Raw genomic sequence first — 60948 nt, forward strand, 5'->3', positions numbered from 1 at the left:
GTGCGGGCGATTCTGCCCGCCGTTGAACTCAATGAGTGTTTCACTATATGCGTTTTCGTTTTACGCACTAACCGCGGAACGGAACCCCCGTGTAAGATGAGACTTGCCTGTACTTAGTTTTCTCAAGGTGGCTTCTCTTGAAGACGGGCACACTCGTGCCATCAGAGGAAAGCTCAGCAGTAGGCATTTGACTTTTCGCAGGACTGAAGGAGCACTTTGCATGAGGACTATCCACTTGAGAAATGTTCTATTAGAACATCACTAACCAGTGGGAGAATCTTTGCAGGTGACTGATTGAATTTTGAAAATGTTTCGATGACCTAATTTAGGTGAAAAAGGCAACTGTTACTTCTTGAAAATATTCTTTGGCTTCCTGAGGAGGATCAGCTGCAACAGTCCCTGCATTTTTGTGTTGCATACACTGTATTAGTAAAAGCTTGTCTACACTTACTGTGCTGCAGTGGTGCAGGTGCACCATCTGTAGCACATAGTGAAGACACTACCTACGCCAACGGGAGAGCTTCTCCCATCAATGTAGGTACTCTACCTTCCCAAGAGGCAGTAGTTGTGTCAGTGGGAGAAGCCCTCCCATCAACATAGCACTGTCTTCCCAGGGAATTCAGTCAGTCTAATCCCATAGCTGAGAGGTGTGGATTTTCCAGCACCCTAGAGAGACATAGTTATACCAACGTAAATTTGTAGTGTAGACTGGGGCTAAGAGGCAGATTGTAAATTGCAGCAGACCTTTGGGTTTCAGACTGATTGCGATATATGTTAGGGCTTTTCTATATTACCGGCTGGATCGACAGGTAGCGATCGATCCAGCGGGGTTGATTTTTCGCATCTAGTCTAGATGCAATAAATCGACTGCCGAGTGCTCTCCCATCGACTCTGGTACTCCACCAGGGTGAGAGGCGCAGGCGGAGTCGACAGGGGAGCATCAGCCATCCACTTACCACAGTGAAGATATCGCGGTAAGTAGTTCTAAATACATCGACTTCAGCTACGTTATTCATGTAGCTGAAGTTGTGTAACTTAGATCGATTTCCCCCCCCAAGTGTAGACCGGACCTAAATGGGGTTTCACTGTATTTTCAGAATTGACAACTGTTTTTAAATGATGGAGGAACTCAAGTCCTCCATCATTTAAGTTATCTCAAGTTATCTCAAGTCAATTTTTCAAAAGCTCATAAGCGACTTAGAAGCCTAAGTCCTATAGACTTTCAGTGAGACTTGGGAGCCTCAATCACATTTGAAAATAGGACTTAGGAATCTCCCAGCTTTTGGATAATGAACTTTTTGGTGGAAAAGCTTCCTCTAGCTTTGGTCTGATTATGATCATGATTTAAGCTCACCTCTGAGGAATAGTGGGGGCCGTTTAGCCAAAATTAGGTGGTTCATTATTTACAGTTTTGGACATGATCGGTAACTATTTATATTTACATTTTTAAAACATTCTGCTCTCTTAATGTCATGCCAGTTCACTTATACGTGTGCTTCAGGTTTCTCCATTACCTATAATTGGTATATACCACCTCTGTGAGTAGCACTAAGGCTGGGTCTATACTACCCGCCTGAATCGGTGGGTAGAAATCGACCTCTCGGGGATCGATTTATCGTGTCCCATTGGGATGTGACAATCGATCCCCGAATCGATGCTCTTACTCCACCAGCGGAGGTGGGAGTAAGCGCCGTCGACGGGAAGCCGCAGAGGTCGATTTTGCTGCCGTCCCTACAGCGGGGTAAGTCGGCTGCGATACGTCGAATTCAGTTACGCTATTCGCGTAGCTGAATTTGCGTATCTTAAATCGACCCCCCCTGTAGTGTAGATGTAGCTTAAATGAGTAATTTGTAGCAAGTACCGTACTGAATACAGTAACTCCTCACTTAACATCCTCCTGCTTAACGTTGTTTCAAAGTTACGTTGCTGCTTAATTAGGGAACATGCTCATTTAAAGTTGTGGAATGCTTCCTTATAACATCGTTTGGCTGCCTGCTCTGCCCACTGCTTGTAAGATTTTGTGGGAGAGCAGCGACTTTACAAGGGAGCATTGCACAAGTTCCTCTTCTTTGCCTCCTCCCCCTCCCTCCCAGTGCTTCCACCACCTCCAAACAGCTGTTTGGCAGTGCTTAGGACTTTCTGGGAGGGAGGGGGAGGAAGGAGAGGGGATGCGGTGTGCTCCGGAGAGGAGGTGGAGTCGGGGTAGGAAGAGGTGGGCCTGGAATGGAGCGGGGCTGGGAAAAGGCAGGCCTGGAGCATCCTGGGCAAAGTCGGTGCCTGTTCTTCTCCGGGGAAGCTGCCACTGCCGCTGCAAAGGTGCTTCCTAGTGTCCTTGCCTGCAGTGGGCTGTGCCTGTATGGGGTAAACCAGGGGCACTTCCCAACCACAGTACAGTACAGTACTGTACAGTATATAATGCCTTTTGTCTGCCCAAAAAAATTTCCTTGGAACCTAACCCCCCGCATTTACATTAAATCTTATGGGAAAATTGGATTCGTTTAACATCGTTTCACTTAAAGTTGCATTTTTCAGGAACATAACTACAACGTTAAGTGAGGAGTTACTGTACAAACTCCCATGAAAATTCTCAATGCCAACAACTTATCATCTTACATACCTCCTAAAGCCTACCTTTGGATGTGTACGAATCACTCCCACTAGCTAAGATGACAAACACCTGTGACTACTTCGATCTCTGTGACTTACACTGTTTATGCAACTGCACCTGAGCTATTTTGGGCACAGGCCATCCTTGTTACTTGCTTAGTATAATGGGACCCTAACCTCTCATTAAGAACAGGAGCACTTATGGCACCTTAGAGACTAACAAATTTATTAGAGCATAAGCTTTCGTGGGCTACAACCCACTTCTTCTGAGAGGCCAATTAAGTAAGAGAAAAAAACTTTTGAAGTGATAATCAAGATAATCAATGTTTGTAATGGCTCAGCCATTCCCAGTCCTTATTTAAATAAGGACTGGGAATGGCTGAGCCATTACAAACATTGAATCTATCTCCCCTTGTAAGTATTCTCACACTTGCTTCTTATCAAACTGTCTGTACTGAGCTATCTTGATTATCACTTCAAAAGTTTTTTTTCTCTTACTTAATTGGCCTCTCAAAGTTGGTAAGACAGCTCCCACCTGTTCATGCTCTCTGTATGTGTGTATATATATCTCCTCAATATATGTTTCACTCTATATGCATCCGAAGAAGTGGGTTGTAGCCCACGAAAGCTTATGCTCTAATAAATTTGTTAGTCTCTAAGGTGCCACAAGTACTCCTGTTCTTTTTGAGGATACAGACTAACATGGCTGCTACCCTGTAACCTCTCATTGGGGTCCTTAAATGCTACTGCAATAGCAATAATAAATAATAATTCAGTAAGTCAGTTGTCTGTCAGCAGCTTGAGATTTTCTTGAATTTATGTGGTTTTCAATATTTACTGGATAATTTCAACAGTTAACTCTTGCTCTGTGAATTGGTCACAAACAGATCATTAGGAACACTCTGCATCTGAAACTTTAAAGTGTGTTTAGTGTTGTGACTAATAGATTGGTTTGTTACAGTTTCTCTTCCCAGACTGGCTAAATAACTTTCAGCATCAAGTGTTGAGTGTAAGTACAGTATTTATGTTTGAGTTCAGCATTCACTTTCTGCAAACTAATCTAAGCTTCACATTTGCAGCAAAGTTGATGCCAAAATCTCATTCAATACAATGAACAAGGAAAGTGAGTACAAAGTGCATGCCATTTCCTTAATTGAGCAAATTGGGTATATAACATTTAGCTTCAGGTGAGAGCTACCTTTGTTCTCACCAGTATGCTTTTAGTGGCTTGATTTGTTTTTCTCTTCTACGATTAGTTTTTAAGCAGTCACTTTTCACACTCCCCCTAGCCCCCAAATCAAAACTAAAGCAGATGGCATTTACGAGAAATTGGAGATTGGCATGTTGTTGCTTTTCAATCTCCCCCAGCACATTGCCACGTACAGCAGAAACTTTCATGTCTCACTCCCTGTTTTCTACACACACACTACTCCTGAAGCTGGTGTAAAAAGATCAATATAAGCTCATTTCTCAGATGCGGCACCGATAGTTTCCCCCCGCCCATATTGAAAAGAACCAACTTACGTGTCTGGATTTTCTTGATACTTTGCTTAAGCAGGCTGAAAATCGTATGCAGTACTGGAACCAACTCCCTGCATTAAATGAGGAAGTGCTGATACAAGGCAGGATGTTTGAGGGAATGACTCACATATGTAGCATAGCAACAGAGGGTCCTGTGGCACCTTTAAGACTAACAGAAGTATTGGGAGCATAAGCTTTTGTGGTAAGAACCTCACTTCTTCTGAAGTCTTAAAGGTGCCACAGGACCCTCTGTTGCTTTTTACAGATTCAGACTAACACGGCTACCCCTCTGATATGTAGCATAGTGGGTCTTGACTACCAGTGGAATGAAAGGAATAACCACACTAACTACAGCTTGCTTCACTGAAGTTAGTGGTGAAGTACCATCTAATAATAAATGCTCAGCAACATTTGATCTTCCATCTTTATCACCTCCCTGTTTGGCCAAACATTATGCTGTAAATGTCACAGAGCATTATGTATTGATCCAAAATCTTACAGGGATTTATGTGAATATATTTAGAGGATTTTTAAAACATGGGTTAGCTATAAACTGCAAAGACTAGTTATTGCACTGGCCTTTCTTGATCTTTTAGCATATTATCTTTTAAATATGGGAGTTGGAGTGAGGAAGTGGAACAAAGCGAATGGATGAGGATAAGACTGAGACACGCTATTACTGGGGGTATTTAATAATGTGTCCCAATGACTTTCTTAAGCTGCCAATTGCCATGTAATGTTCAGGTATCATAGTCCTTTTCAGAATTAGAATACAGTAGAACCTCAGAGTTACGAACACCTCGAGAATGGAGGTTGTTTGTAACTCTGAACAAAACGTTACAGCTGTTCTTTCAAAGGTTTACAACTTAACATTGGCTTAATACAGCTTTGCAACTTTACTATGCAGAGAAAAATGCTGCTTTTAACCATCTTAATTTAAATGAAACAAGCACAGAAACAATTTCCTTGCCTGGTCAAATCTTTTTATCTTTTTTTTTTAAGCATTCCCTTTATATTTTTAGTAGTTTGTTTAACACGGTACTGTACTGTGTTTGCCTTTTATTTTTGGTCTCTGCTGCTGCCCGATTGTGTACTTCTGGTTCCAAATGAGATGTGTGGTTGACCAGTCAGTTTGTAACTCTGGTGTTCATAACTCTGAGGTTCTACTGTACCCATGCTTTCTTACAATAAAATCAGATTCCTTTTTGTTAAATCTACCATCAGACTGATAGGAAGCACTTTTCCCCATGAAAACACTGCATGAAAACATTTATGAACTACTTTTAACATTTCTGAAAGAATTACTTTACTTGAGCTAATATATGGGATCTTGTCTGTGGTATCTGTTCGGAGGAGAAATTGATGCTGAAGGTATTTCTCTGGGGCAATTCTGTTTATTTACATAGCATGTACGAGGTCTTGTTTGATTAAAAACATATAAGAGGCAATTTCCTTATCATAATTTCCAAGCCTGCCTTTCTGGCCAGTACTCTGTCCAAAAGAAGCTCTCTTGGCTTCCTCTCAAAGCCACATTCACATACTCTCTCTCTCATTGTCTGCTCGCTTTCGGGTTCCTTTCTGCTTCTGACACACGCAGCTCTACCAATCAATGCCCCAGCCCCTACATTTTCAGTCATTCCCAGGGAAAAACCTTTTATTATCCCTGAGTTTGAGCTTTCTTAGCCTTCCCATGTGGCTCAGTGCCTTGGGTGGTGGCTTCCATTGTCTCCAGCTATCTTATACTAAAAAAGACTTTAATTGCTCCTTCCATTTAGTCTGATTTAAAAGCGACTAGCATGCCTATCAGCTTCAGTGAGGTCTGTGATTGCCCACAGATCAATGGCATGCTTCCTATGAGACACCAATACCCTCCAGCACAATTACATTAGTGGTAGCAGGCATTCTTGACATCTACTTGACACTGGGACACTCAGTGTCTCAATCTATTAGATCAGCATTTGCCCTTCTCTCACTCTATATGCAGAATGACCCTAGTTGATGCTGTGTCCCAATCCCTGCCCATAATCTTCTCCAGACTCTCATTTCCTGGCTACCCGTTCCCAGCTCACCTTGCTCTCTTTGATCCCCCCTCCTCTTGCACAACAAACTATAGCTGTGAATTTATCCATTATTTATTATTCTATGTATTTGTATATTATTTGTTTAGAAATAGCATAAGCCTCGGCATATTTATGCAATAAAAACATGATTAAAAAAAGCATGGCTCTTGTAGACAACAAGCAGCACTAAAGACAATCCATTTCAACTTCTCCATAAAACTCAGAAACACTTCCTTCGTATCCAGCCTATCCGTGAGCAAATTCTTGGGTTGACAGATGAGTATTGCAAATGCAGGCTCACATTAACCAATACCATTTCAGAGCTCAGAATTAGAGCATCTTGGAAAATAGGGCAGGGGAAGGTCAGTGAAAAATATTGACTTTTTGTTGAAAAGTCCAAAAAAAAAAAAAAAAAAATTGGCTTTTGGCTGACAACTTCTGGGTAGGTAGGGGAGTGTGTGTGCATGCGCGTGTTTTTATAAAAGGTAGAAATTTTCCATGTGGAGAATAATACCTTTTTTCCTGACCAGCTTCAATCATGAGCCCCTTTTCCACACTGGGTCCCCGCTGGGACTCCCCTCCCATCTAGATGAGATCTAGCCAAGACCCTGCCTCTTCCCCCTATCCCCCCACCTCAAACTTATTAATATGGAAAGGGCAGTGCTGTTGTGACCTCTTGCCCTTGACATCTGTTTGTGACCCCCAAGCTGAGAACCCCCTGAGGCAGCTCATCCTGTTCAGTGGGAAACTGTCACCTTGGTTTCTGAGCAAGCAGCCCATACTCAGCAGGTTGCCCGCCACTCTGAACAGCTTCACTCGTCTAGATTTGTGTAGAATTTGTAGTACAGGGAAAGAGAATTTAGTGTCCATCACAGCTGCAGCACAGGTCTGCAACTATGCTTCTCCCACCATCAGGCACTTAGTCTCCTACCAATGTTCTATCCTCTTTGGTAGTCAGATTGCCTGGCCAGTGCCAGTTCATCTGTATATCAAGGTAACCTGTGAGGATAGAGATCCTCCTTTTGGAGGGGAATGGCACGTGACAAGGGTAAAGAATCAGAGTAGATTTTTTCTAAATCTGCACAACTATTATTCGACTAAATAAAACAGAATTATCCCTACAATTTTCTCTGCCTCTGAGCTTCATTGTAGACTTCTGCCTCAAAATCTCCCTCATTTCCCTTCTGCTTGGCTTCCTGCCACACTTTTAAAGAAATGATACTTACATCATTGTAGAAGGTATTTAGGAAACTGTGAGTCCTAACATTCAGCTGGTTGCCTACATCCTCCTGCAAATGGCCATGCAGTCTGGTTACTCGGTCTTGGAGAAGTCATGCAAGGCTGCCCAGAAAGGGGCTCTGCTATAATTTTGTTGCTTTCTTTAGTTAGAACTCCAAAGGCTTGGCTTGGTCCCCAAAAATTGCTTACATCTTTTAAATCTTTCTGTTTATTACTTCTTCTACAGTTCCAATATGCTTCACAAGTTCATATTGGCCTCTTTCCCAGTTTACACTGAAGTTGGAAGAGTATAAATTATGATCTCTCCAGCTGTTTCTTAAATGCCTTGATTCCAGAAATTAAAAAACTCTTGGAGACCCACACAAAGCTACTTCAAATAATGGAAGCTTACTATTTTCTAAAGATAACACAAGCCTCTGTTTGGCCGGGGGAGGGTGGGAAGATCATCTAGATAATCAAGTTGCTCTATTATTACAACAATGGATTTTAAAAAAATGGATGTGACTGAATATTGCTTCAAAGGGTTTGTCTACACTGGAGCTGGCAGCTGTAAATTCCAGCTCGAGGAGACATACCCGCACTAGCTAGTGTGCTGAAAAACAGAAGTGTTGCTGCAGCAGCATGAGTGGCGGGAGGAACTAGCTTCCCCAAGTACATACGTATGGGGTTGAAATTGGTGCAGCCCCTCATGTCACTGTGGCTACGCTTCTATTTTTAGCGCACTAGTGCTATGAGAGCTAGCATAGGTATGTCTCCTTGAGCTGGAATTTACAGCTGCCAGCTCCAGGGTAAAGACACACCCTTAAGGTGGATAGAAATCCAGTATGTTTCCCCACTTTCAGCAGTGATATCCGATAGTCGTATGTCTGACTTTCTAACTGGAAAGGGGAACACGTCAAGATTGTGCCCTTTCTCCTCCCCTCTGTGCCCTCTTCATGGAATCCCGGCAATGATGCCGAGACATTATCTAACCAAGGACACATCTCTTCTATCAGGCAGACAGAATTTAAGAGCACTTTAGCTGCAGCTGGTATTCTCCTCCTCCTCCCCAATCCATCAAAATCAGTTCTGTGCTGGACATAATGGGTCCCTTTGACATTGCAGCAGGATCCTGCATCAAAGCGAATCACGTGTGAGGCCAGATCCTGCATTCTAGGTGAAATTCTTCCCTAGCCAGAGGGCCAGCACAAGCCTAAGCTCATTAAATTCTGAGGATGTAAGTGGGGTTGAAGTGGTGCTTAGATCTGTGAGGACCTTCTGCACTGGGGTGAATTTTGCACCCCTTTCCCACCTCACACTTCCTTTGGAGTTAGTGGGAGTGACAGGATGGTAGAAGATCCAGTCCTTAAAGGATATAGTGCAAAGACCAGAGTGACCTCAGAATCAGTGTGTTGCTTTTCATATATGTTGGGAAACCACTCTATCAAACGTGTGGGCAGAGCTTTCCAGATGGACTCATTAGAATTTTGATTACACACTATGACCAATAAAGATCTAGAAATATGACTGTACCTTTGTGACTTCTGAATAGGGTGAAAATTGCCAAAAAGAATATGGAATTATTATAGATTGCACCTCTTTCTCCCCCTCCCTTTTAAGACTTACAGCTAGATGAACAAAACAATCAGGTTCTTTATATGGGGAAAGAAACAATCCTACTTCATAAGGCTGTGTGAAGGAATGGCCTTACCAAATCTATAGGTCTACCACTTGACTTGCCTTACTTAACTTCTCTGAAATGGTTTGCTTTTGGTAAAGCTAGTTATGCCTCAGTCTGGATAAGGATAGAAAGGTTATTTATCTCAGCATGTTGACCACTATGAGCACTTCTCTGCTTAATATAGCTGCCAACTTGTCTGCATCAGAACCCAGCTTTCACCGCAACCTTAGGTAGCTCTAGCATATTGGGACTATGACCAGTTGCAATTCACCCCTTTCACTTCTACTTCCGTGATGGCACAAGTTGCACTTTCCATTGAGCTAGAAGAAGAATAAGGAGGGGGAAAGGTTCAGAGCATGTAAAACAACAAGAAGATGGCAACCACCACACACCTGTATACTAACAAAGTCCATTGTTATGCAGGTCAAGGTATAGGCAGTCAGGGCAAGCTTCTTCACACAACACAATAGGGAGGCAATGGTCAACAGCAACATTTTCCTCAATAGAAAATTACTGCTAAAAATTGGCAATGGGAGTTGATTGGCAGGGAACCCCCATTCACATGGCTAAGGCCTAATGACCTAAAGATGTAAGGGAAAATAGCAGCAAAAACTCCAGAGTAGTATTTCATGGGAAAGAAATTGGCAAAACAAGCAGGGATCATTCTAGTTCCATAAGGCCAAAACTTTCAAAAGGGACCTAATTTGGGATGCTTCAGCTTTCAGCTGCCCAGCTTTCGACACCAAGAGGCCTGGTGTTCAGAGATGCTGAGCAAGCCCGACTGGGAAGTTGATGGGACCTGTGAGTGCCCAGTAACCCATAAATGAGGACCTCAAATGTCTTAAATTGGATATGCAAAATCAGAGACCACTTTTGAAAACATGGGCCTGACTGGACAGAATGCGGTGCTGCCAGGGATGCTCAGAGAAGGGCGGGGAGGAAAGTCTTGCTTTTCTAAAGGCATAGTGTGTGGTTCCCAGCCAAATCCTAGGCCAGGGCTTAAAGAAATTGTACCTGGCTGTGCTGCCATGGCCTCTGCGAACTACACTATTGCAATTGAAAGGAATGGAGCAGCTACGTATCATTTGTCAATATTTTATAATTTAATGCAGTCACGCAAGCAACTTTATGGCCAATGCTTTTTTTTAAAAAAAAAAATGTATTACTCATGTTGTTTCTCCCTTGTTTGTGTTAGAACTTTTCACCATTCCTGGCTTTGCTTTCATTTACCCCTTCTCTTTTCTCTTGAATAGAGATCATTGTGCATCTCTTCCTGTTTGTGTCTTCAGTGTCTGTTTCCTCTCTTCTTTCACCCCTTCTGCCTTCCTTTCCCTCTATATGTGTGTCTTCTATGCTTTCTTTCACTCCTTTCATTTATATCCCCAGTATTACGCAGCACGGTACTTCTCTTTTCTAAAGCAATCCCTCTTGTGATCCCTCCTGTCTGAGTTCCCTCATACAGCCACACACACACCTCTTCCCTACACTCCCTCCCCTGCCCCTTCTCATAAATGGAAAGTGAACACTGGCCTCCCTAGCTCTTGGGATAGAGGTGATTGGTGGTACTCTTAACAGGGTGCTGTTTCTGGATACCGAGGCAGAGACTCAGCAGCAAATCGCCACAGCTCCATAGACTCGGATGGAATTATGACAATTTACACCAGCTGAGGATTTGCTCCTCTGTTTTCCCCCGTGATGAAGTGGGAATGTTCTTAATGTTTTCTCTGAATAATGTGTGGGTGCCCCAGTTTCCCCTATGCCTTTCTTAAGTATTTAGGTGGTGGGATAAGGGTGCGCGATTGTTGCAGAGCCCTAGAGGGCAGGCGTGATGCCCTCTGCATAGAGAATGGCCAACACCCTGTCTCCTAGCAACTGATGGCCTGGACCCAGGGCCAGATTAAGACCTTTAGAGGCTCTCGGCACTGAAAAGATTATTGTTCCCTCCCATAGGTAATTCAAAATAAAAACAAGACTATACCGTAAAATAAAATTTTATTTTTCAAAATGACACAAAACTTACGTGTATGCTGAAATTAAAATAGCTTCTTTCTAGATTTTCTGATTGCAAAATTCTGGACAAGTTCATCGAAGCTGACTCAACGAAGCATGTCCGCTTCCATACACGTTAGGGAAAGTGAATCAAGTCTGTCCTGACACATTGTTGTTCTCTGAGGGTTTTTTATTCTTTTCAGCTGAGAAAAAGAGTGTTCTGTGGAGCAGTTAGTAATCATCAATGTTAGAAAAATACGTAGTGCGATCTCTACGTTTGGAAATACACATTGTATTCCGTCTTTCAATATTGTGTTATGAAGATCAATGTGACTGAATTTTATTTTTCCTGTTTCATTAAACTTTGCACGCACATAACAGTGGAACTGCCATACTTCTCCACGGAGATTCATGTTCAAGTCAACAGGGTATGAGTCAACTAGCTTTCGGGAACCTTATGAATATTGTTCGTCAGATAAGTCCATATCATTTAGAAAAGAAAAGCTACTTGATACTTTATACACTTCACCTCTCCTCTTCATATGAGCTTCAAGTGTATCAATTATATCAAATTTTTTCAAAAAAAAAATCTCTTTTTTTTTGGTGCCCCCTGCTTTGCTGGTGCCCTAAGCACGTGCTTAGTCTGCCTATTGGGTAATCCAGCCCTGCCTGGGCCCCTTCTCCTCTGCAAAGTGCCAACTGAAGGTGTTGGAGAACAAAGAGATAAGGTGGCCTCCTGGCCCAGGAAATAGACAAAGGCCAGAGGAGGGGCTGGAGGGAGTTTCAGTTTAGAGCCAGCTGGGGAAATGGAGGGAGGCCCAGAACTGGGTTCTGGGCTCCCTAACCCCCCCACGATGGACCTGACTGAGGGGTCCTGTTCTCTGTACCTACAAGCTCTGTTTTAGACCGTGTTCCTGTCATCTAATAAACCTTCTGTTTTACTTGCTGGCTGAGAGTCCCATCTGACTGTGGAGTTGGGGTGCAGGGCCCTCTGGCTTCCCCAGGAACCCCACCTGTGCAGACTCGCTGTGGGAAGCGCACAGTGTGAAAAAGGGATGCTGAATGCTCCGAGGTCAGGCCCAGGAAGGTCAAAGCTGTGTAAGCTTCTTGCCCTGGAGACAGTATGCTCACAGAGAGGAGGAATGTTCCCCCAGAATCCTTACTAGCTTTGTATGGAGTAGTTCCAGAGCCTCACCTGGTGACTCTGTGACACCTCCACTCAGAACCTTCTCTGACTCTGGATGGGGAAGTCACATTGTCTCGCTGTGTTCTTCCTACTCCAAAGATGCCTGGCTGGTCTGAGGATGGTGTTGGGGATCTCAGTACTGCATCCCTCCCTCAGCCTCCTGGCTGCTGTGATTGAGGTCTCTACTACTCTATCCTCCCGCCTCCACCCATCCCCCTGTTTGCATTTTTTGAATCCTTTCCTCTTCAGTAAGGAGCTCTGGTACATGTCTTTGAAGCAGTGAGAGCAGACCAAACTCCTTCACTGTGCGATAGCTTGGCAAAGCTCAGAGCATCAGCAGAGGCACTGAAGCTCTGTCTGTGTAGTCCAAGGAGGACATCACTGCACTTGTTTAAACTCAGTCTCTGTCTGGGTTTGTTAGCAACCATAAATGAAAGTTTAGATTCTGCAAAAGTTGGTGGCACTCATTCAAGACGATGCTTTATTTGTAAGGGGTGCGTGGACTTCACCTAAGTGAAAAGCAGGGCCAGCACTGGGAAACTAGAAACTGAGCTTGGAAAACCCCAAAGGACCAATTTCAGTTTACTTACATAAGAAAACACAATCTTGCTTCTGTAAAAGTTCAGACCCCAAATACCGTCTCCAGCTGCATTGTGTATGTTTCCGGTATTCCACCCACATGCATACACTTGGCATCTCAGAAGAAAAGGGCAAATAGCATTTTCTTGAGAGTAAACTATAAACTATTCTGTTGATGTGTCCAGTTCTTTATGGTGGGGGAGGGACCCAAACAAAATGCTTTTTTCAGAAAAATAGAAGGTCTGTAAATGAAATAGGAAGGATTGTTTGCATAGAAGTCACTGGCAGTTTTGCCATTCAAGCAGAAATGGACTCGAAATGTTTTAAAATAAAAACTGAGAGTCCTACCCGATCCCAGGATTTGAGGAACTGGAGGTCTAAGAAGAACACCAGATTGAAGACCAGTCAGTGGAAGAGATGAGTCTGGAACTCAGGACTTTCTGACCTTATGCCCTAGACTGGATTTGAATTGTGTGAACTTTGAATTCTGTGGAATTGTTGAGAATAACAACAATACCTTTTGTCTTTTCTCGAGTTTCTGAGAAAATTTAGCAATCAGTTCAGACATGCTTTGGAGCAATTTTCATGAAGTGGAACTTGTAGGGTGGGCTTGTCTCATTGAGGCCTAAGTACAATTTGTCAACAATTGTAAAAGTTGCTAGCAGTGTACACCACATCCTACTGTACGTAAATAAGGTTTGCTATTCAAAGATGGGTAACTCCAGACATTCACTGGGAAATAAAAAAGTACTCTTCTTCCCTAAGGGCTTTTTTTCATGCCAAATTCACTTTCAAACACCCAGCGATAGAGTGCTACTCTGACACAGTGCTAGAGCTGTTCAGAACAAACTCTGCAAGCCCTCTTTTTCACGATGGGGAAAAGTGTTTGTTTTTATTCTCCCCATGTCCATTATTCTTGGCTGCTAATCCCAAACTTTACAAACAAATATTGTCCTCAGGGAAAAGTTAAGCATGCAGAATTTCACCCTGAAAGGTGAACGTTTTTGAAAGTTAAGAAGAATTAAAAATAGATAGGGGGTTTCTAATGGAAATGCTCATACAACTTTAAGTGTTGTTACTCCTCCAGCTGTAATTCTTTGCTCAATCTGAGCTGGTACGGTTGGTTGAAAGAGCATTGAAGATGACTCGGCAGAAAAATAAGGGTTAAATCTGCATCAGTGCTCTTACTTGGTTCATGACCTTAATAACAAAGAGTGCAAACGTAGCTATAGATTGGTGAATAAAGAAATGTTCATACAGTTGGGAAGTTTGTTTGCCAGCAGTGTGAAGCTGGTCAAAAATGTTCTGACAGAAGTTTTTCCATCTGAAAATGCTGATTCAAACATTCCGTGAGAACATTGATGTCATTGATTCCACTTTCAACATTAACTGGTTGGTGGCCAGCTCACTTGCCAGATGGATTACTCGTGGGCTCTCAGGGTTCCCGGTATCTCTGGATCCCCGACTAGCTATTTCCCTGGGTTGGCCGCTCCTCTGTTTAACTGGTTCTTCGCCTGCCTGCCAGGTCAGGGAACCAGGCAGCCCACCTGCACACCAGGCAGGAGAAGGAAAGTTTCGGTTCTCCTGACATGGAATTTCTCTGGATTTACTTTCTTTAAAAAAAAAAAGTGGTGGTGGGGGGAGAGTTTTAGAGTTTTCATACCAAATCAGGATACTTCTCCTCCTTTCCCCCCCCCCCCCCCAAAAAAACTCTCAGTTTTTCACAGGAAAGAAATTCTGTTTTCTGTCCAGCTGTGTTTGGTGGTTTAGCAGCAATAACCAACATTAAAGTTGTGAGGGAAAAACTATGGCGGCATGCTGGCACATATTGCCATCTTCAGTGATCTGCCGTGATTATTACCAGGGCCGGCTCCAAGTTTTTTGCTGCCCCAAGCAAAAAAATTTTCCTGCGCCCCTCTGGCCCCGCCCCAACTCCACCCCTTCCTCGCCTCATTCCAACCCCGCACGCCGCATTTCCCCTCCTTCCCCAAATCCCTGGCCCTGCCTCCTTCCCCGGTGGTGCGCTCGGAGGAGGAGGTGAGTTGGGAGGGGGGGGAGCGATTTCTCTGCCCTCCCAGGGTTACTTCCTGCTGCCCTCCCCGTGCCCCCCACCGCCGCAGCTCACCTCTGCTCAGGGCCGGCTCCCGGCTTTTTGCACCCTAAGCAAAAAAAAAAAAAAGGAGCTGGAGTGCCGCCCCTTGGAAAGTGCCACCCCAAGCACATGCTTGTAGCGCTGGTGCCTAGAGCCGGCCCTGATTGTACTGGTCTACAATTTTTGAGACGTCGTCTGCTTCAGAGACAAAATGTGCTATTTATTATGTATTTTGATGTGCTGAATTCAAATATGACAATTAAAACAACTGATTGGCTACTGTTTCTAAGATATTTAAATTTTTACATTTTATGTCTATGTATATTGTGTAGATAGTAGAGTTTTAATCATAAATTGTAAACCTAGGTCTTTTCATGTGTTTATGGTTGCTTTACATGGTAATATTTCACCTGTCCTGTTTATGTAACACTTTAAAAATCAGTGAAAGGGTTATATAAATAAAATTTATTATGAAACAAAAGGCAAAAAACTATTCTGTACATAGTTTAGTCCTATTCAGTGTCTACTCGGCGCTTCTTGGGTTGTCTCTTGTATTCATTAAATGGAGCATCTCTTGTCACTGTCCAGCAATAGTCTGCAAGCATTGATGGGCTCCATTTGCCCTGATAGCGTTTCTCCATTGTTGCAATGTCCTGGTGAAATCTCTCGCCGTGCTCATCGCTCACTGCTTCGCAGTTCGGTGGAAAAAAATCTAGATGAGAGTGCAAAAAATGTATCTTTAGTGACATGTTGCAACCAAGGCTTTTGTATGCCTTGAGGAGGTTTTCCACTAACAACCTGTAGTTGTCTGCCTTGTTGTTTCTGAGAAAATTTATTGCCACTAACTGGAAAGCTTTCCATGACGTCTTTTCCTTGCCACGCAGTGCATGGTCAAATGCATCATCTTGAAGAAGTTCACGAATCTGAGGACCAACAAAGACACCTTCCTTTATCTTAGCTTCACTTAACATTGGAAATTTTCCACGGAGGTACTTGAAAGCTGCTTGTGTTTTGTCAATGGCCTTGACAAAGTTCTTCATCAGACCCAGCTTGATGTGTAAGGGTGGTAACAAAATCTTCCTTGATTCAACAAGTGGTGGATGCTGAACACTTTTCCTCCCAGGCTCCAATGACTGTCGGAGTGGCCAATCTTTCTTGATGTAGTGGGAATCTCTTGCACGACTATCCCATTCGCAAAGAAAACAGCAGTACTTTGTGTATCCAGTCTGCAGACCAAACAAGAGAGCAACAACCTTCAAATCGCCACAAAGCTGCCACTGATGTTGGTCATAGTTTATGCACCTCAAAAGTTATTTCATGTTATCATAGGTTTCCTTCATATGGACTGCATGACCAACTGGAATTGATGGCAATACATTGCCATTATGCAGTAAAATAGCTTTAAGACTTGTCTTCGATGAATCAACGAACAGTCTCCACTCATCTGGATCGTGAACGATGTTGAGGGCTGCCATCACACCATCGACGTTATTGCAGGCTACAAGATCACCTTCCATGAAGAAGAATGGGACAAGATCCTTTTGACGGTCACGGAACATGGAAACCCTAACATCACCTGCCAGGAGATTCCACTGCTGTAGTCTGGAGCCCAACAGCTCTGCCTTACTCTTGGGTAGTTCCAACTCCCTGACAAGGTCATTCAGTTCACCTTGTGTTATGAGGTGTGGTTCAGAGGAGGAGGATTGGAGAAAATGTGGGTCCTGTGACATTGATGGTTCAGGACCAGAAGTTTCATCCTCTTCCTCTTCCTTGTCTCACTCAAGTGAGAATGATTCTGGTGCATCAGGAACCGGCAATCCTTCTCCGTGGGGTACTGGGCGTATAGCTGATGGAATGTTTGGATGATGCACAGTCCACTTTTTCTTCTTTGACACACCTTTCCCAACTGGAGGCACTATGCAGAAGTAACAATTGCTGGTATGATCTGTTGGCTCTCTCCAAACCATTGGCACTGCAAAAGGCATAGATTTCCTTTTCCTGTTCAACCACTGGCGAAGATTTGTTGCACAAGTGTTGCAGCATATGTGTGGGGCCCACCTCTTGTCCTGATCTCCAATTTTGCAGCCAAAATAAAGGTGATAGGCTTTCTTAACCATAGTGGTTATACTGCGCTTTTGTTATGCAAAAGTCACTTCACCACAAACATAGCAGAAGTTATCTGAACTGTTCACACAAGTACGAGGCATCTCTGCTCACTTTGGCTAAACAGAAATGTGTCCCTTTGCAAAATCAAACACTGACAAATAAGAGAACACGACACTGTATGATTTCTAGAGCTGATATAGGGCAATTTGTTCAGCAGAGTGATGTAAGCTTCGTTATGAGTGCATCATCCATGACTTTTAGGAATAACATGATGCAATTCATATCATGTATGATGCAATACCAGCTTCAGATTGCATCATTCATTGTTTTGCCTAAAAAGCAAGTACTGTCCAAACCCCGTCATAGATTTATTCATAGATCCAGTCAAAGATGTATTTTAGTCATTTCTGGTTTAAATTGAGATCCCTTCCCTTTATAACTCACTTCTCCTCCGCCATTCCCAAGTCAAGGGTCGTATATACTGACCCAATAGCATATCTTGAAAACTAGAGCCAATCAACAATTTTATGCATCATTTTTGTTCTCAGTGACCCAGAATTAGTAAAGTTTGACTACATTTATTTCAGAAGCATTTGGCTGTAGAGCAGTGATTACAAGTTATAGGGGAACTCCTGTCTACTGCAGACATTAAAAATAAAAAACACAAAATAAGTTATTTTAAAAGACATGTTGTGTGTACTTTCACCACCGAATGACCTAAAATTCACTGGCATTTTATCAAACCAGCCTGAGAAGCCAGTTTACAATGAGATTTCTGATAAGAAGGTTCCAGCTGCCTTGTGGTTGGTCTGACATTTTGTAGTTATTGTAAAGATTTTGGAACAGTACAGATATTTACACTGTGATGTCCTGGCCTGATGTCTTCCTTTTTTTGACTATAATTTTAAGAAGTGGCATATTTTGACATGTTTTGGAACCAGGGCAAAATAATGAAAATGCTGATAGAGGATTCAATTGATAAAGAATTAAAGGATAGGAATATAACTAATGCCAGTCAACAGGATTTTATGAAAGTAGGTCTTGTCACACAAAGCTGATTTCATTCTTTGGTGAAATTACAAGTTTGGTTGATAAAAATAACTGCATAGATATAATATGCTTAGACTTTTGTAAGGTTATTTGATTTAGTACTGCACAACATTCCAGTGAAAGAATTGACACTATTCAATATCAGTGAAACATACATTAAATGGGTTAAGAATTGGCTAATTGACAGATCCCAAAAAATAGTTGTCAATGGGTAGTCATCATTGAATGGAGGGTTCTGAGGGGATTGGTACTAGGCCCAACACAGTGAAGAATTTTCATCAATGATCTGGAAGTAACTGTAAAATCACTTCTGATAAAATTTGTAGATGACAACGATTGGCGAAGTGGTAAATGATGTTGACAGACAGTCATACAGAGCAATCCAGATTGTTTGGTAAGCTGGGCCCAGTCAAACAAAATGACGTATAACACAACCAAATGCAAAGTTATACGTTCGGGAACAAGGAATTCAGGTCATACCCATAGAATAGGGGACTGCAACCTGGAAAACAGTGACTGAAAAGGGTTTGGGGTCATAGCAGACAACCAACTGAACATGAGCTCCCAGTGTCGTGGCAAAAAAGCAAATATGATCCTTGGGTGTATAAACAGAGGAGTTGTGAGTACGAGGAGGGAAGTGATTTTATCTCTGTATATGGCGCTGGTGACGCCAATACTGAAATATTGTATACAGTTCTGGTGTCTACATTTTAAAAAGATAGCAGAAAAATTGGACAGTCACAAAAATGATTTGAGGGCTGGAGACAAAGCCTTTTAGTAAGGGACATCAAGAGTTTAATTTGTTTGTCTTATCCAAAAGATCAAGAAGAACTTGATTACAGTGTACAAGTGCCTTCATGGGGAGAGAATACTGAGTTCTCACGGACTCTTTAATCTAGCAGACAAAGGCAGAACAAGAACCGATGTCTGGAAGCTGAAGCCAGAAAAATTTAAAATGAGAAATTAAGCGCAAATTCTTAAGTGTAACGGTGTTCAACAGTTGGAACAAACTTATCAAGGGAAATGGTGGATTCTCCGTGTTTGAATGTCTTCAGGTCCAGACTAGATGCCTTTCTGGAAGGTATGCTTTAGCCAAACACAAGTGACTGGGCTCAGTACAGAGGTAACTAGATAATGGCATGAAGTGTTGATATACAGGAGGTCAGCCTGGATGATCTCATGATCCTTGCTGGCCTTAAACTCTGAATATGACTTTAAGACTGAGAACAAACATGCACTACAGTTAAACCACTGTCTGAATCTTCTTTTACCAAACAATGTTTAGTACAACGCAAAGATGGAAGCATAGTTCTGTTGGCAGCCTATAACAAAACACATGTTTTAAAAATAAAATATTGGCTAGCTTGGCAATCCTGTGTTGACTTGTGATTTCCGGTGAGTGAAGAAAACACTGGAAATAGAAGACTTGCTGATCTAGATGGAGTGGAAGGATGGGCCAGTGGTTAGGGCACTAGCTTTTGACTTTGGAGACCTGGGTTTAGCTCTCTGCTCTACCACAGATTTCCTTTGTGACATTGGACAACTCATGTAGTCTCTCTGGCCCAGATCCACAAAGGTATTTAGGCTCCTAATTTGAAATTAATGGACGTTAGGAGCCTAAATATCTCAGTGTGCCTCAGTTTTCCAGCTTTAAAATGGGGGTAGAAGCACTTACCTACCTTACAGTCAGATTAAATACATGTGCTGCTGTAAGCTCTGTAGTGTAGCCATAGCTTAAGATAACCTTTCGGGGTCCCTTCCAGTTCTATGAGATTAGGTATATCTCCATATATTATATACTATTATTATTATTATATTATTAAATACCAGTAGAGTTCTGTGACGTTACTGACATAAACTGTGACCGTATAGATCATTGTTGCAACCAAGGTCTTATAGTTGCAGCAAATCTTATACAAAGGAGGTCCAGTAAAGTGTCTATGGAAAGGTTATGATTTGCTGGTTGTGATTATGCTATCTGTATGTGTGTATCATTTTTGTAGTTAAAGTTGTGAATATTGGCTGTGTACTTGTACCTCAATGTGTTTTGATTCTAAGAAACCTCAGTGAAGCATTTGGTTAGCTTCTTGAGAAAGGACTATTCTCAATAAGTGCCCAATCAAGAAACACTTAACTGACAGTGGACTTTGGGAGACACCAATCCACATCTGAGCTTTCCTGGGAACGTTCAAACTAGCATGTAAACAATGGCATCGGCCTGTAAAGAACTGAGTCATGCATGGACATGTGACTTGCCCATGTGACTCCAAACTCCATCTTGCTGCTGTGATCTTCCACACAGATCCACAGAGGCAGAGGATATAAAGGGCCCTGAAAACTCCGCCATTTTGTCTTCAATCCTGCTTCTTCTGGAGGAACCTTGCTACAAACTGAAGCTCTGAACAAAGGATTGAATGACCCATCCCAGCTCTGGATGTACTCCAGAGACTTGATTTGAACCTACAGCTTATTCCATCACTGCTACAAGCCTGAACCAAGAACTTTGCCATTACTGTGTGTAATTGATTCCATTTAACCAAATTTTGCTCTCATCTATATCTTCTTCCTTTTATGAATAAACCTTTAGATTTTAGATTCTAAAGGATTGGCAACAGCGTGATTTGTGGGTAAGATCTGATTTGTATATTGATCTGTGTCTGGGGCTTGGTCCTTTGGAATTGGGAGAACTTATTTTCTTTTACTGGGGTATAGGTTTTTATAACCATCTGCCCCCATAATGAGTGGCAGTGGTGGTGATACTGGGAAACTGGAGTGTCCAAGGGAATTACTTGTATGACTTATGGTTAGCCAGTGGGGTGAGACCGAAGTCCTCTCTGTTTGGCTAGTTTGGTTTGCCTTGGTGTGCAAAGTAACCCCAGCCTTGTGCTGTAACTGCCCTGCTCTAAGCAATTTGTCCTGAATTGATACTCTCAGTTGGGTCCCACCAAAGGCAGCATCGTTACAGTGGCGTAGTCGTCCACAGAACCAGGTCATTTAAGTTTTGGCTCAAAACCCCATGCTATCCAAATTTGAATTTTGGTATTGAGAGGTTTTGATGGTTAAAGATCAGTGACCATGAGCCAGAAAGCATCAGCAGAAGCAATGAAACTGCAAGCCCGGAGAGACAGCCTGCAGTTTGGACATGAACAAAAACTGGCAGAAATTTGAATGCGAGAGAAGCAAGCCTTGGCCCAGCTGGAGAAGGAAGCTGCTGAAAGACAGAGAAAAGCTAAAGAAAGAATGGCTGAATTGGAAAAAGAGGCTGCTGAGAGAGAGGAAAGGGCTTGTAGGGAGCGTGTTGAGCTGCTCGCTGCTGAGGAGAGGGTTTGCCAAATGCAACAAAAAACTGCCAGACTTCAGCTCCAAGTCAAAAAAAACAATGGAAGAACAGCAGAAACTGTATCCTCTTGAAAGTCCATTTTATAACAATGTTGGTATGTTGTATTACTCTGAGCAGTTCTCTGTGTCTAACCAGTTTTGCTATGGCCAGGGAGCGGGTGACTCTAACCAGGGAAAGGTGGCAAATAGCTGTTTGTCTGTGAATGAAGTTTCTGAATGTCTGTCTAATGTCTCAGAAGTGAATCTGGAATTAGGTCAAGAGCAGAAAGATCTCATTGGTCAAGAAAATGTTTCTTGCAGATTAAAGTGGATGGTCAGGTTAAAGCCCTAACTGAGGAAGGAAAGGGTAGATTTTGGATGGGTGATGGATTGTTGGCTAGTGCAGCTTATAAAAGTGAATCTGAAAGGGGTAACTGTGATTTGCTGGAAGTAGCTCAGGGCAGTGAGAAGAGCAACAGTTTATCTGTTGGGAGTGGCAATGTGCCTGGTAAGGAAAATTTGGATGAGCCTAGGCAGCCTTGTGAGCTGATGGCTTTGTCTAATCAGCAGTTTGGGAAGACCAGGAGAGTGGAAAATAAGTGTCCCTATACCTTACCTGTTACTTGTGTGGAGAATTGTGACAATGAAGGAAATGTGCCTGTGTCTGTTGGGGTAATGACTTGCCTATGGAGGGAGCTACCCGAGCCTCCAAGCAGTTGTCTGTGAACAGCCCTGTGTGCTGGGGTAAGGGAAAGGATATCCCAAGCTGTGTGTCTGTTAAAGGGAAAGGTTTCTCCAGCTCTTCTTTGTCTGTAAAGCAGATAGAAGGTGTCTTTTAGCCTGTGATGGTTGAGGATAAGGCAGTTGTCTCAAAGTTGGTTCTGGATTCAACTAAAGCCCAGGAAGGGAATGGTCCTAAGTTTGTGTCTGCTTTGAAGAATGGCACAGTAACTAGGTTGCAACCAGTTAGTGTCTTAGGGTATGTCTACACTATGAAATTAGGTCGAATTTATAGAAGTTGATTTTTTAGAAATCGATTTTATACAGTCGATTGTGTGTGTCCCCACTCAAGACCATTAACACGGCAGAGTGTGTCCACAGTACCGAGGCTAGCGTCGACTTCTGGATCATTGCACTGTGGTAGCTATCCCACAGTTCCCGCAGTCTCCGCCGCCCACTGGAATTCTGGGTTGAGCTCTCAATGCCTGATGGGTCAAAACCATTGTCGCGGGTGGTTCTGGGTACATGTCGTCAGGCCCCCCCGTGAAAGCAATGGCAGACAATCGTTTCAAGCCTTATTTCCTGGGTTATCCGTGCAGACGCCATACCACGGCAAGCATGGAGCCCGCTCAGCTCACCGTCACTGTACGTCTCCTGGGTGCTGGCAGAGGTGGCACTGCATTGCTGCACGGCAGCAGCTCATTGCCTTTTGGCAGCAGATGGTGCATTACGACTGGTAGCCGTCGTCGTCGTCTCCTGGGTGCTCTTTTAGCCGACCTTGATGAGGTTGGTCAGGGGCGCCTGGGCAGACATGGGTGCTCCTGGCGGACCTCGCCCTTCCCTCCGTCAGAGCAACAGCAGACAATCATTTTGTGCCTTTTTTCAGTGCAGATGCCATAGCATGGCAAGCACAGAGCCCGCTCAGATCACCGCCGTGATTATGAGCACCACGTGCATTATCCTGCAGTATATGCAGAACCAGAACCTGCAAAAGCAAAACCAGGCAACGGCAGTGCGGTGACGAGAATGATAAGGACATAGACACAGACTTCTCTTAAGTACGGGCCCTGGCAATGTGGACATCATGGTGTTAATGGGGCAGGTTCATGCCGTGGAATGCCGATTCTGGGCCGGGGAAACAAGCACAGACTGGTGGGACTGCATACTGTTGCATGTCTGGGACGATTCCCAGTGGCTGCGAAACTTTCACATGTGTAAGGGCACTTTCATGGAACTTTGTGACTTGCTTTCCCTGCCCTGAAGCACAAGAATACCAAGATGAGAGCAGCCCTCACAGTTCACAAGCGAGTGGCGATAGCCCTGTTGAAGCTTGCAATGCCAGACAGCTACTGGTCAGTCAGGCATCAATTTGGAGTGGGCAAATCTACTGTGGGGGCGGCTGTGATGCAAGTAGCCAATGCAATCAAAGAGCTGCTGATATCAAGGGTAGTGACTCTGGGAAATGTGCAGGCCATAGTGGATGGCTTTGCTGCAATGGGATTCCCTAACTGTGGTGGGGCGATAGACGGAACCCATATCCCTATCTTGGCACCGGAGCACTAAGGCAGCGAGTACATAAACCAAAAGGTACTTTTCAATGGTGCTGCAAGCACTTGTGGATCACAAGGGACGTTTCACCAACATCAACGTGGGATGGCCGGAAAAGGTACATGATACTCGCAACTTCAGGAACTCTGGTCTGTTTCAAAAGCTGCAGCAAGGGACTTTCTTCCCAGACCAGAAAATAACCATTGGGGATGTTGAAATGCCTATAGTTATCCTTAGGGACCCAGCCTACTCCTTAATGCCATGGCTCATGAAGCCATACACAGGCATCCTGGACAGTAGTCAGGAGCTCTTCAACTATAGGCTGAGCAAGTGCAGAATGGTGGTGGAATGTGCATTTGGACATTTAAAAGCTCGCTGGCGCAGTTTACTGACTCGGATAGACCTCAGCAAAACCAATATTCCCATTGTTATTACTGCTTGCTGTGCGCTCCACAATATCTGTGAGAGTAAGGGGAAGATGTTTATGGCGGGGTGGGAGGTTGAGGCAAATCACCTGGCCGCTGATTATGTGCAGCCAGACACCAGGGTGGTTAGCAGAGTACAGGAGGGCGCGGTGCGCATCAGAGAAGCTTTGAAAACCAGTTTCATGACTGGCCAGGCTACAGTGTGAAAGTTCTGTTTGTTTTTCCTTGATGAACTCCCCCACTCCCAGGGCCGGCTCCAGGCACCAGCTGAGCAAGCTGGTGCTTGGGGCGGCAGATTGTTGGAGGCGGCATTCTGCCCAATCCTAGGGCGGCTTTTTTTTTTTTTTTTTTTTGGTCTTGTTCCGCTCCGGCCGCTCTGTAGTGGGCGGCTGCGCGGAGAACCAGAGTGCCCTGCAGGGCAGTCCTCTTCCTTCCCTCCCCGGCGACCGGAGTGGAGCCCTTGCGGCAGGCGGCGGCACAGCGGGAGGGGCCGTGTGGCAGCGCCCCTGCTGTAGCCTTGGCCGCCTCCTTCTCTTTCTCTCCCGCCTGCTCCATCCCCCCCGCAGCCGGTCTCCCTGCACCTGCGCTCCGGCCGCGCCGCAGGTTGGTTTTTTTTTTTTGCTTTGCCGTTCTGGCCGCCCTGGGTTTTTTTGGGTTTTTTTGATTGGGACGGCCAAAAAGCCAGAGCTGGCCCTGCCCCCTCCCCCCGCCACCTTGGTTCACTCTATTTCCCTGTAAGCTAACCATCCTGCCCTCTCCTTCCCCCTTCGATCACCACTTGCAGAGGCAATAAAGTCATTGTTGTTTCACATTCATGCATTCTTTATTAATTCATCACACAAATAAGGGGATAACTGCCAAGGTAGTATTTTCCACTGCATGCATCCGATGAAGTAGGTTTTAGCCCACGAAAACTTATGCTTAAATAAATTTGTTAGTGTCTAAGGTGCCACAAGTACTCCTCGTTCTTTTTATTAATAGCTGTTAGCAAAGAAAGCACACCCAATCAGCCAGTGAATTTTGTTAAGCAAGAGAAATCAGAGTTTGGTCCTTCAGGACAAGGAGGAAAAAGAAAACTTAATTTTGCAAAGGAAAGCCACAGGTTAACCCTAAAAGGCCCAAACCCCAATGGTATTGAGCCAAAAGTGTGGCATAACAAAAATGATTGCAAATGTACACTTGCAATGAATTTGTTGTTATTGCTGATGGTAATTTTTGTAACTAATGTGTTGCTATTACCAAGAACTGTAAAAATGTACAATGTGCCTAGTCTTTTGGAAAATCCCTTGAATATGTTAAAACTGATACATAAGAACACACTTTATGTTAAAAGGCCTTTTAATGCTGATGTTTCACAGTTAAGGCCTGTAAACAGTATTGGAACTTTTCACAGGGGAAAGGACATTCCAGACCTCATGTGCTGTATGAAAAGGGAAACTGAGGCACACTACCATATTGCTTTCACAGCTGAAGGCCAAGATTTCTATACTATGAACAACATTAATATCTACATTGACTTAATGTTAATTGGATTCCAAACATTTGCCAGAGCTTGTATGGATAAAGTAGCTATGTTCTTTAGCTCTTGGCAAGATCACATGAGACATACAGGAACCATGCTGCAAGAGCAGATCCAATCCAATATTGTTCTAACCAAGTTTTACCTTGAGTTTATAAAGAGAGTCAGTTGTGTTATTGAACATAACTTTAATAAACCATTTCTGTTATACACCAATACTAGCTGTAGTGAGACAGAACCAAGGATGAGGAGCTCTTGGGATGCAGTCAGCGATGTTTGTGTCATCCCTTCCTCATCTATTTTGCGTTGGAGGTGTGATGTTACTGACATAAACTGTGACCATATAAATCATTGTTGCAACCAAGGTCCTATAGTTGCACCAAATCTTATACAAAGGAGGTCCAGTAAGGTGTCTATGGAAAGGTTATGATTTGCTGGTTATGATTATGCTATCTGTATGTGTGTATCATTTTTGCAGTTAAAGTTATGAATATTGGCTGTGTACTTGTACCTCAATGTGTTTTGATTCTAAGAAGCCTCAGCGAAGCATTTGGTCAGCTTCTTGAGAAAGGACTATTCTCAATAAGTGCCCAATCAAGAAACTGACAATGGATTTTGGGAGACACCAATCCACATCTGAGCTAGTTCAAACTAGCATGTAAACAATGGCATCGGCCTGTAAAGAACTGAGTCATGCATGGACATGTGACTTGCCCATGTGACTCCAAACTCCATCTTGCTGCTGTGATCTTCCACAGAGATCCACAGAGGCAGAGGATATAAAAGGTCCTGAAAACTCCGCCATTTTGTCTTCAATCCTGCTTCTTCTGGAGGGACTTTGCTACAAACTGAAGCTCTGAACAAAGAATTGAATGACCCATCCCAGCTGTGGATGTACTCAAGAGAGTTGATTTGAACCTGCAGCTTATTCCATCACTTGTGCAAGCCTGAACCAAGAACTTTGCCATTACTGTGTGTAATTGATTCCATTTAACCAATTTTAGCTCTCATCTATATCTTCTTCCTTTTATGAATAAACCTTTAGATTTTAGATTCTAAAGGATTGGCAACAGCGTGATTTGTGGGTAAGATCTGATTTGTATATTGACCTGTGTCTGGGGCTTGGTCCTTTGGGATCGGGAGAACCTTTTTTCTTTTACTGGGGTATTGGTTTTCATGACCATCCACCCAGGGACGGTGCTACCATTAAGGCAAAGTAGGCGGTTGCCTAGGGCACCAAGATTTGGGGGTGCCAAAAAGCGGTGCCCCCAATTTTTTTTACAGCATTCCTACGCCCCCTCCCCGAGTGCGCGGTCACCGCTCCACTTCTCCCACCTCCCAGGCTTGTGGCGCCAATCAGCTGTTTGGAGGCACAAGCCTGGAAAGGGAGGAGAATTAGAGCGGGAGCAGCGTGCTTAGGGAGGAGGCGGAGCAGAGATGAGCTGGGGTGGGGAGCTGCTGTGGGGGAGGGGGAATGGGGAGCTGCTGTAGGGCTGGGAGGGGGACGCAAGGTGGAAGTTTCACCTGGCGCGCGAAACTTCCTTGCACCGGCCCTGCATCCACCCCCATAACGAGTGGCACTGGTGGTGATACTGGGAAACTGAAGTGTCCAAGGGAATTGCTTGTGCGACTTATGGTTAGCCAGTGGGGTAAAACCGAAGTCTTCTCTGTTTGGCTGGTTTGGTTTGCCTTGGTGTGCAATGGAACCCGAGTCTTGGGCTGTAACTGCCCTGCTCTAAGCAATTTGTCCTGACTTGATACTCTCAGTTGGGTCCCACCAAAGCCAGCATCGTTACAAGTTCAATTGGGATTTGTGCAGACACGAGGGTCTGCTTCTGCAGAAGTAGGTGCTGGTCTGGGGCCTAAATCAGGAGACTAGGGGCATGTCTACACAGCCCCGCAGTGCAAACCAAAGTGCTATGCTGTAACTCCCCTGTGTGGAGACTGAAGGTGTGAATAAAAAGTTCCCAATATAGGTTATTTATTACACAAATTGGGAGAAAGTTAAACTCTTAGAATCCTTGTAAAGCGCTTCTGCGGTCCTCTGATGGAAGATGGTGTATGAGGGTTTGATCGTGCACTCAATTAAATCAGTGCTAACACTCCTACTGGCTTAAATGGCACAGGATCAGCCACCACGTGAAGGAAGGATGATGACTATTAATAATGGAAAAACAAGTTCTAATAAAATCCCTTTGACACAGTGCAAATGGCCATTGAAATGAGAGTGCGTTTGGAGTTTCAGTTATGGGAGTGGAATGAGGGAAAGTATTTTGAGATAGAAAAGAATAAATTTAATAGGTAAACATTTAATAGCATTTGACTAGGAGAAGGATGGATTTGGATCACTTAGTAACAATGTGTTCTGCCTTGGGGCTTTCAAACTGTGGTTTTACTAGTCATGCCATGCACCCCTTTCACTCACCTGTGAACATAAATCTGTTTCTTAGAATCTGCCTTAAGAGCTACATTGATGGGGATTTGTATGTGTGTCTCTTCCATCCAGCCAATTTCAGCATCAGACATATGTCAGATCAGAATATGGAATTAAAATAATTTACTCTTCTTTTAATGAAGGAAGAAGCAGCTTGCCCTGAAGACAATTTAGAACAGGCCTTATCTGTGGCTGCATTGCCTTGATCCCTGTCTGATCCCTTTCTAGAGCAGCATTACAGTGCTTCATGAATGGGTTTGAAATTAGAAGTAGGTGAGACTTTCCCTTAGGTAATAGGGATCCATGCCCGAGACAGATATATTTGACTAAACATGACAAGTAAAATCAGGGCTTGTTTTATTGGAAACATAAATATGGTAACTAATGAGGACAAAAAAAAAACAAATAAACAACTCAGTCTTGTATCCTGGTCCTTCTGATGGTAACGAAATAGTAACCTAGGATTTGCCGCCAAAAAGAGAAGACCTAACCCAAACAAATATCTCAAACAAGCAAAAGCAAGCTGTCACCATTCAGTACTTGCTACACACTGTACAGTAATCTAATCAAATAAAATATAATTAACTTAACAAGACTATTAAGAAGAATTGCTACGTTCATTTCTTACATCTCCAGATAATAGGTGTGGCCTTTTCTAAAGGAAGAAAGGTGCTTTTAGAAAAGGTACATATGTGTAAGGCATAATAGCGGTATAGGGGCTGGTAAAGCCAACATATCTGATCTGACACATAATAAAAAAACTTCTGCAGGATGCTGTATTGGACCATTAAGGAATGGACACATTTACAGCTTTTGTTCACATTTGTAGGGTATCTAGTTCAACACTATAGCTTTTTATCAATATACCTCCAGATGTCAGTAAAAACAAAATACAGACAGACTTTGGACTGCTGAGAAGATCCAATGTCTAGGTCAAGGAAGAAAAAGAAAAAGGCTATTGGAAGTAGTTTATGGCACCCTTCTAATCTTGCCTGCAAAATATTGTGAAACTCCTCAACTTATAGCCCCAGCTGTGGGGGAACAGCTCCGGTTAAAGACGTCATTGTGCAATGTGTTCAGGCTGAAGCTAGACTAATCAAAACCCGCAAGGAACAGAGTTCAGTATAACTTAGAATTTCTCCCAGAGACCTTAGAGACCAAGCATGGCATATTTTGTCCATCAAATCCTCTTGTTTCATAACCACAACCAACAAAATCTCAACCTATATAACAGTTTCTTGTGCCGTGTGTTGCCTCCACATGCCTTCTTTTACACTGTTATCACAAACTAGCAGGCAACACAGTAGCAACATGAAGTTCATATTCTTTAAACTACAGTGGAACCTCAGAGTTATGAACACCTTGGGAATGGAGGTTGTTCGTAATGCTGAATAAAACATTATGGTTGTTCTTTCAAAAGTTTACAACTAAACATTGACTTCATACAGCTTTGAAACTTTACTATGCACAGAAGACAAATGCTGCTTTCCCTTTATTTTTTTAGTAGTTTATGTTTAACACAGTACTGTGCTGCATTTCCTTTTTTTTTTTTTTTTGGTCTCTACTGCTCCCTGATTGAGTACTTCTGGTTCCAAATGAGGTGTGTGTTGACTGGTCAGTTCGTAACTCTGGTGTTCAGAACTCTGAGGTTCTATTGTAGTCATAAATATACCAGGCTTCTCTCTTGCTCACATAGAGCACACATCACTCTCTTTTTAAAGCTCATGGACAAATCAATTTAAAAATCAAAGTATTTAAATGCCTCTGTTCTTCCCATATTGCTTACAGCACGGTGTGCTTTCCAAAGATTCCCCACCCTGTTAAAATCGGAGAGCAAATCTAGTTTGCCTTAAAGTGAGTGCTAACTGGGGCTTGGGCTAGACCTAGAGCGGACTGCAATCTTCCTACAAAAAGTTGAGTCGGTGTTGTAACCTGCTGGTAGAATAATAGAAGTGTAGGGCTGGGAGGGACCTCGAGGAGATCTGTTCCATCCCTCTGTGTTGAGGCAGGATTCCTGACGGGTTCATCTAACTTGTTCTTAAGTTACTGCATTGTTAACCTAGTCTTGACTATTGCTTCAGCAGACATTCCTACCCAGATCAGATCATTGGGTGGTTTTGTAATATGGCACAATGATGGAACGTGGCCACCAAATTTATTTTAATTTAACTAGGATTTGAAGATGAAAAGCCAGAGCACTAACCCACTGTTGCCACCCGGTGCCATTTCCCCAGTGTAGTTTGGAAAAGCAGTATGATTCTTTCATTCAGATGGCATAAAGGTGGTACAATTCAGAATGGTGATGGATATAGAGGGAGTAAAGTGCCCGAAGCAAGCAAATTAATCCTCCTTCAAAACCCTACGCGTTGGGAAAAATTAGTTGCTTTGATTTTTACATCTTTCACTCGCAGGACCCCTGGCCATGGTAGCTTTACAGGGATTGTATTTTCAACTTCCCCTTGTGCACTAGGCACAAGCAAGTTACAGCTTTCAGTGTCAGGTATTTGCTGTCTTTTCATCTTTTTATTTCACCCAGTGCCGTCCTTAGGCATATGTAGCATACAAGGCATAGGGTACCTGAAAATTTGGGGCACCCCGGGATCTTCGTGTCCAACCTCCTGCCTTATCCCATCCCTGTTCTTATCTGACCCTTCCTGCAGCTCCCACCACAGCTGGCTGCTGCAGCCTGGTGAGTCTTCCTCCGGAGGGGATCTAGTACTTAAAAGTGAAAAAGCCTTCGAGCCTGCCAGACCTATTAGCACAATATTGAAACTGTTAAAGAGCCATTCAAGTGGTAATGAAGTCATTTAACAGGCATTTGCCAACCCCCAGGTATATACTGTCAGTTTCTGAATTTACTGACAAAAGCAGTTGTGCAAACTGTAATATTTACTCAGAACATGTTAGTCTACAGGACCTTAGTTTAAAATTTGCTTTTAAAATATTTCATTAGTGTGTTGCTGAAGATTATAAAAATCACATCTCTAAAAAATTCTTGCATAGATTTTTAGATGCACAATCTGAGTAGTCATCTTTAGCCTTAAATGCTTGGATCTTCAGACATATAGTTTTTTAAATAAATCCTTCAAAAGACCACCCTTATCTAAAATACACATGTGAGCCTGGGTTGCCATCAGACATAGGGGCACCAGTTTAATAATACTGCATAAGGCCCCATAAATCCTAAGGATGGCCCTGATTTCACCACACATTTACTTTGTCTGTTAACATGTTCTTGCTGTATCAATGGCAAATGTGACCATATATTCTACACACCTGTTTTTATGGGGGAGAGTGTGGGGAGGGAGTGCACGAAGATTGTATTTCAAATCTCCAGTATCCTAGAACCCAACAGGGAGCGAGCGGTTGACGCTTGACATGCCAAAATGAGGATAACAACACTATGGTTTTTTGTCCCGTCTCCGAAGTGTATGCACAGGCAACTGCTGATCTGAATTCAGCACAGACAGTGCTAAGGTAGTGCTATGCACTTCCTAGGAATCTAGTAACTTCTGTGCTCTGTCAACTGATGGACACTCCCTTTTTGATCGAGTACTCTGTAAAATGTAGAATGCACACTTAAACTGCAATAAAAGAAGGCTTCCTAATGTTCATACTCAAAAGTTTTGTTCAGCTACAGGCACCTGTACCTCTGCATGTCTAAGTTGGAAGCTTTGGGATATTTTTGTGTTGCCATTGAGGCTGCCCAGAAACAGTGAAAGGATGCATGGAGGAAGGGGAAGAAGTAAAACAGGCAACAAAGTTTGCTCTACACAAAGTCTTGCAGTTTTCACTTGCCTAGCTGCCATTTTTCATGTTCAGTAATCGTTATGAAAAGTCTGAAAGGCAGAGAGAATTGTCAGCACTGCTGAAACACAGTTGCTTATCTCAGTCTAGTAGGGAATTCTTAGACTGATAAAATAACAGTTGGCAGTCTTTCATTCCTGAAGCAATGCTTCGCATCCGGGTACGACTGCACCTTTCACTCAGACAGGTGTTTTGAAGAGTGTTTTGAAACCAGCACAAGGGCTGATTAGAAATGGCAGACCAAAGCAGTTGGATTTTGCTCTCTCCTCTGTCAGAGAAGGTTTTTGCCATTTGTCTTGGCCCACGCTCTGGAAACACTATGTCATTCGTGTTGCAGATAATGCTGCCGTCCTTGGCTTCAACATAGTGTCCTTAGCTTCACCATTCTCTTGGTACATCACTAGCTGCCCAAATTCTCTGAGAATTTTCCATTTAAACGTGTGCTGTAAAGACAAAATAATTATTAGGTTTATAGACAAAAACTACTAATGTGCTTGACTGACAATCAATGAACAGAGAAAGATCATGAAGTCAAAGATAGGAAAGGCCCATTAGCCCAGATCCTGCACATGCACAGAGCCCCATGATTTTAATAGGACTCCAGTCGGGCCCTGGAGTCCATCAGTGCAGATCCAGTTGTAGGGTCTAGGCCTTACTCTTCAGGTGCATCTCACCCTGCAAATGCAAGAAATGCCCCCTCTCCCTCAAACAGAGGCCTACTTTAACATTGCTTAGTTTCAGTTGCTGCTAGAATAAAGAGGCATTAACTTTAAAAATTCCTGTATTGTAGCAATATAGCCAAGCCTCAGTTGACCCTCTTATTTTCATATCAGTGAGGATTTCCCAATAAATGATCTGACCTTCCGTAAGGTAAAAATTAAATCGCTAAAGCAGAAGAATTTTTTGCTTTAATACTAAAAAGTGGAATGGTCACTTCACAATCTGCCCAGGGTGTTGTTTCACCTGGGGCTACATGCACCCTGCACCACTAGACTGAAAAGCTAAAATGACGTAGGGCCAGATCCTCTGGTGCATTAGGAAAGCTTTGCACTGCTCCCTTAGCACAAACTGGTTCTAAAACTAGTAGATGCAGGAGAATCAGTCTAGTATAGGGGACCCATCCCTGCAGTGAGTCCCGAACCACCTCCCCTTCCCATGTCTGGTACTGGGCTGTGCCTGGGGAAAAGGGAGAGTGGGCCTGGCTTGCTCCTACACTCTGTTGTTAGCCAAAGCAAACCAGATTAGTCTTTAGGGGTCTGACCCTGAGCAGAGAGAACCCCAACCTGCAGGGGAGGAGTTGTCTTTTTTTAATGTGTCCATACGGTGCCCAGCACCATGGGGCGCCACCATAAAACAGATATTTATTACAACCAATATTAATGTGGCACAAGTAGTTTTTCACTTAACTACATGTTTATGAGCCAGGTCCTGGGGTCTGGCCAAGAAGCACTCAATATAAGTCAAGAGGAGACTTTAAATAAACTGCTTATACCATGTAAACAGACTTTGCTGTCTGGAGGAGAAAACCCATTGTTTATAAAAGGTCATTAAGCAGGAAATAGTTTAATGCCTGTTGATTTTAAAATGGGAACAACTGTGTTGAATCAGCCCAGAATGGCCTGGGGAGTGTATAAAACAACTGTTCATTAAACCAGTTTATATATCAAATGCAAAGCTAAGCATTTTTTGATGTGAAGGATGCTTGCTTGCATTAGATATTTTAAGTCGTATTTGTGCAGCGCAGTTTGTTATAGCAGCTGTTTATATGCTTTTAAAGCAGTGTATTTTCTGGACTTTTATACAGTAATTCCCCACAGATCCACTGTATCTCTAGCTAATTTTGCAGATGCAGCACAGGACATGGTTAACACTTGTCACACAATAAATAATATCAAGTAGCCTCCAAACAATCCTATCTCTGTCCGCTTTCACTAGATCTGAGTTTGTTTTTAAATCATGCCTTGTTTTCTTTTATTACAAATGGGTACTGCCCTTCTAAACTGGCCTGCCACATTACATCTTGTACTCTTGGCCATTAAAATGTTAACAGACTGTAGGTTTAGACTATATTTCTTCGTTAGGGAAAGGAGAGTACATAACGCATGTTCTAAAGATATGGGCCAGATTCTAAGGTGGTGTAAACAGGCATAGATCTACTGAAGTAAATGGGACTATCTGGATTTGAACAAGGGGAGGATTTGTCCCCCTAAGAGGTGGTATACAGAAAGGAAGAGAGCAGCACTTTTGAGGCATATACTGAATTTGTATGAAGTCAGAAATGGTTAATCTTGGGCAGTTTAAAAACAAATCAAATATTTTGTAGAGAGCTGTGGCACTGGAACCCTGAAGTTACGTAGCTCCTAAGACACTTATGGTAAGTGCGTGTCTGATCTTTCACTACTTACTATTGTGCTGTGCTCCATCTTCATTTTGTTGAACATCTGTTAAAAGAAATGCAGCATTTTAAATATGTGAGGTGGTTATTATCTCTTCTTTGCAGTAGCCCCAAGGAGCATCAATAAAGAATCAAAGTCCATTGTGCTAGGCCAGGGGTAGGCAACCTATGGCACGCGTGCCAAAGGGGCACGCAAGCTGATTTTCAGTGGCACTCACACTGCCCAGGTCCTAGCAACCGGTCCAGGGAGCTCTGCATTTTAATTGAATTTTAAATGAAGCTTCTTAAACATTTTAAAAACCTTATTTACTTTGCAAACAACAATAGTTTAATTACATATTATAGACTTATAGAAAGAGACCTTCTAAAAACGTTAAAATGTATTACTGGCATGCGAAACCTTAAATTAGAGTGAATAAATGAAGACTCGGCACACCACTTCTGAAAGGTTGCCGACCCCTGTGCTAGGCATTATGCAAACAGTCCCTGCCTCCAAGAGCTTACAGTGTAGGTTATGATAAGAGGCAACAGGTGGATGGAACCCACAAATGGAAGAGAAGGATGAGGCAACAGGAAAGCAGGCACATCATTGTACAGTTAGCAAATATCTTTGCTCACTACCTCTCTAGCCTTATAAGGATGAAAACATTAGAACAGTCTAAAGATACAAATTAAGGTTTTATAAATTTCCAGGCCTTTATGAATAATTCCAGCTTGGCTCTACACAACATTAATCTTCATGAGAAAAAGTTACGAGCCTCAGGTTTGTTGGGCCAAGTAGTGATCTTGTCTAGCAATTCATCTTACACTTAATTATTTATCCTGAGTCTGGCACAGTTACAACTACACTGCATAACTTAGTTACCTGGATATTACATAATGGAGTTTGAATGCTGAGACTATGGCTTTAAATCACAGCCCTGCAATGGTTTGGAGTGGCTTTGCACCACCCTGTGGCAGTTCCAAGAGGTATTGTGCCTCAGGGAAGCGCAAAGCCCCAAGTGAGCACAGCTGATGCAGAAGGAGGCAGGTCCCTGCTTTCTCACCACCCCTTTGGGAGTGCCTAGTGCTGCTAGCCAGTAACAACCCTTGAATGTGGCTAGCCCCTGCATGAGGACAAAGAAGGAAAGCTCTTTGTGTTCCCCCAGTCTTACATGCTCTCCCTGGCATCTCTGCAATTTGCCCCACAATAAGAGCGCACATACATGGGTAAATATTGGAGCTGGCTAGGAATTTTTTGATGAAACTTTTTTTTTTCTGGAAAATGCTGCTTTGTTAAAACTGACACTTCCCATGGGAAATGGTTGGTTTGGATGAAACATTAGTCAGGAGGGTTTCTCAGGTTCAGGTTGGAATATTTTTTTGAAGGGATGGGGAGGAAGGATCAGAGAAAGACCCACCACCGAATAGCCAATAGTCCAGTGAACTCATTTAGGATGTGGGAGACCCCAGGTTCAAACCCCTGCCCAGGGCTCCCACATCCCAGATGAGTGCCTTAACCACCAGGCTATTGGTTATTCTGGGGTGATTCTCTCTCATTTTTTGCAAAAATATTCATCAGGTGTCTGTTTCATTCTGATGCGGAATGGAACTTTTTTTTTTCAAAATCTCAAATTTTCACCATATGGGACAACAGTTCCACCCCCATCTCCTCAGCTCTAGTATATCTTCAGTCTTGTTATCGAGACATCTATTGGAGCTCTCTTTTGTTTTATCTTGTAAAGTGCTGAAATTTCTGTGGGGGCAGCTACAGAAATGCAAGCAATCACATTTGTAAACAAGGATTTGTTTGCTTGTTTGTTACATGGAATCCTAGTAAGAGATGATTGGTTGTCACTTGGGAAATTGTAGGAAACTGTAGGGAATTTGTAAAAGGATCTGGAGCCTTTCATCTAGGGACTAGACTTGGTGACCTCTCAAGGTCCCTGCCAGCCCTAAACTTCTATGATTCGGTAAATCATTGATTCTAATCTTCTCAAGACAGGTGATAATCCCCAGTGATTATCATCCAGTTTTGGTTTGGTCTATATGAACTGTGTGTGTGATCTCAGTCCAGTTCTTAATGGAAAGCTGTCCATATTGCACAAACCCCTCCTTATCATTACACTCCTTTTGTGGATAGTCTTGGCAGAGAAGCCAAAGACTGAATAGATGTGGAGCCCGAATTACCATTGTATTCAAAGGAATGGTTCCTCAGGTGTGAGGTACGTTGGTATAACACCATGAAAAAGTTTACACTGCTACTTCTCATGATGTACCAGTTCTGTGGCTACTTAGGAGTATAGCTCCCACTGTTGTCAACTCAGCACTTGTCATACGCTCTAGTTTCACTTATAACGTAGAGAATTCACAACTACGTATGACAAATTGTAGAATATGAAATATTTTGGAAAAATGAAAAGAACTAGAATATATATATCTAACCAACAAGTGTAAATGGTTTAATTACCGGCATATGATCTCCGGTGACGGAATTTCCTTTTCCACAGCCAGCAGGTTAAAACAGCTAGACCAGCTAACACAATGGCAATGGCAAGGACACCTCCAGCCTGAGCTCCTGGTTCATTTAGATCTAACAGATTGCTTCTGGTCGAGTTAGAGTTTGTGACGTTTTCCGAGTCTGAAGAGGAATAGAGAAAAGGAGAGAGATGCTCTCAAACTTCATTCCAGATGAGCGTTCAACTGCATTTTATAGACATGAGATTCACAAAAGTCTATAGGCTTCTATAGCCCTCCTATACAAATAACTTTCATCCCACCACCACCAATATTTTCTGAACAAGGCCAAATTTCTACCTACATGGTTTTTAATTATTAATCAATATTACACACAGTTTTTAGGCATACATTTTCCTCCTGTGGAAGGATTTAGTAACACAACTTCTCTTGAAAATGACAGCACTATGTGTGTTCAAGTGACAAAGTCCTGCCCACACCAAAGCTGGCTGTCATTTTGGATATGCTCTTCTGAGAAAGGAATCTACTGAACAGCTTTCGAAGATTAGTTTTTGAGTGATTTGTTGTACTCAAAATTAGACTTGTTTTCAAACAAGAACGAGGGCCAGATCTTTAGCTGGGGTAAGTTGTAACTCCATGGATATCTGGTCCCGAAGCTTTCAAAGCCTCACCAATGACCATGAGGATTCCCTAAAGAGACAACCCAAAATGGCTGGCAATTGCCATGAGACCCTGCAGTTCATCCTGCAGGTCACCACACTACACAAGTGACAGCACAGGGAGTACATATTGTTGTGCCTGTATATTTATTTATATATTACCAACCCACAGATACACAATGATATGACTTTAAAACTGTTGCTGTCTCATTGGACCAAGTACAGGATTTTGTAGGCTCCTGCGGGAGCCATGAAGACTCAGCTGCCATCGTGACATCGTTCCTTTAGTGGAGAAAATCCCCTACAACCATTTTAAAACTTTGTTTCCGACTCCAAAACCTACTGAAATGAGATTTCTATGAAAATTTAGCTTCTAATACGTATTCCGCTGTATGTGAGCAAAAATCTCTGGCAGAATAATTGTTCACATATGCCTTAAGAATAGGGTTGCTAACCTTCCAAGATTGGCCTGGAGTCTCCAGAAATTAAAGATTAATCTTTAATTAAAGATTATGTCATGTGATGAAATCCCCAGGAATACATCCAATCACAATTGGGAACGCTACATAAGAAGCCCCATCCTTTCCTCAGGGCACTTGCTGGTTTGGTTGTGCTGCTTCATTTCCTCCTGGCTAGTAGGGACGATGCCCCAGTAAGGGACAAGAGAGGTGATGAGAAAGCTCCGATATCTTCTGGTCCCAGCCCACAACACAAGTTGTGTCCTCTCCCCACCTTCTCGGGGCCAGCTCATATCATACTCTTAACCCCATAGCCTATTCTTCTTCTGCCCTGTCTCAGGAGACATTCACCACTTCTCCTCCTCTTTTCCTGGTTCCAGATTCCCCTTCCATTCAGCAACCATGGCAGACAGTAGGTTTGAGCTGTTGCCTATAGACTTGTATTTTTTTTTAATATCTGCTGTAAATAAGCAATAAAATCAGCACATGTGCATTCAGAATAATGGGTGAAATCCTGGCCCTATTGGAGTCAATGGCAAAATTCCCATTGACTTCAGTGGGGTTACGTTTTTTTGTTTGTTTGCTTGCTTCTAAAAACATTAGAGCGATGTATTCTGGAAAAGTTAATCAACCTTATAAAAGGTAAAATAATTCTTTTCAGAATGAATGTGACAAAATGTCTTTAGGAAGATAATAGTGAACGGGTTATTCCTATTTCCTACAGGGTGGAATGTTGGCACTAGCAAGCTACCAAATGCCCCTTATCTTGCAATCTGTACTCATGTATGCGTGATCTTTGCTCACGCTAGTAATCACATTGATTTCATTGGTATTACTTCACTGAGTTTGCAAGATAGATCCCTTTAGGTCTGACCCTGCAGCTGGCTCTGCAAAGGCATGGGGGTCTACCCACATAGTGCTGCTTGCAGGATCAGGGCCTAAGATTGCAATGTCTGGGGCAAGGCTTTATCTTGTCTTTATGCTTGTCTGTAAGGCATCTATCACACTACAGGTGCTACAGCGTGTAAATATAGATTTGTACAGAACAGGAAAAGTTATCTGTTTTATGAATTTGAGTGGCTAAGTCTTGGTTTTTATTACTAATAACTTCCATCAGCAATAAATGGTCTATCATCCATGTGCCTCTCATTGATTGTTCTGAATGCTTTGGCCTAATACCATTTCCAGTTATTTGGTGCTTGGATGAATAATCCAGTTAGACATTTGGTACAAACCTAGTTTCAAATGTCTCTTTGTCTTCAAAGCAGCTTTGGAGACTGAAAACAGAACTTTAAAACTACCCACAGAAGGAGCATAGCTAAGAGAGTGGTTGTCAACCAATGTGGTGGGACTTCAGGAGTCATGGATCCACTACATATTAAAATGTCTTTCCTTTAAAAGTAAGCCTTCAGCACTGAGCTAGGCCTAGCGTGGTTCCCACAGGAGCTGAAGAGGGAATCATAGTGATTCCAAAACTGTTTCAGGGGAGTGGGAGAGAACTTCTGTGATCAGGATGGTGCTTCTTACTTCCACACAGAGGAACGGTGATCTGTGTGCAGATCTAGGAGGCCTAAGAGGGTGTTTAGCTTCATTTGAAAAAAGTCACATTTAAATATAAACACTGTGGCCTAAATTTATATAGGCTTTAAAAATTAAACTCATTTCAGTAGGTTACTGGACTATCATGCTGTTAATTAGGCTCCTACTCATCAGAGATGTACATGTAGACACACACACACCTGTTATTTGCCAAATATTAAGCAACTTACAGAGGATAGTTAGATTTTGCTGTAGTAGTTCATTTTCTATGATGCATCCTATTTTTATATCAGAATTCGCTTCAATCTTCAGTGTGCTGAAAACACTGTATGTGCCATCATTGTCTTGGGTGATCTTTAATGATGATGGATGGAGGGAGCTGTTGTCTGTTCTATTTATCCAGTAAATGTTTGGCTTTGGGTATCCTTGGCTATAATTGCAACTTAATGTCACCTCTTCTCCAATATTTGGGTGGATTCTTATAGGTCCACTTAGTACTGGCAGGCTGTTATTGGCTGGAAAAGGAAAAAAACATTAGCATTTTATAATCTTTTCAAAAGATTAAGGAATGACTCAGATTATAGAGCACATGTTCTGGGGATTATAAATTCATAGCTCAGACATAAATATCAGCCTGCGTGGACATTAGGCCAATTACTTCAGTGATTTACTGAAGGAGTCAGAAGGCCAAACCAAAGGGGAAAAGGGTCTTAAACTCACTTCAGTAGCATTTTGCAAGAAGATTCTGAACTAACTCAGAGAAGGCCCCACCATGGAAGAGGTTGTAAGAGACGTATCAGAGAGCAGAGCTCTCCCAACTGTTCTCCTTGTGGAGATCCCCCATAATGCCTATCAGGGTAGATGGGGATACACACATAGTTGCACAGAGGAAGCCCTGCCTCCAAGCTTGGCAGAACTGCATGAGGCTAGGGCCATCCACATGGAGATCCTATGTCCTCTGCACTGGCTTTAGCAGCTTCTTTCCCTGGCAACACAGTTCCATTGCACAAATAAGGAACCCTGGACCACGCAGAGAGACTTCTGCAGGTGACAGGAGTGGGTGTATGGTCGTAAGGAACTGGCTGATCTCCCTATTTCCACATGGAGGAATACGATCCATGCGTGGATCTAAGAGGCAAAATCCAGGCCTTCCTTTGCACACAGTACTATTTTAAAGCTATTTGGGGCTAACTGACTTTGTCTCTTTCAGTCTTCCAACATATCACAAAGCAACAAAGAGTGGTATATGAAGGCAGATCAGATTAACAAATGAAGTACTGCTTTACACCACAAACCACTCTTTACAACATAAATTCCCAGCTTGCTTACAAAATATTGTTTTCATTAAATAATTTTCCAACTGGATAAACTTCCAGAGGACATGGATACTTTTCACAAGGGACAGGGCTTTAATTCGGAGAGTGGCAGGAAGCCCAAAAGAGGATCTACTCTTATTTTCAGTTTACTGCCTAAGGCTATGATCCTACAGTCAGATTCAACCCAACACTTTCAATAGGGTGTTGCCCAGAGGCGTTGGCTCGTGATCATCAGATGGGAGGATTAGGGACTAACTTTTTTTTTTAAGCTTAGATTCTGGCCAAAGTGAGGCTATGCCCTCTGCTTCTTCACATCTGTGAGCTGTGGGAACTGCACAGTAACATTTGCTCCAAGCGGAACTGTTTATGACGGCCAGAAATGAAGAGTCAGTTAAGCAGAGTTAGAATTGCTATCCACAGCTTCAGAGTCACTGCCTTGGATTTTATTAGGATGGGGATGGTGTGAGTAAATGCAATAAGGCAGAGGAGTTCAGAGGTTATGAAACCTATACTGGTGAAAATAAAATAGATCACTTCATCATTCCAAGCAGAAAGAAATATGGGGGGGGGGAGGATGGGGACCAGAACAGCTGCTGGAAGAGAGCCAAAAATTAGGAGTGTACCAAATAGCTAATCGTCACTTTTTTTATTTGTATTTTATAGCATTTTAGATCCCCAGTCACAGAACTGGACCCTGTTGTGCTCGTGCTATACAAACGGGACAAAAGATGCCCCCTGTCCTAAACAGTCCTTGGTTCAGCCAGGTACTTAAGCACATCCATAACTTTAACATGTTTAAGTGTGTTGCTGAAGCTGAGCTAATCTGACTAGCTGGAATTGTTATATGGGTGAAGCCAAATAGCTATACGGTTACTGAATAATGAAGTATAAATATATTAAAGTGGATCATTACAGCAGAATGTTTGTAATGAGAATCAACACCAACCGTAAATCAGCCTCCCAAAACATGGCACAATATATATTGCTCTTTCTATTGCATTTGGTTACTAACTTATTGCCATTTCAAAATATACTGATAACACTGCACTGCAAATGGAACATTACTTGTGGTTCCATTGTGCGCACATTGGGATTTCTCTCACCCTTTGTCCTAATTAAAGCTTGTTTTCCAAAATACATTTTGGCACCTGATTCTGAAAAAAAATTACTTTTACTCCCTACCCCCAATCTGTGTTGGGTTCATATCACATCGGGCTCTCGGGAAAGGGGCAGGGGAAGCAGTAGTGCCAGCCACGCCACAGATATCATTGGGCTTTGGAAAGTCATTAAAAAAATAGTCATCTGAAGACAAATAACAAAACTGTCACTGGGATTTGGCCAAGTACTTGTCTGAGTCAGAATTTGGATACAGTCCTGCCTGAAACTGACTTGTTTAACTACCCTCTCAGTAAACATAAGTGTTCCCTCGGTGAACAGCTGAGGGAAGGGTAAACCAAACAGTCTGTGCTTCAAAAGTTGGAGGACTAGATGGTTTTGAATTGTTTATTGTAATACTGTCCTTGACCGAGTTAAAACCGAGTTGGATTGTCTAAGGGAGGCAAATTAGTGTGGTGGCACCACCACCATTTGGGGCATGGGGAAATCCTCCTCCCTTAGCCTATTGTGTGACAAATGCCCCTTCTGCAGCATCCACAGAGATCTAGGGTGGCAAACTGCTGTTTAATATTGGTTTTATATGGAATAGAAGGGCTTACCTGCTACCTTGAGGGCCACATCTGCATTGTGAATAACCCTGAAAACGACGTCCTTTTTCTGTACTATGCACCGGTATGTGTGTTCATCTCTCAGGCTGACGTTTAGCAGCAGCAGAGAAAAAATGCCATTTTCCAGCTTATCCTGAAATAATCGAGTCCTGTTTCTGAAGTCTGCACACTGCTCGCTTTGGTTCTCATGACCAGAATTAAAGGTGTGTACCACTGAACATGGTTTTGAACCATCCGCTATTTGCCAAAAGACCCGGAGCTTATTTAAAATGAATTTTTTCTCTGGAGTATAAATGCAACTCAGTTCAGCAGTGCTGCCTATTGTGCTGATAACTTTCTTATCTTCCTCTGCAGTAACTAGAAAGATAAAAAGGGGAACAAAGAGAAAATCAGTCTGAAGAAAAGCAGTTTAATATACTTGTCACAATCCTACTTACCAGCTTGTTTGAAAAGGAGTACTTATATTTTCAAAACAAGAATATCAATATTCACTTGTTTGTAAAGAAAAATAATTGCTTAGGGCCAAGTTCTGATCTCATTGCCACCAAAGAAGGGAGAAAGTATGATCCAGTGATAAGGACACAGGTTCAAAGTTCTCTTCTCTGCCACCAACTTTGAGTGTGACATTGAGCAAGCTACTTAATCTCTCTGCTTCTCAATTCCCCATCTGTAAAATGGGGATTAAAGTGGAGACAATAGCACTTCCCCACCTCACCAGGGTGTTGTGAGAACAAATACATTAAAGACTGTGAGGTGTTTAAGTAAAGGGGTGAGAGGCATACAAGTACCTACAATAGAAACAAAGTAACTGTGACTCCACTTGAGGTACTCCTTGCTTGCACTGGTATTACTGATCCTTAAAGATCATGTGTAGCATTATGTATCCATTTGTAACAATTTACCAAGGGATGTGATGGATTCTCCATCTCTGACAATCTTTAAATCAAGATTGGATGTTTTTTTCTAAAAGATGTGCGTTAGGAACTATTTTGGGGAAGGTCTATGGCCTGTGTTATACAGGTGATCAGACTAGATGATTACAATTGTCCTTTCTGGTCTTGGAATCTCTGAACAAACATTATATGGTCCCTATGTTAAACGGACAACAAATAGCAAAATTAAAGTAAAGAATAGCAACTCCTTAAAACACAAAGAAATAAAATATTGGTTTTGAGACGATATTTTCCATGGGCAAAATTCAGACACTCAGGCATGTTGACTGGAACCTATGTAGAGGGGTGGACCTGTTTAAATCAATGGGACTAGACCCAGGGCCGGTCCTATACCAAATGGTGCCCCACGCAAGGAGCGTCTTTGGTGGCCCCCCCATTTGTTAAACTTTTGAATACCTTACAGCACCCCAAACCCAGTGCCCCTCAAGCCCTTCACCCTAGGCGATCATCTGGGTCGCCTGCCCCTAAATGCGTCCCCGACTACACCCATGAGAAAGTAATATACACTGTGAGGAAGGGTGACAGATTATAGCAATGCATGGAGAATTTTTTCCTGAAATTCTGTTAAGTTTTAAGTGAAGGATTCTAGACATCGAACCTACATTAAAATCAATAATGACTTTTAATGTACTAATGATGAGTGCAAATGAAAGTAACTCTTGGACTGCCAGGCCCACACCCAAGCCCACTCAGCACACTGTCCCTTGCAGGACTGAAACTTAAACTTAGGTGTTCTATTCTATGCATCTGATGAAGTGGGCTGTAGCCCATGAAAGCTTATGCTCAAATAAATTTGTTAGTCTCTAAGGTGCCACAAATACTCCTGTTCTTTTTGTGAAACTTAAAAGATTCCAGTCTATTAATATAAAATAAAACTTCTTAAACTGTGCCCATCTGTTCTTCAGGTTTCCCTTCCCTACATTTTGACTTCTTCCATGCCCTCGGATATCTCATATCCATGACAGCCATCCTCTCTGGAGGGAGGGCTGGATAATCTTTTAGTTGTCTAGAGAAGGTAGCTAGACATCAGTGTGAGATGGCACCTCTACCCAAGGGCCAGCAGAGGAGCTGCGCTTAGCCCAGGGAATGAATTGTGGAAGGGTTAAAAAGGCTGCTATTTACTCTACTTCACCATTCAGTCCTTTTCATTTTGGCAAACTGCGTTCATGTTCCAAAAGGGTTTATTAGGACCTCATGAAACCCTCTTAGTTATGACCTCGTTTGTGCACCAGCATCATCACTGTTAACAGGGAAGCCCAGGAATTGTGTTTTAGGCTCTGTGTCTGTGACTACTTACACACACGTTTAACTTTATGTACATGAATAATCCATTGAAAGTCCAATGCAACTAGTAATGTGCTTAACGCAGTTATGCTAATCCCAAACATACAAAAACCATGAGTCAGGCCTCACAATATCATGGGATTAATTTAAAAACCACAAGATTTTTTTTTAAATGTTGGCTTCTATTCCTCTGCCTTCTAGTTTCTCGACACATTTATGTTACTTCAAGTTTTTCTCCACAATCATGGGGGCTAGAAACCTACTTTAATCCCCCCATTCAAATAAATGCTAGATTCTCACAAAATCACAGGACTCAAAGGGTCTGAGCCAAAGCCAACTGAAGTCAATGGGAGCCTTTCCATTGACTTCCATATACTTTGGATCAGGACCTGGAGTTTGGAGGAAGAACTCAAAATATTGTAAGAATCATGATAAAATCTCAAGTTTTGGCAACACATTAAACGTGTAAGGGTATGCCTGCATTGCAGCTGGAAGGTGTGATTCCCAGCCTGGGGAGACAGACTCGCACTAGCTCTGCTTGAGCTAGCATGCTAAAACTAGCAGTGTTAATGTTGTAGCACTGGCAATGGCTTGAGCTAGCCCCACCCAGGCTCTGACCCAGAAGGTTGGGCAGGCTTGGACTAGGGTAGCTAGCCCGAGCTGCTGTCAGTGCTGCGACATCTATGCCACGCTGCTATTTTTAGTACACAAGCTCAAGCAGAGCTAGCGCGAGTCTGTCTACCCATGCTGGGAATCGCACCTCCCAGCTGCAGTGCAGACACAGCCTAAGGGTATGTCTACACATCAATTAAACACCCGCGGCTGGCCTGGGTCAGTTGACTAGGAGTTGCAGGGCTCTGGCTGTGGGGCTGCAAAACTGCTGTGTAGACATTTGAGCTAGGGCGGGAGCCCAAACTGTGGGACCCCGTGAGGGACGGCGTTCCCAGAGCCCAGGCTCTAGCCAAAGCCCAAATGTCTACACAGCAATTTTCAGTCTTGCAGACTGAGCCCGGGAGCTGAAGTCAGTTTGATCTGGGCCATCCGCAGACATGCTGTGGGGCTTTAATTCCAGTGTAGAGATACCCTAAGAGGCCTCAGTCCTGTGAACAAAGGTACTACTTGCTATGAATAAGAGTGGCAGATTGTAGCCCTAAATGGAAAGGTCACGGAATCCTGCAGTACATTTACTGCTGATGTGGTAGATTCACATTCTCAACAAACACCCTTCCCCATGCCAAGGTAGAGTGTGCCGTGACTAGGCATGTACGGTTTTAACAAACACTAAACGTGACTCAGCCAAACTTAGATGATTCTGTGTCTAAGAAGAATGGGGCACCTCTTAATTCTTCTATGAAACAGCAAAAATACTTTAAATCTCATTTGATAGTCTCTCTGTCCCCATACCCACATTTTATTTAGAGGTAAATTGGGGAGCTTTTAGTAATCAAGAGTGAGAGAAATGTTTGGGGCTTACCAGTAATGTATGGTGCTATTTGTATTACTGGTATCTGCTTTGTCAGTGCGTCTCAATCTCGATCTGTATAAGTCTTAATGTTCTACTTGTGAAGCCTCCTTTTGGCAGATATGTTGATTATGCCGTGATCACTAGGTCAGCTCAAGACCAGAACTTGCAGAGGGGTTCTGTGCAGGAAGGGCTTTCAAAATTCTGTTGCAAATGTTAACCTCTCTCTCCAAAGGTTAAGGCTAGTGCATTTGCACACAGCACTGTCTAGCTCCTTTTTCATGTTAACTCACTCAGAGCCGGATTCTGATAACTCATTCTGCATAGCACTATATTTCATGAGTGTTCTCATTGACTTCAGTGGGAGTACTCTGGCGGTAAGGTATTATTCAGTCCGAATAAAGGTCCCCAGGTAGTCCCAGTGTCCTTAATAAAATCACAAGGACATTTGACATTCTTTATGCAAATTACAGAAAGTCTCATATTAAAGAATCTTTATGATTCCTGTTCAAAAGTACTGTTTAGATTTCTGATTTATGTTGTGCACATACATACTCTGCATATTCAAACAAATGCTTGTATTAAAAGTGATTATATTGAGAATAACTTTTTCTTAACTTACCGCATCCCAGAGCACAAAGAAACAGCAACCAAAGTCCAGAGCTATAAAAAACAAAAGATAAAAGCTCAATGATGATAATGTAATCGATCGTAAGTGCATACGTACTATTCACAGTTTTAAATACAATAGTAGTAGCGTAGCTTAGCAACAACATATGCATAGAATAAGTACCCACATTTTTGACAGCTACAAAATGTCACTTTAAAATTATCACTCTGGGAAAAAGCAATAAATTGAAGGATAATACACTATATTGGGCTTGATACCAATGCTGTCTACCTTTCTGATTAACAGTTGACTGGATCAGTCTGTGGCATGTCAATGAAACATGTTGATGTGACTACTGAAAGAATAGCTGACTATGCAGATCACCTTCTTGGGTGCATGGGAATATATACATAGATAAAAATGTATATAGGGAATATGTCATGGTGTGGAGTGGTATAAAGGCCTCACTGGCATGACTCTGGGATGGTTGCATTGTTCCCAAGTTGGAAAGCCACAAGTGGGTTATGCAGATCATTCCAGTCATCTCAAATGAGTATTTTGTATATGTCATATGTTACAGGAAAAAAACTATTTTATGAATGTTTTAGAAAGTCCCAATATTTTTTTTAAAGCTATGTTTGTGGAATATAAGAACGGCCATACTGGGTCAGACCACAGGTCCATCCAGCCCAGGATCCTGTCTACCAACAGCGGCCAATGCCAGCTGTCCCAGGGGGAGTGAACCTAACAGGTAATGATCAAGTGATCTCTCTCCTGCTGTCCATCACCACCATCTGACAAACAGAGGCTAGGGACACCATTCCTTACCCATTCTGGCTAATAGCCATTAATGGACTGAACTGCCATGAATTTATCTAGTTCTCTTTTAAACCCTGTTATAGTCCTAGCCTTCACAACCTCCCCAGGCAAGGAGTTCCACAGGTTGACTGTGCGCTGTGTGAAGAAGAACTTCCTTTTATTTGTTTTAAACCTGCTACCCATTAATTTCATTTGGTGGCTCCTAGTTCTTATATTATGGGAACAAGTAAATAATATTTCCTTATTCACTTTCTCCACACCACTCATGATTTTATATACCTCTATCATATCCCTCCCATATGTAACCCTCCACCTGTAAAGTCCAGGTGCCTTCACTGTCATAAGTCTCATTGTTCAGAACTTGTGAGGGAGAAAGATAAAAATGAAAACCAATAAATATAACATGCACTTTCCAAAACAGTCTGGAAAATAGAATCTCTATACATAACAATGCCACAACTCTGACATTGGAGGGGCTAGTGCCCTGTCCCAGTGGACAGGGATTAATTGCTCTTTCCCATTGGTATAAAACCCCCACTACTAGCTCTTCAAAGATGTAAGAAATCAGACTTAAAAGCCATAACACTTTTATGTCTAGCAAAGCTTTTATGGCTGAGATTGAATCTTGCCCATCTTGGGCCTCAGATAGGGTTAATTTGGGGGGAGTGAGGGTGGAAAGGGAGGGGGTGGTAACATTATTCTGGCTGTTTGAGAAAAACAAATGTGGCTGTATGAAGCTGCTCAGGGTTTGGAATGTTAAATAAGTCTCAGTGGGCTGATGTTGCAGCTTAAAATAAATTCATTTCTTTATTACTGGGAAGTTTTTCAAGGAACAACTGGGAATTGTGCACTGTGTAAATTATCACCTCTACATACTTGTATATTATACAGACAAAAAATGTGTTAAAAGAACATTATTAAGGTAGCAAAGTCAAGCATTCAAAAGTTAGAGAATGTCAGAATTAAGGTGGCTTGTACAACCGTACTTTACACCCCCCTTGTGTATATGCATTATGATATAATCTTAATTGCAGATCACATACTATTTTTTTCACTGTACAGCTGCCTCATTCTGTGTACAGACTGGATGGTGCTCACTGAATGAGTAGCTATTTAATATTATATTTTCTCCTCATTCACTGAGTGGCCCATCTCTTCTTTGTGGCACACTTTGGTCTGAAGACAGAATTATTAATTTCCTCATGGACTTTTTTAATGGAGCTCATTGCTATAGTATTTGAATGCTTCACAAACTGTAATTTATTCTCACAGCCCCCTTGTGAAGTGAGAGGAGTGTTTGACTTTGCAACCTTAATAATGTTCTTTTAAAGTAGTTTTGTGTGTGTGTGTATGTGTGTAATTCCCTATGCTTTTATAAAAGCAAACTGAAAAAAGAGAAATTGCATCACATGGAATCATGTGGACAATTGCTTGGGTCATCAGCAGGACTGGAACTTTCAGATCCACTGCAAAGACCTCTACCACTTGAGTAATTGAGTAACTGATAAGAATAGTAGGTTGTTATCCTCCATTGACCAGCACTAGGTGGGGATGAGGCACACATTATGAAACCCATTGGCAGATGAATGGTGACAACCGAGGAATGATGAGACTCAGGAATCTTGGGTTCTATTCCAGGCTCTGGAGGGGAATTTGCTGCAATGAGCATGGAGTCTTTTACCTGTTCCCCAAGCTTGAACCTTTCTGCCCCATCGCCTACAACTTGTTCCTGTCCCGGTGCTGTCTCTTTCCCACCCTGACTCTTGTCTCTCCTTGCCTACTTAATCCCAGTCTCCACTCCTTGGGTTCTTCATCCTAGTCCCCCGCTCTTTGCCCATCCAGTCCTAGGATTCCCCTCTGGACTTGCTGTCTGAGTCCCTAACTCACCCTGCCCGCACCTAGCCAGTGCCAATTCCTGGGCTTCTCATCCAATCCCAGTGTAAACCACCCACATTTTAGCTCCTTGCCTCAATCTCCCTTCCACCTTGGCTCCTTGTCCCAGTCCCTTTGCCCAGCTAGTCCCAGTTCTCCCTCTGCACCCTAACTCTACATCTGATCTCAGCGTTCCCCCCAACCAGCTGGCTCCTAGTCATCTCCTGAATTTCCCTGACCAGTCCCAGTCTCACCAGATTCTGTCTCCCAACCTACTCCATTCCTTCTCCCTAGTCCAGTTTTGTCACCTCTGCATTCAAATCAAACTGCTTCCTCCTCCACACATGCTGGGTGCCAGCAGGGGGGCATTGAGAGGACAGGAGATTCGGGCTCCCGGCACTCAGTTCCAGTGCTTGGGCCTATCCCAGCCCAAAGCAGCTGGGAACTTCCACTACAGCAAAAATCCAGCTCCCCTCCCGTAGCTCTGGGCTGGAGGCAGCATGCTCAGGCCTGGTCCCCACTTAGTCCGGACTTCGGACTAAGGTACGCAAATTCAGCTACGTTAATAACGTAGCTGAATTCGAAGTACCTTAGTCCAAACTTACCGCGGTCCAGACGCGGCCGGAAGTCTCCCCCCGTCGACGCCGCGTACTCCTCTCGGCGAGCTGGAGTACCGGCGCCGACTGTGAGCACTTCCGGGATCGATTTATCGCGTCTTAACCAGACGCGATAAATCGATCCCAGAACATCGATGGCGTGCCGCCGGACCAGCTGGTAAGTGAAGACTAGGCCTTACTCACTGTGTGGAGATGGTGCATGTGCAGTCTGGTTAGCACTAGGAGCTGTGAGGGGATGGTGCATGATCCATGTATATGTATGTGTGTGTTTCTATATAACATATGGCTCTAGAATACCTTCCTTTAAAAAATCACCTTGGTACTATTTTTAAATCCTGTGGTTTTGTTTGTTTGTTTTCCTTCTTAAACAATGGGTCTAATCAGGGGTGGATTAGGGTTTGTGGGGCCCTCTGGGCCAGAGCAAGAGGCGGCCCCTCCTTACCCCTTCTGCCTAGAGTCCCCCTGCCTCCAGCCAGAGAGCAGGCTCGGGGTTCGGGGGCTTGCCCCACTCTGCCCGCCTGGCACTCCTGCTGGGGAAATGGGGTTGGGGCATGCCTTACTCTGCCACCCCCCCCCCCCGGTGCTCCAACTGGGGACCAGGGTCAGGGCACAGGGGTGCCCATTTTTTCCGGCCCCCCCACTTGGCTGTGGCAGCTGGACACAGGACCCACTGGCCCAGTGGCTAATCCACCACTGGGTCTAGTTTCCTGTTGAACCAAAGAGAAAACAACGCTTGATTGTCTTTCATTGGACCTTTCAGGGAATTCCCCTTAAGAGGTATTGCTGGTGCCAATGAGAAAGTAACAAGTGTAAGTGGGACTGTCTGTGCTATGTAGCCAAAATGCATAACAGGTGTCAATATTAAGATGTGTTATTGGATTAGGATCTTAATATTTCAGTCCAGAGTTTAGACAAGACAGATCCAGGGGCTGACCCTCCTCCCTCCTAAGTGGATGTTAATGCTGCTGCAGTCCACAGTGCTTGCAGAGTGGCTCAGTTACTGAGCAGGTGAGAGGATTCCTTCTTTCCTTGAAACCAGAGGAATTCCTCTGTCATGCCCATTTGAGATTAATTCCTGCACCAGCTGGAGTGGGAATGATTTCCACTGACTTAAATGGAAACTGGATCAGTCCCTTAAGTTTCTTTTTAAATGGTTTGTTTTTCTCCATTTATCCTCCCCCCACCCCTATTTTTAAACTTTCGGTGAGACAGGAGAAAGTTTCACTTCCTTATTCTCACACTGGCCCACTGAGATTATAATTCCCACTCTCATCTGCATATTTACATGTACAATTTACCTTCTTATGTGAACTGATTTGATGCAGTTGAAAATTGCAATGTATTTTTTGGTATGTTTTTGCTTTTCTGAGCACATCAAAAATATGATGATGTTCATGGTGCAACAACTGGGTGTTTTGTTTCACATTTAAATCAAATCTATAAACCTTGACTATGTCCTAAACTGTATCAAGAACAGCTCTTTGTGCCTCATCAGTGTTATATTTCTCTTAGCTGAGTTATGAGTCAATTGCCCTAAATCTTTATCTTTTTCATGGCATTTTTCCATAACTGTAGTTTTCCAGATAATATAAAACATGTGTTTGTTTAGATCTTTCTATTGTTCACACCTTAACCAAAAGAAAGTCTGTCTGCAGTGACATTCTCTCTACTTCTCTTTTTAAAGAGATTCTTACAGTGCTTCACAAATAAACATCACTAACCACCTACATGAAACAGTTGGGTGCACTGCTGTGGTTTTTCAGCACAGAATCAGTCATGCAGAATTGAGTGTTGGGGTTGATCACAAAACCCACAGTGCGAGTCATTTTACTGACTTTAATTGTCTTTGTATTCCTAATCCTGAGAGGTGCTGAGCTCCCACAACTCCTACTGTAGTCAAGGGGAGAGGATGGGACTCAGGTGGGAATGATAAAGAGCAGTCCTATTTATTCAATAGGACACACTGACAACTGCACTGGCACTTTGTTGCCACATCTCATTAGAGGCATGACAAACAAATGTAGTCCGTCTCCTTTGCTGTAGTGCATGGTAAAAATGTATTGTCGGGGAATATTCCCCATTGAAAGGAACATGATAAGCAATTGGCCTTGGGGATTAATCAACTTGTAAATGAAGCAAGAAATTTTAGCCTTATGCTGTGCTGCGAGTACTCGATGAAGCATTCACACAAGGGCTTGTCTTCTCTAGGAAAAGGGGTGTGTACCTCTATCACATGGTAATGAGAGCTAGGCAGAGAAATGTTTTGTGGAGGATTTTGCTATTTCCAAAATGGATTTTGTTCCGATTCAGAATAAAAACCAAAAATTTCAAAATTCTCCAGACAAAGGGATGGAGCCCCAGCTCTGGGCAGTCTACCTCGTGTGCTGTCTCAGGGTCTGAGGTCTCCAGCAGCTTGCCAGGTGGGCTGCAGAGGAGCCAGGAAACCAGGCTGGTTTCCATTAGAACCCTGCCTGGTTTCTGGAGGAACTTTGTGAAAATCAAACTGTCTCTGCAGAATGTTTTGATTTCAATGAATCAGCAAATGTCAACCAAAAATGTTTTGTCTGAATTTTTCAGACCACCTGTAGTAAGAACTATCATAAGGTAAAATCCTAGTGAGACAAAGCACTTTGTAGTTTTCACGCAAATTAGGAGTTTGAGGTAAACACTATGCTCCTGCTAGAGTTATAGGGGAAAAAATTTGTACATCTAATTCAATGGGTGTTAAAGTCTCTGCACAGACTTTGGGCAGAATTTGGCTCTGGTAGTGCAGGATATAAGCGCTAATTCTTAACCTGAGAATAAAGAAAGCACCTTTATATTAAGCTAATTAGAACCACAAAGGCCAGTTTTCAGATTCACTGGCGGGGGGGAGAGGGGTCTGTAAAACTTGCCCCTTGTGTTTTTAATTCAATAATAAAGTACCACTACTATTCAACAGCAAAGTAACCTTCTCCTGCCATAACAATCCCAATAGCATTTTCTGCCTTTCTTGCTGTGAATTCCAGTCAGGGTCAAGGGGAGATTTATTTGAGTTGCACATTCCTTTCCCCGTAACACAAGGAGCAGAAACTACTGACTTCTTAGGAGCAGGAGCAGGCCCTCTGGTTTGCCCCTAGTGCCCTCTCTTGATAAAGGAAGATTAAATTATGAGCAGCCTCAGCCTTACCCTGATAACCACATGGATTGGGGGTGGGAATGAATCAACCTACAGGTAAACACACACACCAGTCAGTGGGAAGAGTTGGCAGGAAAAGCTGGACTTTCCTGGAGCCTGGTCATTTTTGTAGTCAGCCCCCCACCCCACCCACCAATTGTACTGACAAAATTGAGAGCAAGTTTAGTGCACCAAAACCCCTCCTGCAGCACAAACACCCAAACCTGGCACCTGGATCCAGAGTGCGCCACCCAGTTTTTGATGCCAACAACCTCCCAATTTCTAACAGCTGAAAAGAGAGCAAGTGTAGATGCTCCTGTTGCATCAAGAAAATCAGGACCATGCTCCCCTCAGCATAACATTGATTGACCTCCCCTTCCCCGTTTGACGCTTGGCTCCCGGGGGTAGGAGCGGGGTCAGTGATTGTCCATTGCTAAGGAAATGAGCTGACTTGGCCGGCTGCCGCTGGGCTGGCAGCACTGTTCAGTGTTTGTCTTTTGGGCGTGCTCGGAGCAGAGCGACATAGTTCTCTAGTGCGATGACCCAGTGGGGGGGGGCTGGGTACTACGACCCGGAGCCCCCGCAGTTACCCAGCGCCAGCAGGCACGTGGGGGGCGCGGGGACGGGGTCCGAGCAGGAGGGAGACCAGGAGTGTGAACCAAGGGCGAGTCTCTGCACTCACCTTCTTAGCTCCATCCTGGCGCGGGGCGCTGCTCGGGCAGCCTCGGGGACTCGGCGGGAGGCGCAGGCACTGGTCCCTCGGCGAGTGGCGGACGGAGAAGCGGTGAAACAGCCGCTGAGCCGTGCCTGGGCTGAGCCAGCTCCTCCCCCCTACGTCGTCCAAACCGGGGATTTCCGCGGCTGGTCCCTTCTCCCTTCCCACGCGGCTGGGGGCAGGAGAGTGACCGCGGGCGGGCCCCCTTCCTCTGCTGCCACCTGCAGCTCCCCGGCCAAGGCGACGAGAGCGGGATCGCGTCCTTTGACGAGCAGAGCCGAGCCGAGCCCAGGCCAGGCGCGCTCCGCCACCCCGCGCCCGGGCGAGCAGCTCAGCCCGCGAGACCCCTGGCCCGAGCGCTTCGCTCTGCAGCCCGGGCAAAGGGGTGTCCCGTCAATGCCCTGAGACGAGTCGCTAGGACTATAGATAATGCACCGGCCCTACCATCTCCACGGGGTTGGTAACCCAGTAGGGCCAACTCCGTGCATTATAAACTCGCCACCCTTTTGTCCTGGGGAGCTTCTCCTAGGCTTCCAGCACCATTCAACTCACTGCACCCACATTGCTGGGCGCAGGACTTAGCTACACCCGAGGTGCTGAATAAAAACAGTTGATGAATGGAAACTACTCACATGCTCCCTAGTAAGTTTCAGCTACACCACACAAGTGAGTCTTCTCCTTTTTAAAAGGCAACCTATTGATTACACAATAGCGAACAGTCACACTGTTGCTGAGTCTGGAACTATAGGGCAGCGGTTTGCAAACTTTTTTTCTGGTGACCCAGTTGAAGAAAATTGTTGATGCCTGTGACCCAGGGGAGCTGGGGATGAGGGGTTTGGAGCGTGGGAGGGGCTCAGAGCTTGGGCAGGGGGTTGGGGTGCAGGGTGGGGCAAGGAATGAGGAGTTCAATGTGGGAGGGGGCTCTGGGCTGGGGCAGGGATGCGGAAGGGGGGCAGGCTCTAGGATGGGGCCAGGGATGGGTCTGGGGTGCAGGAAGGGGCTCCGGGGTTGGGGGGGGCTCAGCGCAGGGGATTGGGGCATGGGCTTACCTTGGGGCAGCTCCCGGTTAGTGGCGCAGCGGGGGTGCTAAGGCAGGCCTGCCTGTCCTGGCACCGCAGACCGCACTGCGCCCCAGAAGCAGCCAGCAGCAGTTCTGGCTCTGCAGGACTCTCACCCGCAGGCACTGCCCCTCCCCCAGCTCCCATTGGCCAGTTCCCGGCCAACAAGAGTGCAGAGCTGGTGCTTGGGCCCCCAGGAGCCAGACCTGCTGCTGGCCACTTCCGGGGCACAGCACGGTATTGGAACAAGTAGGGACTAGCCTGCCTTAGCCAGGCAGCACTGCTGATGGGACTTTTAAAGGCCCAGTTGGTGGTGCTGACAAGAGCCGCCACGACCCAGTGCCTTACATTCCCGACCCAGTCCTGGGTCATGACCCACAGTTTGAAAACCACTGCTATGGGGGGAGGCATGAGTAGTTAATCCTTAGCTCTTAAACTTTCCATCAGCAGATCTCAATGTGTTTCACAATTTTTAATGCATCAGCTTCACAACACACCCTGTGCAATAGGGAAGTATTATCATCTCCATGTTACTAGGGTGACCAGACAGTAAGTGTGAAAAATCAGGACGGGGTGGGGGTTAATAGGGGCCTATATAAGAAAAAGACCCAAAAATCGGAACTGTCCCTATAAAATCAGGACAGCTGGTCACCCTACCATTTTACAGATGGGGAACTGAGGCTAAGTGGCTTGCTCAGTGTTACACAGAAAGCCTGTAGCACAGCAGGGAATTGAGCCTCTGTTTCCCAAGTCCTAGGCTACCGCTCTAACCTGGGGACCATAGGGTGATGCGTCCTAAAATAACATGTAAAATGCATTATCCTTTGAGAAATATCAGTATAATCCCTCTTTCTCACATAGGTCTTGTCTGCATGGTGCTGTAGTGCAAACTAGGGAGATGTGATTTCTAGAGCACTCTTATGTGCTGTGCTCTAACTGCCCTGTGTAGACCCTGTTGGCACAAACTGACAGGTACCTAGTTCGTGTTGATATAGGCTCTTTTCAAAAAGGACTACATTCATGTGCTTTAGTTACTTTTTAGTTCATGCCAGCAGGACCTACAAGGGGCAGTTAGAGAAGAACACAGGAGTGTTCTACAATTCACATCTCTCTAGTTTGCCCTGCGAAGCCATGTAGACAAGGCCTTAGATACAGATAGAAGCCCCATTGGCTGCAGGTTGCTGTGATTGGAAAGTCCTAGATCAATTACTTTGGTTTCTCAACATTTCTTAATTTTTTTTTAAACTCAACTATAAATTGCTCACTGAATAGATTAGGTGACATTGTTACTTATATAGAGCAACAACTATTGTTTCCAGCCTCTGACCTGGCTATGGGGTGGAGTCATGGTGGGAGCAGGGCTGGTGAGAGGGGTGGGGTCTCATGCTGAAGGGGGCATAGCCCCCCCAATTTTCTGTCTCGCCCACCTCAGCCCCCCCTGATCCCCCACACACACCTGGAAAAAGTTGGCATCACTCCTGTGGCCATTAACAAGTTTAGGCTTCAGAGTAGCAGCCGTGTTAGTCTGTATCCACAAAAAGAACAGGAAAAAAGAAGAACAGGAGTACTTGACTTCTGGGTACTCGTCTGGCTCTGTCAATCTGTTTTTTCACCTCAGCAGGTGGGTATTGTAGTTTTAAGAATGCTTGATAGAGATCTTGTAGGTGCTTGTCTCTATCTGAGGGATTGGAGCAAATGCGGTTATATCTTAGAGCTTGGCTGTAGACAATGGATCATGTGGTGTGTCCTGGATGGAAGCTGGAGGCATGTAGGTAAGTGTAGCGGTCAGTAGGTTTCTGGTATAGGGTGGTATTTATGTGACCATCGCTTATTAGCACAGTAGTGCCCAGGAAATGGACCGCTTGTGTGGATTGATCTAGGCTGAGGTTGATGGTGGGATGGAAATTATTGAAATCATGGTGAAATTCCTCAAGGGCTTCTTTTCCATGGGTCCAGATGATGAAGATGTCATCAATGTAGTGCAAGTAGAGTAGGGGCGTTAGGGGACGAGAGCTAAGGAAGCGTTGTTTTAAGTCAGCCATAAAAATGTTGGCATATTGTGGGGCCATGCGGGTACCCATAGCAGTGCCGCTGACTTGAAGGTATATATTGTCCCCAAATGTGAAATAGTTGTGGGTGAGGACAAAATCACAAAGTTCAGCCACCAGGTTAGCTGTGACATTATCGGGGATACTGTTCCTGATAGCTTGTAGTCCATCTTTGTGTGGAATATTGGTTTAGAGGGCTTCTACATCCATAGTGGCCAGGATGGTGTTTTCTGGAAGATCACCGATGGATTGTAGTTTCCTCAGGAAGTCAGTGGTGTCTCGAAGATAGCTAGGAGTGCTGGTAGCGTAGGGTCTGAGAAGAGAGTCCACATAACCAGACAAGCCTGATGTTAGGGTGCCAATGCCTGAGATGATGGGGCGTCCAGGATTTCCAGGTTTATGGATCTTGGGTAGCAAATAGAATACCCCTGGTCGGGGTTCTAGGCATGTGTCTGTAAAGATTTGTTCCTGTGCTTTGTCAGGGAGTTTTTTTAGCAGATGGTGTAGTTTCTTTAGGTAATCCTCAGTGGGATCAGAGGATAATGGCTTGTAGAATGTGGTGTTAGAGAGCTGTCTAGCAGCCTCTTGGTCATATTCCAATTTATTCATGATGATGACAGCACCTCCTTTGTCAGCCTTTTTGATTATGATGTCAGGGTTGTTTCTGAGGCTGTAGATGGCATTGTGTTCAGCATGGCTGAGGTTATGGAGCAAGTGATGTTGCTTTTCCACAATTTCAGCCTTTGCACGTTGACGGAAGCAATCTATGTAGAAATCCAGTCTGTTGTTTCGACCGTCCAGAGGAGTCCACGCAGAATCCTTTTTTTTGTAGTGCTGGTAGGGGGGATTCTGTGGGTTAGTATGTTGTTCAGAGGTATGTTGGAAATATTCTTTGAGTCGGAGACATCGAAAGTAGGATTCTAGGTCACCGCAGAACTGTATCATGTTCGTGGGTCTGGAGGGACAAAAGGAGAGGCCCCGAGATAGGACAGACTCTTCTGCTGGGCTAAGATTAACAATATTGCTGGGTGGGTTAAGGGAACTACTGTTGTGGCTCCTTGTGGCATGTAGCAGTTTAGATAGTTTAGTATCCTTTTTCCTTTGTAGGGAGGCAAAGTTTGTCTTGTAAATGGCTTGTCTAGTTTTTGTAAAGTCTATCCATGAGGAAGTTTGCGTGGAAGGTTGGTTTTGGCTTGAAATTAGATGAAGGTTTCTAATCATCAGAGGAGTGAAGTTCTGACAGCCTTCCAAGCGGAGCAGTGGGAGCAAAAATCCTAACTGGCCTCAAGACTGAGCTTGATTATGGAGGGGATGGTATGATGAGACTGCCTACAATGGCATGTGGCCAGTTTGCAACTGCTAGTAGCAAATATCTCCAATGACTGGAGATGGGACACTAGATGGGGAGGGCTCTGAGTTACTACAGAGAATTCTTTCCCAGGTATCTGGCTGGTGGGTCTTGCCCACATGCTCAGGATCTAACTGATCACCATATTTGGCGTTGGGAAGGAATTTTCCTCCAGCTCAGATTGGCAGAAACCCTAAGAGTTTTTTGCCTTCTTCTGCAACAGGGGCATGGGTCACTTGCAGGTTTAAACTAGAGTAAATGGAGGATTCTCTGTAACTTGAAGTCATTGAGGATTTCAGTAACTCAGCCAGAGGTTAGGGGTCTATTACAGGAATGGGTGGGTGAGGTTCTCTAGTCTGCGATGTGCCGGAGGTCAGACTAGAAGATCATGATGGTCCCTTCTGCCCTTAAAGTCTATGAGTCTGAGTCTAAATGTGTGTATTAAAAATGCACTTGAAATAAGGCTGGTTATGATAATGATGACTATTACCTGTTACTCTCATAAAAATGCCCATAAAAATGACAGATGATAAAACTGTTCTAAACAGCTATCAACTATTTGGTTCTATAATTGCAAATATTTATATGCTCTTACATTTATTTAAATCTGTGTTAAAATCCCCACTTTTCTCCATATTACAAAACCATGTTGACCTGGCATAACTGATAGTTTGTAGGAACAAGTTCCCAGACGGCGGCCTACAGAGAGCTGGATGGTCACAATGTACTAGATACTCTTGTTTCTGGCTCCTATCTTGCATTAAAAGAAAATTTAGATTATATTTGAGATACTTAGTGCCAAAGAAAATTTTACAGCACAAATGTTCCCAGGCTATTAAATCTGCATAGTACTTCTTCATGTTCATTAATAAAAATAGCCAGGTCATCCAATGAGCTTCTGTTGTTTGTATTCCATTTATTTTAAAATAAATAATTGTTTACATGCTGAGATTTTACTGCCCTGTTTTCAGTCAGAAATTAACTTTCATGACATACAGTTTTATAAATATTTTTTTAAATGATGTGTATGTATGTGTGTCAGAATGATAACAACAATATTTATGGTTTTGTCTTCTTAAATGCGAAAATATCTTTTATAAAATTAGCTATGTGTCAATGCAGTGCCTACCTGCTAACTTGAGGAAGTAAAAAGGACTAATTCTAATGCTTCCATTTAATGAACATCAGAAAGAAGCAGAATATTGTAATCCATTAAGTTTTCAAACATAAATGTTTGAAATACATTATTAAAAACTAAATAAATTCTTATTCACAAAGTTTGCAGTACAATTTAAGGATAGACTTAGAAAGCAATTATATTAAAACAACATGGTTTGAATGTTGTTATAAGGATATTTGAGTACATGAAAATTCATGTTTAACCTAAAAAGCAAACATTTGCAAGTCATAGTTAAAGATCCATAAGCAACTTTAATTCTGACCCTATATCAATGGCCATCATCTAGCTCTCAACCATCAATCCCTTTGTCCCAAATACAATTCCTCTCATGACATCCATGTTTCTGATATGGATTGCAAGACCTTGGTCACCACAGTGTAAATAAAGACAAAGAACTAGAGTTAATAAGATTACCTCAGTAATAGAGTTACAGTATTTTGGCTCCAATTCATCTAGGAAATATCAATAATTTACTATGCTACATTTATATAATAACTCCCACCATCATTATAAAAGGGCCACTAGTTTAAACACTATTTACTATTTAAACACTATTGCCGATTGACAGCAAGAAACAGAAACATTTGACTCTTCTGTATACACTCAGGAACCAGCGCCATCTCATAGCAACCATTCCACTATAAATAAAAGAGCCGAATTTATATCTTCCACCAAAATACCTATTGATTTGAACAACCCGTGTCTTTGTAATCTCCTGATATGTTTCAGATACTGTATCATAAAAAAGGTAGATGGTGGGAAGGGATACTGTACAGGGCCAGGATTAAGGCTATGTGTAGCTAGGGGAGTTTCCTGACTTGAAAGTATTTGGTATTGAACCTTAACCATGAATTTTTAGACTTTAATTAATTTATTATTTTTAAATGTCAGTGTTCTAATTTTTTAATCTATCTGACATCTCTCTACAAACACATCCATGATATAGTAGTGGTATGCAGTCTGCGGGGTCTCTTCCTAAGAGAAACTGCCCCGGTCCCTACTAGCCTTTATCCTGGGAATGACTGGGGGCTGGTTCTGGCATGACCACAGCTTCAGGACCACTGTTATTTGCACCTATCTGCACTGGCCCTAAGGGGGCATTCTGCCAACTGAGAACTGTTGGAGTGCAAGGACACACTGGCTATTCCCCCAATCCAATGTCACCTATTCACTAACCGAGGCTGGGGTAACAATCCCTAAGAAGTTGTCTTTATGGCCCCTTTGCACTGTCGGAGCATTACCCGAGGTACTCCCTCAGATACGTTCAAGTCCCACTGGAGCACTCCTACGCACATTTACACACACCTACGTACGACCACAAAAGGAGAAGTAGCTACAACCACAGCTCACTGCGCCTGACGTAGTTTGCTTGATAAACACTGAATAGAAGGATGTTGTACATTACTGAGGAGATTAC

General features: G+C 43.4%; 1 protein-coding gene across 1 annotated transcript; it reads right to left on the reverse strand.

Annotated features, from left to right (window-relative positions):
* Nucleotides 1-31071: 31071 nt before the first annotated feature.
* On the reverse strand, nt 31072-54495 carry LOC117868167 (ICOS ligand-like). The gene is made up of 7 exons (XM_034753879.1): nt 53865-54495; nt 46730-46770; nt 42400-42765; nt 39599-39883; nt 36705-36875; nt 34266-34301; nt 31072-32303 (listed from the first exon to the last, which is right to left on the reverse strand). Exons 1-7 carry the CDS (start codon nt 53876-53878, stop codon nt 32293-32295), a joined length of 924 nt encoding a protein of 307 aa, XP_034609770.1. The 5' UTR covers nt 53879-54495; the 3' UTR covers nt 31072-32292.
* Between the last annotated feature and the right edge of the window lie 6453 nt (nt 54496-60948).

This window comes from Trachemys scripta, chromosome 1 (genome assembly GCF_013100865.1).
Source record: "Trachemys scripta elegans isolate TJP31775 chromosome 1, CAS_Tse_1.0, whole genome shotgun sequence".
Taxonomy (NCBI): Eukaryota; Metazoa; Chordata; order Testudines; family Emydidae; genus Trachemys; species Trachemys scripta.

Coding starts and splice junctions, on each gene's coding strand:
- LOC117868167 (XM_034753879.1), bottom strand. Junction 42,766..46,729: donor TCTTTGTGCTCTGGGATGCG/GTAAGTTAAGAA, acceptor TTATCTTTCTAG/TTACTGCAGAGGAAGATAAG. Junction 34,302..36,704: donor TCACCGGAGATCATATGCCG/GTAATTAAACCA, acceptor TTCTTTTAACAG/ATGTTCAACAAAATGAAGAT.